Consider the following 72,089-nt stretch of genomic DNA (forward strand, 5'->3'; position numbering starts at 1 on the left):
TTCTTCAGTTGTGGGCATTCGGATTTGAAGTGTCCCGGCTTCTTGCATTCGTAGCAGATAAGGGGTTAGTCTTTTTCTTTTTCTTTGCTTTGTTCTCCTTTTGTGAATGGCCTCTTCCTCATCCCTTGTTTCCTTTTTCTCAAAAATTTCTTGAATCTTCGGGTAATGAGTGCCATCTCTTCATCCTGTTCTTCATCTTCAGTGTCATCAGTTTCTTCATCTGGTGGAGCTGTGGATTTGAGGGTAATTGTTCTTTTCTTTTGGACTTCTTCCTCTTGATGTTGCTTCATGCTTAGCTCATGAGTCATCAATGATCCAAGAAGCTCTTCCAAGGGTAGAATGTTCAAGTCCTTGGCTTCTTGGATGGCGGTCACTTTGGCTTCCCAAGTTCTTGGTAAGGACCTGAGAATCTTTCTTACAAGTTCACTGTTAGTATAGGACTTACCAAGACTCTTTAAGCCATTTATGATATCAGTAAAGTGAGTAAACATTTCAGTTATGGACTCATCATGCTCCATTTTAAATAATTCATATTTATGCACAAGCATGTTGATTTTAGACTCCTTTACTTGATTGGTTCCTTCATGGGTTACTTCTAACCTATTCCATATTTCTTTAGCAGACGAGCAAGTAGAAATACGATTAAATTCGTTAGCATCAAGAGCACAATAAAGAATATTCATAGCTTTAGCATTTAATTGGGCCATTTTCTTATCAACCTCATTCCATTCTTTCTCGGGTTTGGCTGATTCCACACCATCTATACTTTTAGTGGGTGTGTGAGGACCGTTCACTATGATACTCCACATATCATAGTCGAGTGCTTGAATGAATATTTTCATCCGAGCTTTCCAATAGGTGTAATTAGACCCATTGAAAAGTGGAGGTCGGTTGGTGGATTGCCCCTCAGCTAGAGAAGTGCCGACTTGAGTTGCCATAGATCTTTGGCTCTTTGATTGTTTAGATCAAAGTAGGGCTAGAGCACCGGGCTCTGATACCACTTGTTGTCCAGCTATGCAACCCAAGAAGGGGGGGTGAATTGGGTTTCTAAAAATTTTAAGCTTAACTTATGACTTATGAAAAATGTTTGACAAAAGCTAAATAAATAAGGAGAGTAAAATTAATTCAAGGCTAATGGCTAAAAGCTAGAATGCAAGAGAATAATGAAGAGTTAAAGAAGAGCAATTAGGCACACCATAAATAAAAAGATTTATAGTGGTTTGGTGCCAACCTTGCACCTACATCCACTCTCCAAGCTCCTACTTGAAAATTTCAATCCACTAATCTTGTATTCAACCCGAATATAAACGTCGGAAACTCCGACTCTAGCTATCCCAAGCTAGTCCACTTATTTTTTGGGTACAAACCAACCCAATACACTCCGATTCAAGATTCGGATCAACCTTCTCTTGTTTTGGAACCCTTCCAAAACAAAAACAATAACACAAACAAAGTATAACACTGAATAGACAAGTAAGTACAAAGAAAGCTCCTTTAATGAGCGTATGAGACTTTAAATACTCTTTACTCAAGAAGAAGAAGACCCTTTTTGATTTTCTCAAGGTGGTTGGAGACTAGAATGTGCACTTGAGGAGTTGGTGAGCTTGGATCAAAGGCTTCTTGAATGCTTTGAGTGAGCTTTTGCTTAGGGCTGAAAAGTTTGCTTGAAATTTTTTTTTCAAAATCTCTCTTCTTGATTCTTGTTTGTGATTTTCACCTTTTTGTCCCTTTTATAGCTTCAAAAAATAGTGGAAAATATTCTAGGCTGAAATAGAGCCGTTAGACCACATTTAATGAGCATTAAAAGCACTTAAAACGGGTTAAAAACTAGCCGTTGTTAAAAAATCCCATCACAGAGGTCCGCTCATGGGTCGACTCATGCCTGGGGGTCGACTCATGGGTCGACCTCTGTGAAAAATCATCACAGAATCGAATGGGATGCAAGGTTCTGTAAAACTGGCTTAAAACCCGTAGAGGTCGACTCATGGGTCGACTCATGCCTTGGGGGTCGACTCATGGGTCGACTCACAGGATGTGCCAAGTCTGTGCCGGCCAGAAATTTCAGCGTGCCAGTCATCTCATGTGCCATGAGTCGACTCATGGGTCGACTCATGATTTTCAATCATGCATATCTTTCAAAATACAAGTCCAAAATCAATAAAATTTCACCAGTGGATCACAAATCTTTTGTTCTATCATTTGATACTTTCAAATCAGAGTTTTGGTTAAAATTATAATTTTACCCCTGAAGAGCAATAAGTCTTTTTCAAGTGAGAAACATTAGTACCCCTTCAACTGCTTTGTAATCATCAAAATCAATTTAAGGAGCAACAACATCCTTAGAACCCATACGGATATAGTTTTCATATAATTCATCTCCTTGACCAAAATGATCATAGGACACCCCAGAGTTCAACTATCAACTCTGATCAGATTGTCCACATTGTATTTCAAAATATCAAATCCATCTGATGGATTACCCTGACCAAGATTTTGCTAAATTGAAATACAGTGACTCATTCTTCTCCAACTCTTGGAGTGGTCAATCCCATCTCGATCACACTCTGACTTCGCAAGTACTTGACTGTGCCCAGAAGCCTTCCGTCTCTGAATTAGAAATTCAGTTAGTCCAGTACCAAAGCACAGTGAGTTGCTTGCAAGTCACTGAGGCGATCTCAAGTCTAAGGGACACTTATACTTATATCCCATCAGAGATATTCTCGACAGCAGAATACTCTGGAGTTGGTCACGTTCAATGACGATGTACCCTTACATCTCACCTGTATGCCATACCAGTGTCTCCACACTCCTTGGTTAAGAGGACAACCAACCCATATGGCCTACAGCGACCTATGCTCGATAAAAGCTGTCGTCCTTATTAACAGCTTATCATTTGGTCGTGAACAGTTTTAAGGACTAATCGATAAATCCTCTCTTTATCGAACTTAAATAGTCCTAAGGACTTCATCATAACAATGGAGTTCATTAGAAGATGAAAGCTTATGATGAAGATGCCAAATATATTTTATTTATTAACAAATCAATTACAATACTTAGTTGCTCAACCGTCAACAGCTTGACGATTGGTTTTTTGGGACACATTTCCCAACAGTAATATCGAGCAACCTCTTGTTGATAAGCTGCCATTCGGATATGCACCTTTTTTTTGACCTCTTCAAGCAGATCCAGATTGGCCCAGTCTTTGTGAGTTGGTCTGCTCGTCAAAATTCTCTATCCTTACTGACGAAACCTCAGTTTCGACTGGTATCACTGCTTCCATCCCAGAGGTTAGACTGAAGGGAGTCTCTCCTGTGAGGACTCTTGGGGTCATCTGGTATGCTCATAGTACATGATAAAGTTTGTCGGCCCACAATCCTTTGACTTCATCTAACTTGATCTTCAGTCCTCATAAGATAGTACGATTTGTTACCTCGGCTTCACTGTTAGCTTGAGAATGGGCGACGAAGATAAAGTGATATGCTATCCCATGCTCTTCGCAGAATTCTTTGAATTTGACCCCTGTGAAGTGACGTCCATTGTCAGTAATCAGCACTTGAGATAGATCAAACCGACAGATAATTGACTTTCAGATGAAGTCTATCATTCTAGCTTCTATGATGCGGGCAAGTGGTTCGGCCTTTACTGATATGGTGAAGTATTCCACGACAATGAGCAGAAACTTATGCTGACCCGGCACCTGTGAAAAAGGATCAAAGATATCTATTCTCTATTGTGCAAATGGCCAAGGAGCGTTGATAGGAGTGATTAGCATGGCAGACAGTCATTGTATGTTAGAGTTTCTCTGGCACCTATCACACCATCATATATAATCTTCGAAATCCTTTCGCATGGTCGGCCAGTAGTAGCCCTACCTGAGAAGCTTATAAGCTAGTACCCTCTTGCTGACATGATTTTTGCAGATCTCTTCATGTACTTCTCAGATAGCGTAGTCGGCTTCGGATGGTCGCAGACATTTCAGGAGGGGCAGTGAATGAGACATCTTGTACAACTTTTCCTCATGAAGGAGATATCTGGTCGACTGATATCTAATTTTTCGAGCTTCTTTTTGATCTGCAGATAGGATCCCATCTTTGAGATAGCGGACTAATGGATCGATCTAGGAGGCCTCATCAATTTGCAGTATGGTTATTGGCTCTTCAATACTTGGTTGGCTCATTACTTTGAAGAATATTTTTTTTGACAGCTCGAATGATGCCAATGTCGTTAGTTTGGATAACAAGTCTGCCCTAAAATTCTCTAACCTAGGCACTCGTTGAATCTTGAACTTGCAAAAAGTAGATGCCAGGTCTTTAATTTTTTGAAAATATTTTATCATGTTTTCTCTTCAAGCTTCATAACTGCCTTGAATGTGTCCGACAACCAACTGAAAATCACTACAATCTCTCAAGTCTTGTATCCCTAGTTTTCTGGCTATTCAAAGCCCAATAGTTAAGGCTTCATATTCAACCTCATTGTTCGTGGTTGGAAACTCAAAGCACAAGACAGACTCGATCACTATTCCTTTCGGACTGGAAAGAATCAAACCTGCTCCAGATCTTGAGGAGTCGGATGAGTCGTCTACATGTATCACCCAAGAGTTGTCATCAATCTCCGACGGACCCTCATCGACTGGGATTTGCGGCTCCAACTCTTCCTCCTCAGCCGACTCATCTGGGATAATACATTCGGCCACAAATCAGCTAAGATTTGTGCCTTGATGGATGGTCGAGATCGATATTAAATGTCAAATTTTGAGAGCTCGATCGCTCACTTCGTAATCCGCCCAGATGTGTCCGACCAATGAAAGATGCTCTTTATTGGTTGATCAATCAAGAGGATAATGGTTTGAGCCTAAAAGTAGGGTCGAAACTTTCTAGCCATGATGAAGGGTGCGTAGGTCAGCTTTTCTAACTTCAAATATCTGATCTTTACATCTCTCAGTATTCGGTTGATGTAGTAGACTGACTTCTGTATCTTGTTCCACTCTTGGATCAGTACTGTGCTCATAGCAACAAACGAAACTACAAGGTATAAATATAACTCATCATTTGGGTTAAGCTTATCGAGCAGTGGAGCAGAACTAAGGTAGTCCTTGAGGTCGGTGAATACTCTAGCACTCCTCAGTCCACTGAAAGTTCTTCGACTGCTTCAGAACTTGGAAGAACGACAAGCATCATTCTACCGACCTTAAGACAAACCGATTCAGAGCAGCAACTTTTTTCGTAAGGCATTGTACTTCTTTGATTGTTCTTAGAGGAATCATCTCCTGTATGGACTTTATCTTCTCCAGATTGCCCTCAATTCTTCGACTGGAGACTATAAAGCCTAAAAACTTTTCAGAGGTCATTCTGAAAGCATATTTGGCTAGATTCAGTTTCATCCTGTACTTCCATAGAGTGACGAAGGCTTCTTCGAGGTCATCAATATGGGTTCTCTTAGACTTGCTCTTGATGGGCATGTTATCCATATATACCTCCATATTTCATCCGATCTAGTCTTTGAAGACTTTGTTCACGAGGTACTAATAAGTTGCACCTGCATATTTCAAACCAAAAGACATCATCCTGTAACAAAAAAGACCTCAATCAGTAATAAAGGAGGTTTTGTCCTCATTTTTAGATGCCATCCAGATTTGATTATGTCAGAAAAAGCATCCATGAAGGATAAGAGTTCGTGACCCGACGTGGCGGCAACCATCTGATCAATCCTTAGTAGAGGATAGCTGTCTTTTAAACAAGTCTTGTTTAAGTCGGTGAAGTCGATGCAGATCCATCATTTGCCGTTCATCTTTTTCACCATGACCACATTAGCTATCCATTCTGGGTAGGTTGTCTTCTTAATGAAACTCATCTGAAGCAGCTTGTCTACCTCTTCAGTTATTACCTTCTGTTATTTCAGGGCGAAACTCCTCTTCTTTTACTTGAAAGGGTGGTACTTTGGGCTCATGTTCAGTTGGTGCATGATCATTGAAGGATCAATTTCGGGCATATCTATCGGCATCCAAGTGAAGATGTTTGAATTTACCTACAAAAGGGAGGTTAGTTGGTTTTTCATTACCTGATCCAGGTTTGTTCCGATCTGGACTGTATGCTCTGGGTTTCCATCCACTAGTGGAACTGAGATAAGATCCTCGATAGGCTCTCTTCGCTCCTTTGTCAACTCGTCACGAGTATCCAGCCCCTCGATTGAATATGACTCGATGGGGCGACCTCCTTGAAGAGCGATGCTGTAGCAATATCATGCCAGATCCTGATCTCCACGGACTTTTTCAAATCCACTAGCTATCGAAAACTTCATCTTCAGGTGGTATGTTGATACGACAACTCGAAGCGCATTCAAAACTGGCCGACCGAGAATGGCGTTCTAAGCCGAAGGTGCTCGGACGACTAAGAAGTCTACTTATGCAGTGGACTGAGTAGGGGATCGATCGGTCTTTATGGACAAAGTGATGACCCCCTCAACAGGGATGGTGTCCCCAGTGAATTCAATGAATGGAGAGTCCATTCTTCCCAATCGATTGGTAGATATCCCCATCTTTGAAAAAGCATCATAAAATAATACATCGGTAGAGCTTCTATTATCTATTACGATGTGGTGTATATCATAATTTGCGACATTTAAAGTTACGACGATCGCGTCATGCAGGAACTGAACTCCTCGAGCATTCTCCTTAGTGAAAGTTATCAGCTTTTCAGTCCTCTACCTCTTCGATACCTTTTCATCCCTGCTGAGCCCTCTAACTCTATGCCCAGTGATGATGGCATTGATCATGCTAGCCGAGGGTTGGTCTTCCTGTGGTGCTGCCTATCATAGCTGCTCATCCAATCGAGGAGACCTCCACCATCTTTCTCATTGCTCTTGCTGCTCTTGCCTTCGCAGGATGAAGGGATCAAGACGATTGTGCCTGATGAAGTCTTCAATTTCGTCCTGAAGTTGGATACACTCCTTTGTATCGTGGCTATGGTCATGATAGTACATGTAGTACTTATTATGATCCTTCTAATGTGGGAGTGTTCGAAGCTTCCTCGCTTCTAGAAGTTGCTCCCTTATTTGCATCAACACCTGAGTCCTGGGTGTGTTCAGTGGAGTGTAGTTGGTGTACCCCCTCGATGATGAAGGTTGTCGATCCCTTCTACGAAGACTTCAGAGTCGATGGTTTTGAGAAGCACCCCCATTTTTCTACTTTTGAAATGGGAACTGGGAGCACTGGCAGGCTCTCTCCTCTCATCTTGGGGAAAACTCCTTATTCTACCCTGCCGCAGCAGAACTGGCAGGGGCCTCTTCGGCAAAGACCTCCTCCATATGGGCATATTTCTCCGCACGGATAAGCATATCAGGATAATTCTGAGGAAAAGCCTTCACTAACGACTTTTTAAGATCATTCTTCAAAAGTCCACCCGTCATTGTGGACATCGCGACCAACTGATCTAGGTCGCAAACCTCCAGGGTTGTCGTATTAAAATAACTGACAAAAATACGGATCGACTCTCCCTCCTTTTGCTTGATAGTGTGAAGATAGTCGGATCGTTTTTGCTATCGTCGGTTATTAATGAAATAACCGATAAAAGACTGGCACAACTCTTCAAAAGAGTGAATTGAAGCTGACTTCAAGCTCGAATACCATTGCCGAGCCACCTCCTTAAGAATAGTAGAGAATGCCCGACAGAGGATGCCATCAGTCGCTTCATGAAGGAGCATCACCATGTTGAAAGTCTTCAGATAATCGATGGGGTCAGCAATTCCATCGTAGGCCTCAAACTGGGGCATCTTAAAGTGTGAGGGAGTGGCTCTTGCATTATCTTTGGGGTGAATGGCGGTTCGCTGCTAAACCCATCATAAGGCTATGCTGGGGAGGTGTTGCAGATAGCATCCATCCGCTCATCGATCGCTCGAAATCGCCTCTTAATGGTAAGATCTCATGCGGTGTATGCTTCAGAATGTTGGGGAGATTGGAGGCCAAGGGTTGAGTCATACCCTGATAGCGGACTGGGAGATCACCGTCTTGCTGGTTCCTGGGTCTTGAGGCGGCTCTGATGGATTTGCCTCCTCTCTGGACTCTGTGGAGGCCCCCATGGCCATTCTGGTTATAGTGGTGGCTATAGAGCCAGATCCGATGGGGGTGCCACTGTAGGAGCTACTGGTGGCACTGCTGCAGAAGGTGTAGGAGTAGCCTGATCAGGCTACGGCACCACCGATGGAGGCACAAGGATGGTTTGGACCACTTGGATGGCGGCCGTCAAAGTCTGGACCTACTGAAAGAGCATGTTGAACTGGTCCGCTGTGACCAACGCTGACTGGGTTGGCGGAGGAGTCTCCATCGTCGATGGCTACACCTAGTTGTTGGCTTGGCTCTCCACTTGGCAGGAGGTGGAGGCGTTAGTGAGACGAGACGAGACTCGCTTTGATGGCATGGTGTTTGCTTTCGATCTGTACTCCTCCAAAAATGGATCAAAATATCCTTTTTCTAGCATCAATCTATTGGTGCGAGAAATCGCCCGATGTTAGGGCACTGGAATTGATGACAAGGTGGGCCTCTTAGATGCGTGACCTGCAAAAAAGTCCAAATCGAAGGTGGCTCCAGCGAGGACCCTTCGACACTCAAGTCAAAATCTCATTCCACAGAAGGAGGAGCGTGAGTGGTAGAGTTGTTGCATACCTTTTTCAGAGGTCCTCTTTTGATCTCCATTATGGCAGAGAGTTGGAGTTTCAGTTGGTAAGTTGGTTGGTACGATCCCGCACGATTAGGACACGATTTGTGAGGTATGAGATTGTCGCTCAATATTTTCAAGATGTGATGATTGCGGTTGTCTTATCGGTCCAGCGACAACTGTTATCTGGCAGGTGCCGTGTTTTGAATAGAGTTGCTAACCTGGATGCTGTTGGGACGAGGACTAGTCGGCGACGAATAAGGATCAGTCACCTTATGCCATCGTCAAGATCTGCTCCGTAATGTATGAGTGATCAGCCAACGAAAAGCCATCGGTGATAATGTATAGAGGTCGTCAAGTCGCTGTTGATGAGCAATGCTCTAGTCAGATGGCCTCGAAGGACTAATCAGCGAAAGTAGTTGTCGACTTTGAATTGTCAAAGAAGGTGATGGTTGATCTTGGATCGTTGGAGACCTCTGTTGATGGGCCTGCTGGACATAGTTATTTTGGGCTCTGAGCTTTTTCGTAAATTTGGTTGGTACGAAATTTTTCCCAATAAGTATCGTAGCAAAAGAAGCCACTAATGCTTATAATAATGATAATAAAAATATTTAAAGATTTAAGCTTTATCTATTTTCTTTTTCTTAAATTCTTTGATTTTTTTTTTTTTTAAGAAAATAGGGAAGCTTACCGTCCACTTAGCCTCCCCCAGGTGTAAACGAGATCTAAATCCAAATTATTGGATATATGTCACATTCCAATGTCTTTCACAGCTTAGCAAGCTAGCATCCATTATAATAATATAAAATCATGGAGAAGGTTTTTCTTGGCTTGTAATTTTTTTTTTTTGAAGCTTTATAACATGGATCTTGCCAATTTCAGATTAAGCTTAACCTTAGGCACTGGGAATTAATTTACAGCTAAGAAAATAGTGTATAAATAACTTTTACCACGATACAAATTTTCATGTAAATGCTACAAAAATTATTGACATTAGACACAACTTGTTTTCAGGAAAATTTTCATGTAAATTTTTATAAAAATTATTTTCACGTAAATTTTCATGAAAATAATGCATTTACATCTAACTTAATTGTCAGGAACCGATAGGGGACTTTATGGTAATAGCTATCACTGCCAACTTTGCCTGAGTTTCTAATAGAATAACTTACAAGTATTTAAATATTCAATAATATACTTTAAATGAAGTTGGGAGGATCCGCCAACTTTATATAAATCTTAAACTTGGATAACCCTTGTTAATTTAGGTTTCAAGAAGATAATTATAAATAATTTTTACCTCAATATTTTCCATGTACTAAGTTGGGGACTTCTAATTAATTCAGGATAAAATCTTTAGATAATTTTCACATTGACATTTCTCATTCCGGTAGCCAATCGAAGGGTTTCTCTTTCATTTCTTATTTTGAGGGGAAAAGAAGAAGAAGAAGAGATTGCAATTTGGTCTCCCATGGTCCAATCTCCCATTTGGACTCGTAGAATGTATCTCTAAGAAGGTGACCTCCACTGTGCCACTCCATCTACATGCCATGTTACTCCACCACCACATCCCACTCGTCTTGCTCCCCTTCCATCTACCTAATAGAACACTGTAGCTTTATCCTTGCTAAATCCTCTCATTCAATTTAAAATCCAGCTCCCTTCGCTCCTTTCTTTGCATTGTGACAAGTGCCACTAGGATTACTAATGATGTATTCCCCATCTTTGAATTTTAGTTCTAGAAATGGTTACTATGCAGTAATGATCACTGCTTGTTTTTTATTTTCTAGCGATAACATTTCCCTTTTCTTTGGTATAAGATAATATTTCCCTTTGGAAAGTGGCAGTTGAGGTGTGGAATTTCATGGACATTTGTGATGCTTTTTGTCCTCCTCTGGGGAGATTGAAGCCTATATTGCAACTACCTCATTTTTGTGGATGCTTCAATTTTAGGGTGGTCTCTTTTTTTTTTTTCATTAATAATCAAGATTTATATAGAGTTAGATGTACTGAAATTGGAGTTGATTGAGCCACGTAGATAGGCAAGATGAGTAGAGGATCTAGTGATAATGCAGTGCTCATATCATATCGCAAACTCAAGTATTTGACCATTTGTGTCATGAATGTTCAATAATTGAGCTTCAACTTTTCTTACAATAATAATGTTCAAGAGATAGATCTCTTCAATAGGGTTGTAACAATTATGACTACTTATCCTATAGATGGAATGCGAAGCTGGCCTTCAATGCCTTGGAAGAAGAAGCTCGGTCATGCTTAATCCCTGCTAAATATTCAAATTAAATCCAATATTTCCAATAGTTGACAATGACTTATCCGAATTTTGTCTACCAATCTTAGTTGATCTCAGATTATCATACAGCATATTAACTAGTTTCATTGCTTGACTTCATCTAGTGGGGTTTGTAACTTGAAATTTATTTCAAAACTAGGAGCTTGATACTATGTGCAATACCCTAACCCAATCAAAACAGCCACATGAATCTTAAAGCGATAGAAAATTTTTTAAAAAAAATCAAGAGAAGACTCCCTCTCCGGAATGACTCCTAAATGAAGTCGGAAACTCACCTTCGAAGAGGAGTTGAACTCCTCCCCTCCGACCCTATTTAAAGGGAAGAGTGTTTCTCTCTCTTTTCCATCAAAAATCAAGGGCCAAGCCGGCAAAATTGCTGAAGTTTGTTCTCGAAAATCATAATTGTGCCTGCTGAAAATTGAGCTGGAGAATCTGTCAGCACCCAAGATAAGCCCCGACTCTCCATCTTCTTTTTCTTCCCCTTCTTCCCATAATGTTAGACAACACTACTGGCCGTCGATTTTGTCGAAAGATCAAAAAAAAAATCTCTGGTTTTTTCCTTTATTTATGTTCCTTTTTCATTTTTTTGGTGCCTGTGATCATCACCAATGGTCGATCTGGATTCGTTGGGTTGCAGCATCACAAACTCAGCTACTATCGGCCATAATCATTCCGGTCATGGCCTCTGATTCAGGGAACAAATGGAGACCCAAAGATCCCCTATTTTGCCAAGAACCCATGGGAAGAAAAGAGGAAGAAGAAAAAAAAAAGAAAGGAAACGAAAAAAAAAAGAGAAGAGAGTTTCTCTCTCCTCTCTCTCTCTTTTCTCTGTTCACGTGCACCCCCACTATTTTCTCTCTCTAATTTTCTCTCTATTGGTTTTCGATGGTGTAGTGGAAGAATTTGTGTTTAAAAATTTTCATTCAAAACACCCCAGCGCATCGAAATCCTGATGCTTAGAACACCTTGATAATAGCAATCAAAGCATAAATATAAATAAGCAAGATAAGAAGAATACTTGTCGTGCTAATTTCAATTTTTACAAGATGCTTAAGTGTTCACCCTCCAACAGTGATCCACACAAAAATAGATCCAAGAGCAGCACTCCTTCTTGATCTTGCTTCAAGAGTTCTAGTCCCTGGAACTCGATCAGCCTCTAATTGATCAGACCCTCCTCCAGACTTGAGTCTGGATCTCTCAAAACCTCCTTCTGGCTTCTAGATCTTCTTTCTAAAACCCTCCTTAACTCTTATCTTAAAACTATAAGGCTTGTCTTAAAATAAGAAAGTCTTTGTCTTAAAACCCTAAAGTCCTAGGAGGAATAGAAGACCTATTGGCTGAATGCATTGGAATGCCTTGGCCTTATCTGCCGCTCCCTTTAAATAGGATGAGAGGGGGCACTAGATGAAGCAACACATCCCTCATATACACCCCAAAGGAAATAGAGTGTCAGATTTTTAAGAAGCTTTAGGCAAAAGGACTCTTAGAGCATCGCAATGCTATGCAAAAATCTCCCCGCGTGTGCGCCAAATGAAGGGATGCTTAGGCATCCTTTCTCCAATCAGATGCAATCTGATTTTGTCATGCAGCATCTTCATTTGAATTTGAATTCAAATGGGCTGGAGATAAGATCCTGGGATGCTACCTTCTGCCCAAAGTAGAAGGAGTCTTCACGCACCCCTTTGCATCAAGTCTTTTCTCATCATGCATGCGCCAAAAGAATTGTAAGATAGTTCAATGGCTATTCAACCAATCCAAGCCGATTCAGACATCAAGAGTAGTGCTAAAGGAGATGGAGGGAAGATAGGGATGCCACATGGATCTTAATCCTATGTGAGAAGGACTCTTTTCCTTATCGACACACCAAGGTGTGTGCCCAACAATTCTTCATGCCATCTAGAGTTCCAATCCAATTGGACTCTAGCAAATGACACCTTAGAGGCTATGTGGTGCCATGCAATGGCTGCCATACTCTGATCCAAATCCAAATTATCCCATGACTCAATTTGGCTTGATCAAGAAGTAAGATTTGATTCGAATTCGAATTCAATTCAAGGAGCTAGGGTTTCTGCATGTGTTAGCATGCTTATCGAAAATTTGATTAGATCCAAAATTTCAATCAATCATATCAAATAGGTCCTTAGCTAATTCTCTAATATATGTGATCTATTGGATTTCACATCTAGCTAGTAGCAAATCTGAATGCAAGTTGACATAATTTGATTAGATTTCTTCTAATCGATTAAGGTATAAACTGTACTAACCCAAGTTTAGCAATTAGAATCCTTTATAATTGGAGATCGAATTAAACTCTTCAATTTGATCAAACCTATAAGTCAAGAATAATATCTAGCAATGTATCATAACTACTTAAAAGATATGAAATTTGATAGAAATACCAAATATACCTTTCAGTGGTAAATTACCGTGCAATCAATCCTTCGATCATCCAATATTTCGAATATGTTCATGAGTATAGAATCATATCAAACTCAAACATATATTCTTATTGATTCTTCATCAATCATGATGACTCTAATGAAGCATTAGAAATTTTTTCTAATCTTCATTCTACTTTGGCCAAAGACTTTTTGAGTCATTAAGAGATGAGAATGCACAAGATGATATCTCTTCTTATTAAAAGTGATCGATTCCTTGTTGACTGACTCACAATCTCCATACACACTCCACTATATCCAGAATATCTCGTACATGTCTTAATACCATGCCTAGGTATGAACCAAAATATGGATTCGTATGTATAAGATTTCATGATGGTTTCAGAACTAAGGATCACTTGCACAACTCCTACTGAGAGAACCATCTTTTGATATGTAAGTAAAGTTTCATAAGATGTTCTCTGTTGGTGAGTCAATTTATTGAACTTATTCTTTAATAAGCATCCACATCTTTATATTAGTGTCTCACACAAGTGGCCTATGAAATCAGCCATCCTCTCCATCGAGCATACATAGGATGTGCTAGTCTATCCGAAATATTTAGGATTAAGATTTTAAGATTTTAGATTTCATAGACATTAATTTTTCATAGTCTTAAAATCATTATTCTAATCTATAAGGTTCATTATAATCTTAAATACAATAAGATGCAGTTAAAATGATGAATCAATATCTTATTTCATTAACAAATGAATAATGTCATTATATGAATTAGAAGTTTATAAAAAAAAATCTCATCACATCACTCATGCGATTGACTTATAGCACACTCTTCTTTCACTCTCTCTATTTTCTCTCTTTATGAATTTTCTCTTTAGAATGGTTTCTCTCTCTAAGATTAGTCCAATGAAGGACTTCCTTCCAATGATTATTAATCTCATCTTGGCAAAGAAGATCCTGATTCGTGATCGTCAGATACCATGTCAACACCCACTTTGATATATCAGACTCGAATACTATTAGATTTGATTTATTTGATTTCTATAGAGCCAATTATATCTTAAATCTGATCTTGATTAAATAAAGTTATTTGATTGAATTGACTTTTGATCGTCAAGCACTATGTTGGCCTCCATCTTGACTCTTCAGGACACTACTGATTTGATCATCTTTGATCTTTATTGATCTACTTATATCCTAATATGATCCTTAATAGGATGAACTAAGATGACTGATTGACTAGACTGTAGGATGCGACTATCGTTTATCATGTCTTTCTCGATTATTTGTATCCTTTCTGATTATTGGATTTAATTATATATATGGATATGATTGTTTCGACAAGAAGATGTCTAGTACTGTGATGCGATCTATGAATTGAAGCTTTTGAAAAAGAATTTATGAAATTATATGAATTTGTTAGAATGCATGTGAGATAAGTAATACAACTTTTTTCTATATTTATCAATAAATTATTAAATATTTTTAATATTAAAATATATATGATTTATGAATCTGATGCATGATATTTTGAATTGTCAGATATGCTCTTTTCTGAAATATTAAATAATTTATGATCAAAAATATTGAATTTGTTATGGATTGTTTGATTGATTTTAATACTGCATGATTTACGAACTTTTTGAATTAGAATATAAAAAAAGATTTTGATTTGAGATAGATTTAGACCCATAGCTTGATTATGTATCGAATCTCATCAGTGGGGTAGTTAAACATCGATACTCTAATACCCTACTAGTGGGGGTTGTATGTTGATATTTTAAAATCTTACCAGTAGGATAGTTAAATGCTGGTACTCTGATATCCTATCAGTGTATACTAGTACTTTGATATCATGCCAGTGGGATAGTTAAACATCGGTATAGTGATTCTCTATCAGTGGGGGTTATGCATTGTATCTTATTAGTTCATGACGGTCGAGATGAATCGGATGTTTTGAAAAAAAATTAATTTATGAATAAAAATAAATTTTGGAAAGACCAAATCTGCATGGATCTTATTTAATTAGTATTGTATATTTTAAAGTAATGTACCTCGCATGCGTATTTTCAGTATCTTATTATTGCTAAATCTGTCTAGCTAAAGTATACATTGCTTACTGGACTATTTAGCTCATTACTTTATATTTTACTATTTTTATAGATTCAGAAGACTAACTTGACTCGGGTTCCGATATAAGAGAGCGAATTAGAAGTAGAATTTGATAACTTTATTTAAATTAGTATTTATTGATATTGATGAAAAATTATGGAATAATATTTTGTAAGACATTTGATTTAGTTGAACATTAATTATTTGAATTTTATTCCATTATTGCTTGATGATATCATCATGAGATGCCTTGCATGCTTATAGAGAGAATTCTCTATGAGTATATGGCAGTTGCCATGCCTCCTAAACTCGTGATCTCGGATGGGAGCGTGATACTACATGCATAAGCCCATCTCTTAGTATAGATATTATAAGGATTGTACCTACTTGAAGGGTCTGTCTGGATGATTGGGCCAAAATCCCATAAAAATAGTAGGTTTGCACTCATGCAATCGTATCTAAATGAGAGGTCTAGTCCAACCTATCTTTATATGTATTCAGAAAACCATTACAATGGGCGGGATTCCATAAAAAGAAAAAAGAGACCTCAACAGATCGTATTCTTCCTATGGGATTCAGACCGGCCCACTGTAATATTTCTTCTGGATATTAATAAAGACAGCCCTAATTCAACTTCATTTAGGTGTTGTAAAAACTCAAACACACTATTCTTATGGGATTTCAGGCCCATCCATCGAAACATATCCTAAAATGCAATTATGCATCAGATGCACCGTATTTCTGTGATTATTATACTGCCCTTTTATTTTATTCGTCTCTTATCTACATGCATTTCTTCCATTGATATCTTCTTTATTTCCACACACAGATGTCGAAGGAGGAATCGCATATGCCCTCACGTGCCGGACAGGTGCAGAAGATTTAGTATGAGTAAAGTGGCGGTCTCCTCTTATTCCGCTCGTATTCGAATCGTGCGAGGCACAGCAAATCTCGATGTCGGTCGCCACTTCTTCTTCCGCTCGAAAACTATCCCAAATCGTAAAATGACATCACATTGCGTTTCTATATTTCATCGCGATTTCCCATCTTTTTCTCGAGTTTTTTAAGAATTTCCAACTTTTTTCTCGCAGCTGATCTCTTCGGCGATTCAGAGATGCCGCCTCTCCGGGAACCTCTGCAGATTGTCGATTTCTCTCAAATGCTTCCACGATTCCAACCCTCCCTGCGTTCAAATCTCGAGTAAGAAGGATAGAGAAAAAAAAAAAGAAAATGTAGAAAGATTCTGTATTATAGTGCTATGATTTTTAATTAGGTTTTTTCAATGACTTATAAGCTTCCTATTTATACTTTATTGAGATCGTTAACACCACGGAGCACTAACACACACACACACACATATATATTTATATTTATATATCTGTGTGTGTGTGTGTGTCATCAGTAAGAATTAACTATTTTACCCTTTTTTTTATTTGAGATTTGCTTGTATAAACTGTACATTTAAAAAATGATATCCAGATTCTTTTTTCAGAATCTGAGGAGACACAATCATGGTAAACCCCTGTACAGGTTAATTTTGTTAGCATGGCATGATGATTGATTTAGTGCAAGCATTATTTGTTCAAATTTTAGTAATACAATTGCCCAAACCTTCTGTGAAGTAACTGAAGTAATGTGGACAGTTTCTGACACGGGTGTTGGAAGCAGCTTGGTAGAGTTTCAGGACTTGGACTTCCAGTCGCTTTCCCTTTCTACTGATAACTGGGGTAATGTTTAATGTTATTTTTATGAATTAATTTTTATAATAAATATTGTAAATTTTGCTATTATTGTGTGAATAATGATGTTGCAAGTGAACATGGAAAAGAGGTGTTAATTTTTTTTGGAAAAGCCTCAATGTGATGCATAATTATTGAAGCACTCCTAGCTAAGATCCTCGATATACTTATTTGGGAAAATGTTTTGCTTGAGTAGTTGATCTTTGTTTGCTATGAAAATATGCTATAAAATCTCTTGATTGGCTTCTCATGTGAGAATATGCTTCATTCATGGCATTGTTCAAAGCATGGGTCAAATGATTTGCTGGTGGATAGGTGTTATTGAGGAGTAGAGAGCAAGGTTGAATTTTGACTCAGGTAAGCTGAAGAGCGGAGAAAAACATTGAGCCTAATTTATAGTAAAACAAACACAAAGCATACTAATTGCAATTAAAATGCAAATGGAAAAAAAATGATATGCTGCAAACAAAACATGGCGGTTTTATACTCTGTTGTGATATAAAGGAGAAGCGTTGCATGTCAGAGGCTGCAGATTTGCATCCACCAACTTTTGAGGGATTTGGAGTCTATGGGCCTTACCTTGTAAAACTAAGTTGTGATATTTATTTTTGGGCACAGCATCACAAGTTCTTTATTTTCTTTTATCTTTCTTCTTAGTCTTGTGGCTGATTAACTCTATCACCGAACAGTTCCTCCCCCCCCGTTATCAGCTTATTTCTTTTCCTGAAAACTGGCTTGGTCTCAAGGTTGGTGTGTACCAGTCCTTGTTAGAGATGGAAATTCCTGAGTTATTGCTGTATCTTATTAATCACAAAAAACTAGTTCACAGTATTACATATACAGATTGCAGCGTCTTAGAATAAAATTCTTTCTTTTTTTTTTTTTATGTGGGTTCGAATTATATTCTGCATATTCAAATATTGTTAATGTTAAATACTATTCCACTTGACAAGTTGCAAACTAGGTTTCCAAATAATTCACCTTCTTACTGTTAAAACAGTTATATAACTATATGTACATGCAAGGGCATATTTGAAGGTATACATAAAAACCCTTATCATAGAAACAGATCAACTCATATTTGTTGCAAAGAACAAGACATCACAATTCAGCATTGTGCTTATCATTTTACTGTCCCCTATTCTTCTTATCCTTGCTTTCTATACTGTTATTATTGGTATCCATTTATGCACCTGTCCACTGTTTTCATATTGCAGATGGGGTGCTTTCCATTACAACTACTGGTAAGTTTGTTTCTTCACCAGGTTTGTTTGCCAGAACTCTTCCAATACAAATATTTTAATTTGAATTAACTTGTCTATGTTAATGCTTTCATTTTGTTATCACGATGTATAACCATTTTAATAAAAAATAATTCTTCTATATACAAAACATGTCCAATAGACTTTGTAGTTTTACTCTTAGATATTCAATGAACAAAACCATTTGATCCTTTCATATCTTTTCTGTTTAATAAGGTCTCTGTTAAATTGGAATTTATTGAACTGATAGCTGCATATATTTTGGGCCACATGGTGTGGTGTAGGTTCCACTGTGCATATTAGAGTTTCAAGTGCTTCCCTGAGTCATGCATCACTTACTGTGCCAGATCAGTACAGACATCCAACATAGGTCGGCACAACTCCTATTTATTTTTAAAACATTTTGGTTAAAAGGGATATTAAGTGCTTTTTTAACCCTTTTTTATTTAGTCATGGTGCAGCACACACATGCTGTGCTGCCAGTGGCCCGCATACCCAAGTACCAGTACTTATATTCTTGACATATATGATGAATAAGGTTTTCATTGCTGCATGCCAGTGCCGAGAGGGCCTACCACTTTGGCAGATCAAAAAGAAGCCACAGAAGTCATAGGCTTATGTATTTTCACTTCTTTATGATTTCCCATCCCCCTTTGTGATGCATGCTCTGTCTTCAGTCATATGCAAGTAAGGCGCATCTTTTTCTTTCACCCATAGTTTACTGTTGCCTCATGATCAGGTAATATATTGTCAAGCATTTTGCCATTCATCCTGGGGAGTGCATTTGGCTGTCCTTCTGCATAAACATTGATTGTTTAAAGCTCATACATTAGACGTTCTTGAATTATAATTCACAACACATGTAGAAAATTGTGGAGTTTGTGATGATAATTAGCCTTAAGTACTTGTGCAGTAGATGGATCCAATGCTGCACTTCTATCAGTTGTCCGTGACGTTAATGAGATGATTCTCTAATTGTCAGGATGGTACTCACATGTCTTTTAAGCGTATGTTATTGACTTTGCTGTTATTGCCATCTTATAGTTGTATATGGTAATAGATGCTGTCGGTTAAATGGTTGCTGACATTTATTACTTTCCTTGGTATACATATCAACTTATGTGCAAAATATGCTCCATTATGCCATCTATTATTTTGACAAGAATATATTGCAAACATACACAAAAATTGATGCATATGGTTAATTCCAAATTTGTCCCAGGCATTCGTGATAAAGATATCCATCATTACTATTTGAATCTTAAAGAGGCAATTTCTTCCAGAACAAGGTTGAAAAATTTACCTTCCAAACGTAAAACTATGGGGACATTCAGGCAAGCAAGCTACTGGATTCCCTTTGTCTATTTATCCGTTGTTGTAACTGTTAGTACATTGATATCGACACTTCAGGAAATTTAGTTAACTTTTTTACATTATCACTCCATTTTAGTGGGACTGAAATATGTCTTTCCACCATGGAGGAAGAGAATGTTAATGACTTCATAGCATGGATGGTTCGCTTCATCCGAAAGGTCTGTCTTATAACTTGTATGGTAGTTTTGAATCTTTGATACAACCATGAAGTAAGAGGGAAAAAAGACAAAGCTAATTTTCTCATGGGAAGATCTTTGCACTATATTGTAAAAGAGGAACCATCAGGACTGTAAGATGCTTCTCCAAGAGAGGTTAAAAGGAAGTCATAACTATCAAAACTACTCATATCCACACACAAAGAATATTCCTGTATAATTAACATGAGGAATAAGGTTGAACCAATGTTATTTTGGAAAAGGTCCATGTTATTATTCTCCAAAAGGGAGATTCATTAGATAACAATGGTTCTCTTCAGGGGAGTTCCAAAAATCAGGTCCAATGCGCATTGGAATCGGGATTTTTCCTGTTTTAGTGGTTATCCATAAAAAGATCTGATGGGTCCTCTTGACTTTGATATCTTGGTGCTGGCAATCTGTGATGTTGCAACTTAGGCAAGACAAGTTGTCAGCACACTTGATGCAAATTCAATAATTCAAGCATTTAAAATCCACTCCATGTTCTTCATTTTTGTTCCATCATTTATATTCTTGTTTCCTTTGTCTTTTTGCAGATACTTGTATTGAAAACTCCAGTAAGTTTCCTTTGCTTTACTTGTTATGTTGTTCTTGTTATAAAAGAACCATTTATGGTTTTCGAGGTGTTAATTGCTGTGATTTCCAGTTGTATTTTGGTGAAGGCTTCCTTGATGCTAACCGTTTAGTTTTTCTTACCAAAAATCTTAGTGGGTCTTGCTGACATTGCAATCTTTATGTTGGTTTTTCATATTATTTAATTTTCTCATGATAATGTTACATGATTGCCGAGCTCAAGGGATAGATACAAACTTCACACTTGGAACAACCATTTCCAATGGTCCATTTTGATAATTTAATTTTTTTCAGTGCATTTTTTTAATATATGTTCATGCCTGTTTCTTTCTTTAGTTTATTAGGAATTTCTTAAGTGTAGCCCTTGATGTGATCTCATCGAAAACTAGATTAAGTAGTACTAAGATTTGGGCAGTTGTGATGCCTATCAACTAATCAGCACTGATGTCAACTGGCATTGACTATGTAAGCCCTACGACTACGAGTCAATATAGCTTTTGATACTGCTTGTTCTGGCTTTCGTTATTGTATCAATCTGCATATTATCTCATGAAAATATGCTGCTGTGGAAGTTATATCAATATTTTCTGGCAGATATACATTATCCTTTTTGAAATTGATCTCAGTCAGTGAAGTTTTTGCTCAAAATAGGTAAATGGAACATAAATCCATTTTGTTACTCAGTAAATTAACTTTGCTGCATATTATACATTATTGGTTTGTGATTTTAAGGTAAAATAATAAAATTTATAATGGATAAAAAGTCTAATTTTGAATTTGTGAATAGAGTATTAGTGAATCTTAGCACATTGAGCAGCACATACTACTTCCGGTTCTAATTTTGTAGTTTATGTCCTTCAAGACAGAAACTGCATGATATTAGAATCATAGCCTGGAAAACATTGTACATTCTATTAGGCTTTTGCTTGAAATTCATGCGATACATTCTGTAAGGCTTTTGCTTGAAATTGGTGCTAGAGCTGGGATGCATTTCTTTTTAGCCGGTATGCCTATTTCTGTCATGCTTCTTAGTTCTTGAGTTCATTTACATGCAAATTAATTGAAAAGGAAATTGTTTCATACAATTCTTTTCTTTTTTTTTTCTTTCTAAAGAAAGGTAGATGAATAATGCTAGATACAAAGGGGTATGGATAATGAAATTAGTCCCTGTTTTAATGTACATGACATAAACCATAGTCTCTGATACTGATATTTATAGTGCTGGTTGAATCTAGTATTAGCTCTATGGAAAGACTTTGGGGTAAATCTGACTTGCTGAGTGGTTGCAACATGTTATTTCATGTGGCATTCTCCCTGTAAATGTTTTGCTTCAATTTTTTAAAAAATATTTATGTATATGTAAGATCCTATGTTAAAAATTTCTCATAAAAGGAGCAACAAAATGCAGAAAGGTTCAATAATATTTTTTTAGAACCATACGTTCAACTTCCAATCTAACATCTTTGTTAGACACTAAAAGTTGGATAATGAAACATTTTTCTGAATATCCATTCTATGTGGAGCTGTATAGAGAATTTGAGATCATTTATGGATGCTTGCTCATCTTATAATATCCTTTTTCTTTTTCTTTCCTTCTGTTGTTTTGGTCTTGTAAAATTTTGGGAGTTTATTTTCTCCCCTCTTTTGACATTTGTGCTGTAGCAGTTAGCATGTTTCCATTTTAATGGAAATTCTTGATATCTCTTTCCATATTGGGATCTCTTGATGTGGTTTTGCTGGAGGGGACAATTTGAGCATGTGTACATAAATGGACTTGGATACTGTATTAGATTTGTTCTCAAACACAGATGAGTTTTTCTTAGCATTTTCCTATTTGCTTTTAGTGAAGGATTCTCAAACATGGCTTGTGGATTTTATATATATTTTATTTTATTTTCTTTTATTTTGTTTACAAACACTAACAACAATTTTGTCTGATTCATTAATCTCATAATTGTTTTGGTTCCTTGAAGTTGTATGCTGCCTATGTCTGTTAGTGTTTCTCGTAGATTGGTGCTAAATTTTATGGATCATTCTGACTTCTGCCCAACTTTTCTTTTCTTCTGTATATTTATGCCAGTATTGGAAACTGAATCTGTTGATTAAATAATTTCCCTACGCTATCTCAGAATATAACAATGGATCTCCTAGTTGAGCATGTTGACAACTTTGGGTCACGATGTGATCATATTCTCCAAGCGATTGATGATTTTGACCTAACTTTGACAATGCCAACTATCAAGTGCCTTGTGTCTGGCCTTGAAGATCATGTTCTCAAGCATGGAAATGTTGTACATAAGCAGTGTCACTCTTGCTTCGCCAATAGGTAAGTTTGCAAAATTGCATTGCAGTTGCATATACTGCATGACTGGTTAATGATTTTGTGATCTGAGCTTCATATGACTCCATTTTGGTCTGAATGTAGTTGCTTTGTATTCATACATTGCCTGTGGACTCAGACCTCTCCCTTTTTCATATCAAATCATCTTTGTAGTGCCTATTTAATAATTTTTCATATTTCCAGAGCCCATAATTGACATCACCTACCTTTTAGTTTAACTTTTGGAAACTTTTAGATGCAACTCATCTGGTGGAGTATCCATAGTTGGATTGCATCATTAACCATCTTTTGTCAAAGCAGTTTTACATGTTTTGTCTCTCTCCCTCTCAACAAGAAAGAAGGTTCATGTTCAGTCTTTTATGAACAAAGCCTAAGGAAGATATATATATATATATATATATATATATATATATATTAATCTGGAAGAGAAGAAGTTTAAACTCAACTAGGTTTTATGTTTCCCTTTGTAGCAAAGGCAAGATGCTCTGATTGTGAATCCTTACATTGGTGACACTTTATACCACGTCAAATACTGAACATCATAAACGACCTCATCAACTGTATGATGGCATCCTATAATACATGCAGATTGCCACCTGGAAAGAAAAATCATTTCACATTATCCACCAACTGTATTCTCCATTATCTGTAGTTGATAAATATGGTGTCCTCCTTTCTCTTTGCAGAGATCATTTATATGTTGGAAGTGGACTAGCAAGCAACACTGACAATATCAGAGGTGCCGGACAGGTGGTGGAAGCAGTGATTGTAATTGCACCTGTTTCTTCACAACCCTGTTGTTGGAGCATGAACTGTTTAACGTCACAGGTTTTCTTCTTAGGAGAGCTCCTTTAGCTGCTTTTTAAGCTCTTTTTTTTGTCTTATATGCAGATAAAACTCAAAGTTAGTGCCCTTGTAGTATCTCATAACCAGTTAATTTTCATATTAGCTGTTTCAAAGGCTGTCTTTCAGGCAACCACTCTGATTGCTTTGTTCCGGGAGATAGATTTTGTAGGAACTAATTCATATACTTTTATATTATACGTCATTCAACATTCTGTATGTGTGAATTTCTGTTCCTTCTTTTTCTTCTCCTTGATGCTCTGTAATATTGAAAGTGTTAGTTTTTTTTTTGTCACAGTAAGCATGCTACATTTTTATTACATGATAGTTCCTCTTTATAGTGGACACTATGGGACTGAGACCTAACTCTGAAGTTCATCCCATAGAAAGCCCCAGATATTAGTTAGTGAAGACCAGCTTTGTCATTTACAAGGATAAGGATTGTGTACATGGCAGGAAAAAACACATGTATATCAAGGCTATACGCATGGTTTCATAATTGTCCATCAAGATTAATTAGGCAATGCAATATTAATGAAGGAAATTTAGCAAAAGTTCCACATAAAACAGGTTAAATACTTTTCGTCCTTTTTTCAATTAGTTCACAACGTTTTGTTATATGCATGTTAGTTAAGGGATAAAGCACCCAAAACAGATTCATGGATCAGTAAAAGCGGCTGGCCTCAAGGTACTTGCCCTACCTAAGAAGTGAGAAAAGGAAAGCATCACATTATAATTGTTGATTAGCTGTTCTATCGAGCCTTCAGATATTAGCAAGTACATTAAGTTATCAGCCTTTCATAAAACATGTCGTGTTATTAAAGCTGGATTGCTACAATATTTCCCAAGCTTCAATAATTTTGGTGTAACAACCCTAATTAGTATAAGTAAACCAATAATCCATCTGAAAACTTTCCCATTCTCAAAAATCTCTCTCTTGGAATGCCTCTAGAATAATAAAAATATATCTCTTCTCCCAAAACACCCCTATAATGTTTTATGATTTTTATCAGTTGAAACATTCAATGGGCAAGATCAGGTCAACGAGAGGGCAAGAAGTTCTAGAATTCATGCGGAAAGAGAACTATTGTATTAGCTAAGAGATGTGCATGAGTTCAGTCCTTTCATGGGAGCACGTGAAGGATGGGAGCTCCCATGACCATCATGAGATAATGTCGGAGAGTTAGACAAGGACTGACAGAGAGGTCAATCGAATGGGTGTCCCATAATTCTTGGCTTCTTAAGGTGACCATTACTTGAACCTCTCCTAAGCTCATCAATCCATTGTATAACACACTAGATTTTTTTATAATTAAGTCAGATGGTTATCAGTGACCAAAGGATCTAAGATGCAGTAGAAATCAATTAAAAAATATGGATGGATTTCAGTAAATAATCAGAAATCAATGACCAAGCAACTCTAGAATCTATCCAAGTCCTGCTTCCTCACTGATAATAGTATGCTAACCGAATATTTTGTAATTTTAAAATACCTCCAACATTCCAAATAATCATAAAACAATTAATTTTAAATTGTTTTAACTTTTAAGTTATTTTTATTTGCGACATGTGAAGCACATGCATTATATGAGAAAAATGTAATGGCCATAAGCTAACAAAATCATAAAATAGAAACATCTAAAATAATTTATGATCTTTTTGTACCTTTTCAACACTCAATTGGAATATCCATGTATCTTTAAAAGGAAACTCGAGAGCCATGCATGATGCTCTGCTCGGGAGGGTCATTGTCTCCACTGCACATGCATCGCATGTGCCAAATGCTTGTTTTAATAAAAAGAAAACTTCCAATCATATAATTTAAGAAATAATTTCACATTTAATCCTTAAAAATTGTGCTTACTAAGATTACTATTTTAATAATTCTGAGAATTTCAGTTATTATGCAAATGAAATTGTTCTGATCAGGAAGAGTAGAATGGCATTGGTTCTTGATAATGGAGCATGTGCCAAATTGTCATTTCTACTTATAATAGGAATTAAATCTTGACCTTATCTAATTCTAAACTACTTAAATTTAGATACCTGATCATGGTTATGTGCTTATGTTGGCTGGTTTTCTCAAAAGGGGGAATTGACTATTGACAAAGTATAATCTTATTGTCTACGCATCTTATGCTTATATTTCAACTCACTAGAACTGTTATACTGCAAAGAAAAGTTCATTTCATGTACTTGGTCTAACAAAAAATGTTCTGTTAGGTCATGTATTTCCAAGACTTCACATCTTGCTCAATTTCACAGCCAGCTCTCCATGCATTGACAAGTATTGATTGGCAGAATTATGGATTAAGGTTAAGGGGCAATTTTGTAGATGGAGATGATATCACAGTGCTTGAATGGGAGGACAATCCATTTGCTCGCATGGATATTGCCCTCCACATTTACCACAAAATATATCCAACAACATAAAAAATTTGCATCATATGTCATAAATATCTCCAAACTGTGTGAGTTTGACATAACATATTAGGTTCATTCATGTCAGCAGATTTATCCTTAACATCTGGATTACTGTCACCCTAGTACCTTCACGACAAAGGATTCCAGCTGACAGAAAACTTGTCAAGAAAGCTGTAAAGATCGCACTGGATGACGTAAAGGCCAAGTATGGTGGAATTTTTCTAAGCACCCATGCTCTCAAGGTTATATCAAGCCCTCCCTTTATCTCCATTTTTAATGCTGTCAGGGATCATAGATAGTATTATCAGATATGCATCCTCTTTTTTCTTTTTTCCCCTCTTTTTTTGAAGTGAAGATACCATACAAGAACGTAAGGCATAATGAAAAGGGAGCTACTGAAAATTAACTACTACCGCCTCCAAATTTACTAGCAATTGGATTGAGAAGTTGATAGTGGTTTTAAAAGGCAAAAAATGCATACCTTTGCAAATATGCATAAGCAGGCATATCATTAGCATGCAACTTAAACCAAAAAAAAAAAGAATTAGACATGCCTGCAATTATTCAGAATCAAAAGATGCAGTCATTGTATTTAAAAGTATTATGTAGGGGTGTAAGTGGATTGGTGAAAATCTAAAATCCAAACCGAACTAGAGGATTGGATCGGATTTTTGGACTTTAGTTTTGGATTTAGAGTCAATTTTTAAAAACTTTGGACTTTGAACTTGGATTTGGATTTAATGTTATAAAATCCAAATCCAATCCGAAGTCCATACTATGGGTCCAAACCAAATCCAATCCATTCTTTTAGTTTGGACTTTTGGATTTTACACACACACACACACATATATATATATATAATATGTGTGTGTTTCAAGTTTAGTTTCTTTTTAATGCTATGGAACTTATTATATTTTGGCGATATAGTTTTTCTTGAAAATTTAAAATTTATGTTTTTGATATGATGCTATTATAGCATGATTTATTGAGACCCTTGGTATTGAAATTTATGTTTTTTATTTCTTATCCATTACTATTATAATATTAGTTGTTAGATGTAGGACAATATTATAGAATACCTATAAGTAGTATACATTTCGAATTTATATAACTTGGTTTTGAATTATTATCCAAATTGCGGTCTAATATATGTATAGGTCCAAAAATCCAATTTAATCCAATCCGAACTTTTCAAACTGGATTGGATTGGACTAGTAGAATATTTGGTTTGATTTTGGAGCCAAGTTTCCAAGCCCAAAATATTTCGAATTGGAGTTGGATTTAGGTATAATCCAATCCAATCCAGTCCATTTACATCCCTAGTATTATGTTACAAAGGTGAATAAGTTACGGATGATGTAAATTAAATGTATATCTTATTATTTACAGAGGTGTACAAGTTCTGATATCATGGAAGAACATGCCAAATAACTAAGTAATTTGTCATATGGTTAAGTTGGTGTTGTAGAAAAGAAACACCTGCAGGAGGTGGGGAAATGATTGGGGAGAAGAGCGGAGGGGGGGTAAGGGAGCATTCAAGAAACAGCAAACACTTTAAAAAACTTCAGAACTCATGCTACCGACCAAAAATATGCACAAGTATGCGTTGCCACTTAATCTTTCACCTCATTGCCCATTGTAAAATGCATCCTGTCATTAACATCATCCCTTATTTATTTATATTGTTTACTTATTTATTTATTTTTGGTCTTATCTTATGAATATGTGATCACTGGTTAGCGGCTGTTTCATCACTTTTGCATCTTCAGATTCGAAAGCATGCTCCCGAGCTTTCAAGAACAATTGCCAAACTGATCACATCATCCAATGATTTGGACTTCCAAAGTGAGTGTGCTACATTTCTTGGGCTGCACCAATTTGATGCAGGCAGAGAAGGGGTGGTTGAATCCTGCATCAGGGAAAAGATTATTGGGATTATAGAGACGAATGATAGAAAGTCAAAGGCAGAAAGGGATGCTGCACCCAGCCTCTTTAAATCTGAGTGCCTATGCGAGGAAGATTGTGTAGATGAAGAGAATGAAGATGCTGCAGAAGATGTCAGTATTTTGGATTTTTAGTGTCCCACCTAATCTTTAGATTTGTTGACTAATGATGCATTATGCGTCTCATTGTCATGTCATTTTGTATTAATGCAAGTATAACCAAAAGTGTCATTGACTTTAGGCACCACAGGATTGACGTTGCCATACGTTAGCCCACCAGATTTTAAAGACTAGTCACATGTTAGCCCTTCAGACTTTTTAAGGACTGGGCATCATCTAGTAGTGAAAGCATTGTCGGCCACTGAAGTATCATGATGAAACCATCAGATTGTTCTGGTAGAAGCAAATTGAGCCTGATCTAATTGCTTTCATGAATTTAGTTGGCTTTTTTTTTTTCCCGCTCTTCTCAGCAGAATGAGAATCTTTAAACTACTATTTGCCACATACTGTCATTCAGTCTCTATTCTTCCTTTTAGTACAAGCAACATTGAAATATCAACAATACATGATTTTGTGCTGGATATAAATTTCATATCTTTCGAGGTAGCTAACACCCGTTTAGCTAATTCAATGTCTTTTTATTAGGCAATTCTCACCAAGTTACCTGAATTATGGTTGGTTAGTGCAGGGCAATCCATCTATTAAGCAAAGCTTTACATGTTCCGAGGCTATTATGGGATGCCCCATCACTACCTGCTGATATTCTTTGCTGATTCATGTTGTTCATTGCAGAATTTGATCAAAGATTTTATTTTATTTTATTTTCTCCCTTCATGGTTGGAGCAAAGCATCCAAGTAAAACTCAAGGTTGGTTTTTGGAGACTATCTCAAAGATGGTGCATGGCCATGATACTCAGTAGCTGGAATCTGCTTATGCAGGTTTCCTCTGTTAATATGCAAAACTAAAATACATGACCTGACATATTTGTGGAGAGAAATGCACTGCATCATTTCTTCACCACACCATACTTCAGTTCAGAAGAACATGTTTCATTCTGAAACTGTGTGCTCCTACCAGAAGGAGCATGTCATGAGATGTCAGGGTGATTCTATGTAATTGCTTCAGCAGCAGGTGCTGTACCGACGTTTGTACATATGACATGTGCCCTAAAGCATCTTTTAACCATAAAGAAGGATCTAATAAAATTATACTTATTAGATGGCTGACCTATAATTTAAACTGGAGAAATTTGAAGTTTGAAAACGATATACCTCACGCTGTAAGCAAACCACCCACTTGTTGTTACCTACGAAACCAACATGCGGGGCATGTAAATGTTGGGTGTTGTCGCACTTATTAAGGAACGTCAGCAGAACTACAATAACCCTCGAGGTTTGATACCATCAATATCTTTGGATAACATAGTTGCAATTATAAGCTAATCACTAAAGAGTAAACTCAAGCTGTCCAAGTACCATGAAATACCCCAACAAGCTATTATAACCTTTCAAAATGTTCAGACCGCACAATGGAAAAAGCACATACATATTGTTGATGATCCAGGTGAGTCTCTCTCCCTCTCTCTCAATCTCCATTGCTGGATCAAAAATCACTTGAAGTTCCTCATTTAAGGAGCCTCTCTCGCTCTCTCTCAGCGCCTCTCTGCCCCTCCCTTAATCCATCTCTTGGCACTCCCCTCCCCCTCCTTATTTAGTTACACTCAAGCTAGTACAACATACTGATACTGTATTGGACCTATCACTAGCTGGTCTAAGCCTAGATATTGGTCCAACAGACCTCGATATAGGGGTGGCAATTGGGTCGGATCGGAGTGGATATGAATCGGATCAATGCAGGTCGAATCAAAAAATCAATTCAAATCTGACCTATTTATTAAATAGTTCAAAAATTTAGACCTGGACCTAACTTGTTTGTTAAACAGATAACTTGAAGCAACCCACTTAACCTATTTATTAAACAAGTCAAATTAGATTAAATGGGCTAAATAGATTAAATAGATCAAGATAAATAAATCAGAAATAGATTAAGTAAATTTTAAACAGGTTAAATATATTTTAAACGGATTAAACATGTTAAATGACTTAAACGGATTATCTGACTCAGTCCGACCTGAATATTAAATAGATTAAATGGGCCAAATATTTGAAATCCAAATCCGACCCATATATCAAACGTATTATATAGATCGATCTGTTTATGATCCAAACCCATTTAACCTAAATCCAAATCAATTTATGGCGGATCGGACATAGATCGGATTGATGGGTCAGATCATATTTTGCCAGCTTTACATAAAAGTGAGATATGGAGAGATTTTTTATTCAACAAAATATGGGAAAGATAGAGAAAGCTCCCCCATCTCCATGGCAATTGTTGCGGCCCCACTTCACAAGTACACATAAGCCAAATAGATCCCAAAGAACAAGAAGATCCAAAGGCTTTGATACACCTCCAAACATAATGCGATGAAAAGCTGAATGGCAGAGCTCCCAAACAAAAACATTTTAAGGCACAAAAAACCATGGACTAGCATAAAATCAGATGCATAAACCAGATTAACGCAGTAAGATACTATACAAAAGAATTGATATAATATTCATACAACGGACCCTTGCTACCTACCAATTCTAGAAATCATGTACAATATATACAGAACTGAGAAAAAATTGACAGAAACCTCCAGGAGGGGCCAGATCTGATAAAACAATGGAAAAGCCGAAAGTTATGAGAAAGACCTTGAAAACAGTAACAGAAATGTATCCAACTTAACAAAGAAATTAGCATACTAATAAATGACCTAGCATGATCCAGGTTAAAATAAAAACATGGCAAAAATACGACACATTAAAGACTTGTTAGGAAGAACAAGCAGACAAATTAGATAATCTAAACTAGAATGAACTGCTTGATGAGTAAACTTACTTTGCTTCAAGATATCTGTAAGTTGGTAATCCACCCAAAGAAAACAGTGACATCAACGCCAGTACTGAGCCCATCGATGAATGGTCTCGACCATTTGGGGAAACAACGCGCTAACACTCTCATTGATGAGATCCTGGAAGAAATGTATGGAATCTTCGTCGTCCAAATCCAACCGGAATTTCTCTTGAAGCTAGTCACATACAAGTTCCATTGTCACCTGATACATCTATAGAATTCATTGTTCTACTATCTTGACTGGAAACATAGACAGAAGAAATACCTTGAGAATGCCTTTCTCAGGGTCAGAAGCTATGTCAGGAATATTAGAACCCGCCATTAAATGAAAGAGGTTCAGTATAAGATTGCTGGACTTCCGCAAAATGTTGTATGCTTCACAACAATAAGATTTGAACCTGGTATAATATTGACTGCAGTGGAAACACCAGACTGAGCAAGCATTATAAATTGTAGAAGTCATATCACATGGTCATATGTACTAGAGCAAGCATGCTAGGCCCTTCATCGCGCACTAGCACTCAAAATCATACATAACATATGGAATGATTATACCACACTATATGATAGATAACCCCAAAAATATTGCCAAAGGCTACAATAATCTTGCAAAGAATACTCAGAAACACACTTGAGGTGCAAACAAACTCGACGAGTGTTACCGAAATTTCAAAGACATTTTTAAATATTCTGCCAATTTGTAAGAAAAATGAGGAAATTGTAGTTTTTAGAAATAGGTACATCACTCCCTCCCTACCAATATGGCAATATACAAAGAGGTAAACTAAATCTAGTTCATCAGCACCCTGAAGTTAAACCTGCAGTTCTCAACCACAATATTGCAAATTATATTAGTTTGCTTTCTACTGATGTTTTCCCGATCAATCTAGCTGTGGATCTCCATCTTTCGAGAATTTCTTTCTTGTTATATTCCAATACAGAGCTCATGCCTATACACTCTCCACATCATCAGAATCTCCAACCAAAACATCTCTCTCCCAATGAAGATCTCTTTGATCACCTTTCTGGCTATTATTTATGATGGTCTGGCATTTCTTATGTTTCCTCCAATCAATCATCATTCACCATGATATCTTCAAAGTAAAGTGTGGATGCCAATTTCCTAGATAGCATCATCTCTATTAGTCAGAATAGTTATTTATTTACACTAGTCTTGTTAGGCTCTGCTGGCAATGCCAAAATGCACTGGTTGTCTAAATACATAGATCAACCTCTAAATATAGTATAGAACTTGTAGATGTTAGTCAAAAGTGTTTATTATATTAATAAGATGAATCCTACTTGCTGATAATATCAGTGAAGCCTGCCCTACTAGGCAAAAAGGATGGGAACAGCTGAAAGAAGAAATGAATGCATGGTTATCATGAGACACCTAGTAAGGGATGTACCTTTCTGCTCCACCCATGGCCTCAACCATTTCTTTGCATAGTTTCATGGGAGGAGGAAATGGCTTGGGATCACGACCCAAGATGAAGCCAAAATCAACATGGAAGAGGCGCCCATCATCTCTAAGAAGGAGGTTATCCAGATGCCTGTAAACCAAGATTAATAATTTACTACAATATCTTCCAGAAATGCAATAAATGCAATATTGCCTTACTTACAGTAATATATATACACAAAAAGATGCAGAGCGTAGCATCAGGATAATAAATTTATTCAAAGGATCCAAGCTAAAAAAGGATATAGTCAGAAATAAGAGGTCAATAAGAAACTCCTTAATGATGAGAAACTGGGTTAACATGATTAACAAGCTTTAAGAGATCCTTGAAGTAAAGGAAGATGTCAAATGATTGCAGGTATATGTTATAAAAGCCAAACTATCAAGTATGGAGCTATGACAACATGGTACATTTATTGGAAAGAAATATTTAACTATGACAATAACAATAAAATTTCCCCTGTTGCATAGTCAAACGATAGAAATTTGCATAGATTAGAAGAATCTATGTAATTTTTTTTAAAATTGAGATGGAGATGCATAATTAATGCAGCAAGGCCATGTATACAATTTCACAACGTGTTACAAGACTACAAGCAGTTGTGATGGCAAAGAAAAATTGCATACGAAATCACCTACACCCAGGGGAGTTGGTACCAAGCCTGTATCTTTTTGAACTTGTCATAGGTGAAGGTCTAAATAGGCAAGACAAGCGTAGAAAAGATGAAAACATCAAGGTACACACGGTAAAATTGAGATGGTTTATGCCAAAGAAAAAGCTTAAGAATTGAACTAATTGATCATTAAGTGGTGAAGAACCAACTAGGATTGGTAATAGGAATGTGCACAAAATCTAAGAGGGGTCCCATAAGGAGAAAGTTTTGTATTTTCGTAAAAAGGCTGAGAAGATATAGGAAATACCAAACATCACATAAATGGTAGTTGAGGAAGAATTTGGAAAATTTGCAATTGATGGCAAACGCAACCTCTTAAAGGAGTCCTTAGCAAAGAAAAATTCACAAAGACAACTCCAAGGTAGTTGATGTCAATGCCTATGTTACCATAAGAAGGCATCTTTTACATTAAAAAATCAAAAAATGCAATAAAATAAAATTAGTTCTAATGTAGTGCCTGTAGTTGCACAGTCTATCATGTTCTTTATTTATTATCATGAATTTCATATGAAGATGCAAGTCCTTCAATATAAGTGGTAAATTAGTCACAATACGATTAATGGAAAACAAATGTTAACTAGAACATATAACGCTACAGAGAAAAAATGGAAGGCCTACCTGTCTCCTATTCCCAATATGTATGTGATAACAGAGTAGCCAGCACAGCTCTTTATAAATGTTTCAAGACATTGAGCCGTAATACCAAATGGTCCATCTTCATCAGGATGGAACTTCTGCAGATAGTTCACAATACTACGGTGCTCTGATAGGATCTGAAACAAAAATTTACTGGTCAATGCCAGGTGTAACATCATAGATGCAGGACGGTGATCTTTTTATTGAAGGTTAAAAAAACTGTTTTGTTGGTAAAAAGGCAAATAATAAAGCTAACCATAAATCTAAACGAAAAATTACCCTAGCAGTCTGATAGCTGGTATAACTATACTTTAATTATCTTAGACCGAGTGCTGCACTATAATAAGAATTATGCACAAGGTACAGCTGTCATGGTCAAAAAATTTTCTGTCCATATAACTGACAAGTTGCCATGATAAACTCAAAGAGCATAGACTCAAATAATTGTTGTTCACAATGTACAACCGTTGGTCATGGAATTTTCCAAGACCATATAAATGACAATTTGCCATGGGAATCAGCTATCATCCTGCAAGGATTTCACAGTTACCTGTGCTAGAGAGCTGGATGGAATAAACTCCACCATCCCTTCATCTTGCCCGGTTGCAAGCACTCTATATGGAGTTAATTGTAAGTCAAGATTCTCAAGCTTAAGCAACCGGTCCATTAGAGTAACCATTTGAATCACCTACAGAAACAGAGCTTAATCAGAGTCACAGAATAAATATCATTTCTCCCAGAGCAGAAGCAACATGACATGAATGTGGCTGTGTTAACTATGCAACTAATGCATAAGAAAAATGAATAAAGAAGCAGCATTGTTACAACCACAGCTCAAGAATACATGCCATTTAGAACGTATGATACCTACAAAGCGCATGCAAATGCAAGCTGTTCATTATAGCTGCAATTTAGTATGCCTATCAAAAAATTCCTATTGGTAATAAAGATCCTGGAGATCAAATTAACTGTATAAAATTCCTACAGCATAGAGTGGAAACTCTACAGCCAGATATCATTGAAACAATAAAAAACAATAAAATATCATGTATAAGTTATACAAAAATGGCAATTTAGTACAAGTTATTAAAAAACAATAAAACATCATTGAAACTCTAGCATCCTGCAGGAGTACATCTGCCAGCCTCAAATCTCATCAGTATATAGACCAAAGAAGAGCAGCATGAAAGTTTGAACAATCAAAATGTATGTAAATCCGAAGAGCAACAACTTCAGTTTAACCATTTTGTAACAGTAATAATTCAGCACTTACCAACTGATCCTGTCGGAGGTCATCTCCCTTCTTAAAAATCAATTTACAAGTCCCGCCACTTGCTGTTCGAAATGTTAGGCGAAGAGGATGCAATGCACTTTTAAAGATTGATGACTCTGATGGCACAATCCCGGTTATGAGTACGCTAGGTGCTAGAGGTAATCGAATTGGCTGAGAAAGATTAGCAACAAACAGAAAACATTCAAGTTAGAAAAAAGGGAAAAAAACATAAACAACCGAAAAGGAGATAAGATCATGTTGAAATGGCCAGCCACATAGCCACCAACTTGGAAAAAAAATGCAATGATGGATACGAGACAAAACAAGTACCTCTTCAAAATAGGTAAGCTCACTAAGAAGTCCAGAAAGAAGTTGCCTTAATTTTTCAATTTTCTTTTGTGTTCCACCACGCACATTTCTTACATCTCTCATAATAGAACACAACTGGGCTGTCAATTCTGTCTGACGCACTAAACTGTGCCACAATTTAAACCCATCTTCATCTCCATTCTCACCAGCTTCCATCTATTCAAAAGAAAAATTGTAAAAACTTTCAGATTCAAGAATTGAAAGTACAAAGCAGCAGAATTGTTGGTAGAAAAATTTTTCTGGTCTGTTAAACTGCATCACTCTTGATAGGAAATAGTTTTGATCAATTGATCTAAAAGAACATAAAGATTTAGAATGATAAACTGCTATAAAAATTAAACTCTTTTAGGGCGAGTAAAACCACCAAGACTGCTTTACCAAATAGGAAACCAAAAGACCAACCAAGAGATAGCGTGTGAACATGGTTGCTAATGAACCATTAAAGATATCCTATTCCCAGCTATCAAATTTCACCTCAAAAGTTACAATACATTTGTTGCTCTTACCTCAGTGTCTCCATTTTGAATACCAAAAGGTAGGCCACATGTGCCAATCGTTTGCTGCATAGATTTTCCCCTATGCCTTTGGCTAACCTTCCCCCATAACTCCCTGCTGAATTTAGAGAGAAGGAATACTGCATTTGCATTATTGTATATGGATACCCCTATTGTGTTTTCTAGGCTCTCAGCACATACCACAAGCTGATTTTAGAGAAAAGGACCAAAAGCATTTCATTGGGCTCTATGACCAACATCCCAGATGTAACAGTCAGAAGAAATACTAGCCAAATGAGATCGATAAGGATCAAAAACTACATCTTCCACTTAATGAACTGGGAACTCCATAGCGTCACCCTAATGCATGACAATTTTCAAAGGAATATGAATGAATTTCCTTAATTACAATGATAGGAAGATAATAGTACATATGCTGTGAATGCATCATAAATCCAAGGCTGTATAAATATTTTTGTAATTCAGAGGACAATTCGCGAAAGCTGAGGCTGATGGAGTAAAGTGCAATTAAGTAATTTTCAAGACACCAAGTGCAAGAAAATCAAATTATTCTCACAAAGCAATTGCAGCACCACCATTAACCAAAACACTGAATAATTTATGCAAGGCAACATAAAGAGTCAACAAAGGTTAAGAACATAATGATCTGTATATATATATACACATACAAATATATGAGCCAGGTTAGAATTAAGTCAGATTTAGACTCAGATCCGGTTAGATTAAAACTCTATAATAGAAGTCCTACATTAATGATCCAAGCTGTTGAATGTGATCTACTACCTCAAAATTGTTTGCACGGAAAGGGGATTACTTCATCATCATCTCAGATGCGGCTAATTGACTGATGATCTTATCAACAAAAAATCATATGATTTGGGAACCTCTACCCTATGCATCTAGTCAAAAATTGGACAGCCTAAATAAAATTGAATTAGATGTATTTTTCTGATTACTTGATGCATAGGCTAGAGATTTTCAAATCATATATATATATATATATATATATTTGTGCAAGTAGTTTTAAGGTAGTAGATTACATCCAACGGCTTGGATCATTGATATAAAACCCCCATTGTCCAATTTTGACTTAACCGGATCTGAGCCCAAATCCGATCGATCTTATCAAGTTTGGCCCTATATGTGTGTGTATATGTGTCTATCTGTATGTATGTATGTACAGAGAGAGAGAGATAGACTAGATCCAATTTGGACTAAGATCTGATTAAGTCAAAACTCTATAATAGGAGTCCTACATCGATGATCTAAGCCGTTGGATGTAATCTACTACCTCAAAATTACTTGCATACAAAAAATCATATGATTTAGAGATCCTTGTGCATCAAGTAGTCAAAAATTAGACAACCTAAATAAAATTAAATTAGATGAATTTTTTGATCACTTGATGCATTTTCAAATCATATGATTTTGAAAATGCAACTAATTATGAGATAGTAGATCATATCCAACGGTTTGAATCGTTGATGTAAGATCCCCATTGTCTAGTTTTGACCTGACTGGATCTGAGCCCAAATCTAGTTGACGTTACCCCAGCCTGCTCTCATATATATATATATATATATATATATATATATATATATATATATGACACAAACACACATATATATACACATATAGACACACACATATGTATATATATACATATATATATACACACACAGACACACATATATACATACATACATACGTACATATATACATATACATATGGATGCATGTATCTATATATATATATATAGAGAGAGAGAGTATATATATGTGTGTGTGTGTGCGCTTGCGTGCGTGCATGCGTATCAAAGTCACATCAAGTCTGGTTCAACAAAGTGATATAAGCACTTAACTAACATCGTAAGTAAAAAATGAACATACTTTTACCATATTATCTTCTAGCATGTCATAGGTGCAATAAAAACGCTTTGCATATGTAGGATCATGAAGCTCCACAGCTACGTACCAACGAAGGAAGCTAGCTATCTCAATATTTGATAATGCTGCAAAATTTGAAAAATGATTGATCAAAATAAATTAATGCAAGTTTCTTTATCCATAGTTTTACACACACAAAAAAAATGAAGGAAGATTAACTAATGAATATCAAGCTCCTTCTTAGCCTTAGGGTTATTCACAATAAAAAAACAAAATCTGTATACCAATATGCCAAATACAGAAGAACAAAGTTGTAGATGCACAAAAATGTTTTTGGCCAACAAAATAAGTGCATGAAAGAAGAAAATTGGAGATTGATAATATTTGAGCAAAATCAACAACTCGAATTCTGGGGAGGAAATTGAAACCTGTGTTGGCAATAAGGTTCCCCCCTTAAGATGAAGAGGTACAATTTCTTAAAAAAAAAAAAAGAGTGATACACTATAATGAATCTAAGGGCAACCACTAGAAACGAAAGAAAGTCTCACAAGTGACAAAACATAAAGAGCAGTCTGAATGCAAAAAAATACAAAAGTTGTTCAAAAATAATTTAAAGAACACCTTATCCAATCGATATGGAGCAGTCTTTGTTGGATTGAAAAATAACCTATCAAAGTTCAAGAACATTTTGCAACTACCATGTTGATGTGAGGAGCCAACCTCATACCAAAGGCAACCCTGGGCAAATATATAGGACCTTCCAACACACGTAGAAGGCTGAATGGCAAAATAAGAAAACTGCCTTATGAAGTACAAGATTAGACCTCATACAGATATGATGCAAGCTTCCAAAATTACACAAGTTTGATACTTGGGACGAGTACAAATAAGAGGGAGAATGCATGTTTCATATCAAAAACCATGTGCAACTTCTGGCGAGTATACTAAGGTAAGGTCAGTCAAGACAAAAACCTATAGAAGTGCCTAGAACACACTACAATTGCAAAAATGTATGGATGCTGAGTTCAGCAGTAATGAAATCACAAGGAACAGAGTTACCAAGAATCATTGAAGTGTGGCATCAACTGAAAATTTAGTGAGAAGAAACCATTTTTAAATAGTTAAGATGCAAGGCAATGTGGAGCATGGTACGCTGTACCTATCGGTATCAATGCAGCATCTCATACCATATTAGTACCAAATCAGTACACAGTAAGGGATCGTACCGAGTGTCGGTAGGGAGATGACACCAGCAAGGAATCTTAAATACATGCTGAATTGAGGGTCAGTTCCACATGAAGTAGGGAGATATTTTGGAAAAGCAGGGTAGTTTGGAAGAAAACTTCAACTGAAATTCAGAGGAAGTGATTTGTAAAAGACATTCTCTTTTGACAAGTCTTGAACCAACAGCAAATGTTGGTCCCATATAGCTGCTACCCACAAATTAATGCCATGACTCATTGCTTATCTTTACAAAACCTTACTTCTTAGGAATAAGTGAAAGGTTGGGTGCTTTTTTGCCATATAAATCATCAATATTCTCCAATGACATAATAGGAAACACATCATCATATAGTTGAATTTTTATAATCGTTGACAGCAATATATCTGGACATGAGATGACCAAATACCCAAAATTAGGGGGAGCAACAGGTCAGATTTGGTCAGGTTCATGTCAGGCTTAAACATACATACTTTTAAGAAAATTGCCAACCTAAACCCGACCAGCTCAATTGATGGGTCAAAAATCCAAACTCAAATCTGATCTGTTTATCAAAGCAGTACCCTGACCCAACCTGTTTAACCTCTTTAATAAACAGGTTGGGTGAGGCTGGATCAGACGAGACACATTTAACTCAGAGTGACATAACTAACCCCATACCAACCTAGTTAGTCTATAAATCAACAAATCAATGTTAATCTATTAATTTCACATATAATTAACTTACTGTTCTATATAATATTTTATAAGCATAACTTCAACATATAATTTTATGAAAACAAGGTTAAATGGGTTAACAATAGGTCATTTTCAGGCTTGGGTTGTAATTTTGTCAACCAACCCAATTATTAAATGGATCAACTTGGTTAAAGTGTCTCAAGAGTTTGAATCAAAGCTCAACCCATTTACTGATTAGCTGTGTCAACCCATTTATGACCCAAACCTGATTATGTCCAACCCAAACCCATTAATGTTGTGTTCATTTTGCAGGAAATAATCTCTGAAATGGAACTTATCTTGGTTGAAGATTCAATAGCAGTAATAAGATCACAGCAGTAATGATGGTAAGGAAAATATGGCCATATCAAATTACAGACAGGAAATTAGTCTAAGCATCAAGTGGAATTTATTAATTGTTTTCAATAGGAAGAACAACATACATCGTTGAACAAGAAAAAGTGACAAGCGAGATTTATCAGATCTCTCAAACCGAAGAGCTTGTACCAGCTGAAGTAAATAGTACTGAAGTTCTTCATCACCAGCCCTTTCAAGAACACTTACAGCATATGCACGAACCTGTTTGGAGTAAATTGCAACATGAGACACACAGTAGAATGATGAATTTCCAAAACAAATTTTGTATAAGCAAATGAAACATGATAATTTAGGATGAATTGCTAAGATATCATTCCAAACTTTATCTTGTACTTGTCTTTCAAGAATAGGCATTACCAGGGTGTCAATATGCCTTTATCAATTATTATGACACCTTTTTAATCACGGAAAACTCTCCAGACTTGGTTACCCAAAGAGATGACAAACAAAACTTCACGTAGCCATGTCGAGTACAGGTTTTAAACAAAAAAAAAACACTCGGTGGGTGAATATGATGAACAAGCCCGTATTAAAACTTAGCAGGTGAAACCAACATATGTCCCAGCCTCCCAAGAAGTCCAAAAAAACTTGACTGGTGATCAAACCACTTTTCAACATGAAGAATATTTAGTCAATCATTAGAAGATCAGATCATATTAAATTCTAAACTTATGGTCATAATTTGTAATAATTATCCTTTAACTATAGACAAGAAGAATCAACTCTGTTACAGAATCTACTAAGATGGCTCGCTAAAACCTGCCTGGGATGCCAATTCAGAGAAAAATAGGCCAATTTGATTGGCTTGGACAAGGTTTTAAGACCATGTGGGCCAATTTGTCAACCGGTCCAACAAGGAAGCCAGTTTACTGATTGAATCAGCCAGACCTGTCCATATCTGATAAAACTGACACAATCTAGAAGATATTAAGTGAACAAAGTTTAAATACCGTACTTGCTATTGGCACCACAGCACTCCAGGTTTCCATCTTATAGTTTATATGATGTTCCAACAGTAGCACATGCCATCCATGTAAAAAACATGTGTGTACAGTGTGTAAAAATTGTTCTTATACTCACATCTTCACTCTCGAAAACCGGAGACAAAAGTTCCAATGCATCAGCTACATCAATGGTTTCCCACCTCCCCATTAAATCAATTGCTTGTTTTGCTTCCTATACAAAATTTTAACATGAATCAAACTAGCAAAGAAATATTGCAAGAACGAATATATTAGAAATATAAAGCAAGTAATGGCATTGGAGGCTGCAAGCACATGAAACCAGCCCTCGGAAATTGCTATCAAATCTTATCCTGAAGTCTCATAAATTCCAAAACAATGACCAAAAAAGCGTTGGAAAGACTTGTCAATAAGATGAAATGCATGTCCAATTATAAGGCTTTACGGAAGTTGTAGATGTTAACTCAAAAGCACAATAAATAAGAAAAGAATCAAACTAAGACAAATTTGAGGGCTCATTCAATAAGCTGCAACTGGAACTGTCTAGGTAGATGTAGCTACTTGTGTTTATAATTACCATACAAAATAATATACTATTACTTTACATCGTTATTAGAGCATGCATTAAAATATATTACAACATATAACAACATACCTGAAATATGATATAATAAAAGATAATAGCATTATGACAATAATGATCTAATAGAACCAAGGTCTGCAACTTTGAGACCAAACCCTATACTAATACCATGCTGATATAATGCCGGTACACCCGATACACGTGTCGGTTCAGCATACTAAGACTCGATATGCCCCTCATACTGAGTGTCAACTCAGTACCAGTACCATATGGTATGCCCGATATGGAACGATATGCACTAGTATGGTGAACCTTGAATACAGCATTATAGTATTATACTAAGTCACTAACAATGTGTTAAAATAATGTCATAACATTTATCTTATCCATAAGCATAAATCACATTGTTAATCTCATAAAACAATAATATATTTATATTAATATTATATTACATGTGATACAACATAAGCATTATATAGTATATCATTTATTATATGACTATATTACATTATTATATACCATTACCTATATAATTATAATAGATCAAAGCATACATGATAACATAACAACAACAACAATAATAACAGTAGTAGTAGTAGTAGTGCTATATGCTATTTAAATAACATTAGAATATTATCCATGTATTGAAGGTATTTAATATATTATGTAATTATATATGGTTGTTTGACAATTAAAATAGTAATACTAGTTTAACATCATAAAATGTTATATTAATAATGCTGTAATATTGTTAATAATATTATCATACCATGTAATCTAATATATTATAACATGGACTAATTCTCATTAATTTGATGTAATAAATCTCATATACCCAACAACTAAAGTTTGACATGGTCATTTTGGCCATACTTCAAAATGTCGCATACTTGCACATGGACCAAAAAAATATAGACTAGAAGTTGGATGTTAAACTACGTGAAACCAAAGAGTGGATTTGAGTCAATTACAGTAAATAGAGGTGCAATAGATTCAATTCCAGGTAAAGCCTGTATGTTATGGTTTATCCATTATGGATTTTGAGGCACGGCGATACTACTACCCTGGATCTTCAACTTACAGCTTTGGATCAGAAAATTGATAGGAAATGCCACATCACCTCAACAATGACATGTACATCAATATATGAACATGCTTAACATGTCTGTCACAGGCAAGACATAAGACCACAGCTTTACACAATTACAGGTACAGCCCGTATGTTATGAAGCATCCACTATGTATCTTGAGGCCTGACAAAATTACTACCTGGATCTTCAAGTTAAAGTTCTGGACCAGAAAACTGACAGGAAATGCCATATCATGCAACAATGACATGTACATCGATATGTGAAGGTGCTTGACATGTTTATCACAGGCAAGACAAAGACTACAGCTTCCTTAGGAAAGATAATACAATTTGAAGCAAAATAGTCCATAGTCGCTACTATCCCAAAAAGTGAGCAACTCTTTTCCATTTTACTCTCTCTTTCTCTCTCATTCCCACTATTTTTTAAGAAATAATGAGGTGAGCTATTGCACCTAAGAGTTTTGATGTACACAATATTTGTTCTAGTCAAAGACAAAGGGTAATTAACAATTCTGCATGAAAAGCAACATCTGTTTGATGCACATGTGGTGCAAGCAAGCAAGTGTGCATGCGTGCGCGTGCAAGAGAGAGAGAGATTTTAGGATGCCCATAGGATAAAGCTTTTGATAATATAAACTGCTTGAGGAAAACTTTGACAATTGACATAGTAGAATTTCACTAGAATGAGAAAACCACATACAGGAAATTATCAGAAGTGGCAAGATAATCAGTTCCTGCTCCTGAATTAACATTGAATTATCCAATCATTCCTTTTTGTTTTAATAAATGCCAGAGCAATATTACTAACAGAGGTACAAATTAACCATCTTCCAAAACTTGGGAGAAAATGAATCTAACTGTATATCTTCAGTTAACCAAAATGACTGACTACAAGATGACAATGTCAAGATAAAATACTAGAATGACATAAAAGGATCATGTGTATATACGTGCAAAGGCTTCCTGCAAGAAAGAAAGAAAGGAAGGAAGACTTCCCATTATAAGTTATGAGTAGAATATAGAGATGCTAACCTGAACATCAGTCCATTCAACACAACGGAGAAATTTAGTCAGGGCCCTCTTCTCTGACATCAAAGAGAAACGGAATTTCCATAACAATTGCCTCTCATCACCATTCAGAGTGCGCGTTGGAGGGTACTTAAGGATACTCTGTATTGACCTGAAATTATAAGATTTAAAAATAAACAATTACATAGCTTTCTAAGCAGAGGAAAATAAATTAGCTGAATGTATAAACAAGGCTATGCATACCAACATACATACAAAATGCATAGGGATGGATTCAATGTTCTTATTTCCTCTGGCAGAGTTATTGACTTCCTGAGGTGATGTCATCATGGAAAATGGATGAAAATGCATGGGTCATTTGCATCAATGGTCAAACCATTCACTGCTATACAAGTCATGTAGAAACTAGAATGCCTAGTAAATCAAATTATTTTGGAACCTCTTATCCATGAACCAAGTGGTCACAAGATGAATGGTGTTTAAATAACAAGATAACCATAGAACAGTTGGAAAGCATCTAAATATGTTTCAAGATATAGCAATGCAATTGATAATGTGGACTATGATTTATGTTGTGCACAATGCAAATTTGCATGAATAAGCATGCAAAAACAATTTTGTCAAATCTATTGTAGTGGAGACAGCTTTACAGCCACTGATGTGCATCCAGATTGGTGCCCACAAGTTAGTGTTTTTTTGGAGTGATAAGGATTGGAATATGAAAAGATCTAAAAGGTAATGAAGGCACTAATGCTGAATGTGCATCTATGGTTAAAAACTGATAACTCCACCAAAGGGCTCATTGTGCAAGCACCTATGCATGTTCATGCACATATCATGCAATCAGCTTTTTCCCTAAGTTTCAAAGCAACAGGAAAAGGATCATGGTACCCGAAACATCATTCCTATTCACCATCTCAAACTATCAGTATTAGCAGCAACACTATTATGACATTTTATCCCCATGACAAAACATAGAACTCAATTTCCCTAATCATTGACCATACATATTTTGCCATCTTGAACAACTTTTAAGCCTCCCCAAAAAAAAACAAAAAAGCAAAGTAAAATAGAATCCTTTGTGCCCTCCTTAAGTAACATAAAAAAGCATGAGGTATATGGTAATCAAATCAGCAAGAAGGTTAACGCCAGTAAGATGAGGGATATACTAACATAAATGCATGTGCATGTGTGTTCCTGTTCACATCAATAAACCATCATCATACATATTATATCACATCCTCCCTAGCTCAGGAACATTTTTGAATTTCTATCTTCCATATGCCATGACAATCCAAAATTTTAGATATTCAGTATTTATTTATTTTTAAATAACTCTCCTATTGGTTATTTACAAAAAAAAAGCGAGAGTAATAATTATGTCAACAAGTTGAATACGAATGAGGGCAAGGATTAAGCCATCACCATACAAGCTTGTGATATACTCCCAATCAAGAGCATTTTTTTGTAAATTGCTCGCTTCCGTATACCATAAAGCATTTACTTAATTATTATTTATTTACTTTCAAAGTTTCTCCTGTTTGTTTACGCTACTTACAGTTCTGACCCAACCACTATGGGATAATTAAGATGCCCTCAGAAACTGCTCGGCTAATTTACTGGTAATTCATATTGTTAGAAGCAATCTACAGTTTCACCCTCCAGGATATTAGATTTTTAAACTTCATTAACATAAATACTCTCATTACGTCCAAGAAATAGCTGTATCAAATTTTAGGATCCAGATTTGCTACATGTTTAACTTAATGTTAGAAACAATAAGAAGCAAGGATTTTATCAATGCATACCAGTTGCACTAACTGCACTGTATGTAACAGTACTATTATGGCCTTGGTTAAAGTACCATACTAATCCATGGTATGCATCTTGTTTTTGTTGTTTTGGTGCCAATAGATGTACAATGAGTCAGTACAGATGGTATTGTACCAGTCTGAATAGCACCAGTGACCCTCACAAGATAAGCAAAAAAATAGAAAAAGAGAAGGCATGCCTTAAATGGAAAGTACTTACACAATACTTAGCTATAGATATATGGATACTGCAAAATACAATAGAAGGATTGCACTTTGAACTCACTTCCTTTCATTAGAACTTGGTTTTAGATCTCTATCAATTATCCCACGAGTCAAGCTCCTTGCAAGCTTTAATTGCTTGAGTTCTGAAGGATTCTTTCTTCCGACTTCAGGATCCCATATGGTAACCAGCTCATTTGTTGATGATACAGGAGACGGTGCATAAAAATTTGCTCCAGACTCCTACATACCGAACAGAAAAATTAAATTACACCCAAATGTTAGCAATAAGATTTAAGTTCTCTGCATATATCAACCTAGCAGCAGCTCTAAATAGGCAATGCTAATCTCTCATAGATGGAGTTAGCATGAAATAAATCTAAGGCATCACCATAATAGAGAAGAATGAATGATTCTAAACATTCCCTAGTCATTAGATGTCACCACAATCTTATAAAGCCAAAAATGACCCATATAACTGAGAGTAGTTATAGCAGAGTTGTTTAAACAAGACAAGTCTTTCTAACCGCATAGTCACTAATTTAAGCACCAATCATCCAATGAAAATATTGAAAAAAACCAAATTGCAATTAAAATAAAAACATGTAATGTTGAAGAATATCAACAAATATATCAACTTCAATTATGGAAGCAAGTATGCATTACAACCAAGAACCAACTTAAAAATGAACTAATCATTTCTCAATTTTATAAAAAAAAAAACAATATTCAACATAGCAAGTACTGCGACTTCCTTGGAACTCATGAAATCAAGAGAAAAGATCTACCCATCTTTCTACATTTTCCATTTCTTGCTTGTCCCCTTGCCAACCATCAACATGCATCTAACTGAATGTGATATTGTCATTTAGAAGTTATACAATGTTGCTCTAGAAACATATAGAATTGGCATCAACCACCAATAAGGAAATAATAATTTTTGCTTTATATAATGAATAAACTAGTCTTGGCATAACAAGGCCCAATCTCAATCCAACATTGTCAGCTTATTTGAAACTAAATTATTTAGCCAAAATTAATGTATATAGAGGGTCTTCAAGCTAAATATTTAGCAAACCTAAAATACAAGTTTTTGAGCATCACATGTGTGATTTTCCAAGCAAAGTTATTAATACAATAGATTTAGATGTTCTAACCAATATAACGTACTTTGAATTGATATCAATTCTTTTTGACTGATTTTATTTTTCTTTGTTGTTTTATTCTTCTTGATTTTAACTGACAATTTAGAATTTCTTAATAGCCTTTTCTTCAATTGAAATTATCAAAACTGGATTAAAACAACTGAAACTGCTGAAAATGTAACTTATATTTGGTTCAACCAAACCAAGACCAATTTCTCAGACTTGGAAGCAAATAATAGTCCAGACTACACCTTTAATGCAGAACCAGAAACTAATCTATTAAAATATAAGAAAAAACTGTTTTTTTTTTTTTTTTAATTCTATATAGCAGATACAACTCAAATAGAGTTCTTGATAGAGGTAATATAACCTGGAAAACAACTCTGTGCTCAAAACTGCAAAAGTCAACAACCAGGCTGAGGTGAGAATTGTCACTTCTACTGCTTTCTTTTTCCTTAATTTTCTCCACAGCTTCAAATGTGAGACGATCCAACCAATCGATACGCTGTATCTGCCCCCTCTCATACTTGTTTACAAGCCTCTCCAGACGCTCTATTTCCCCTCGCTCATGCTTAGGAACCTGTCAATTTAATACATTTAAAAAAACATTCAATTCTGCAACCAATTGTGCAAAATAAATAAGCCAAACAGGAAAGATATGGATGCAGTTTGGAAGGATTCATATAAGGGCCTCTCATAAACCTTTCCAGGTGTAGTGGTTGGGATCGTTCCATCTGCTTCTTTTCCAGGCCAAAGTCGAAGCTTTTGCCTTCCTGCTTTTAGTTGCTTTTTGCTATTAAAAAGAAAAACAGTTGCTCCACCAACTAAACCATCACCATTACCACATGAGACATCCCACACCTACAATGCCCAAAGAGAAATATTAAATGTAGGCTTAAAATGAAGCTACATTTCAGACAGGGTAGCCAATCATAAAAGTGGACTGTTCTAGCAAAAAGAATGCATTCGTAGATTATAGGTAGGATCATGATCGGCGGAACCATCCCGAACCTTCTGGTTCAAGGCATACCGAACCATACCGGCAATCGACCGGGATGGTCCTAAACCTCTCTCTCTTCCCCCTCCTCACCGGCCCTCTAGTAGGCGCAGTGGCCTCCAGAAGACCTCTCCCTCTCCTCACTTTTTTTATCTCTGTTCTTCTCCCTCTGCCTTGCGGCGTCGGTTTGAGCTGGTACGAAACAATATGGGGGCATACCGAACCATGCTGCCAGCTAACCCATTCGGGCCTCGATACCGCCACAGCAAACCTTAGGCAAGATCTTTTTTTATAAAAAATTTAGATTGAACAAATCTCTTTACAATTGATAAGAGACAAAACAACAATGGTTTTTACAGTCAAGGTTGATGCAGAACAATGCAATGGATTGCAGAGATGTCTTAGTAGCAAGTGTCATGGAGCTGTTGACAAGGATTTTCAATCACAAGATCATGAAGTTTGTACTCACAAATATCATCACAAGCAAGCATGCTTTTTGACACATCTTACATGCTGCCACCCCCTCAACCTTACTATCAAATAATATTCCAAAACAAAGATGCCCCACTCCCCAGCATGAGAATAAAGAACCTTGATGGCATCAAGACATTGACACGGCATAAATTATAAGTTCATCCTCTTGAAGAGCTTCAAATACATCATATGGTTTAAATCTAACAAGCTGAAAACAATAAACAATTCTTAAGAAGTAATTCTTGTTGCAAATACTGTTCCCACTTCCCACAGACAACAATTTTTTTCCTCACAAAGCTTTAATTAATCTTTACTCTAAATGCACAGATCTGAACATTAACTTTCCCAAGGACAAACTTGAACAATAAAGCATGTAAGCAAATGGAATGATATCAAGTTCTAATAGTTGAATAACCTGAAATAGAAAATGCTTTATCAGTGTACAGCAATGTTGTCAAATCGGGATTTGACTCGTGAATCACCCATGCCTTAATTCGAATTGTGACTCGAATCATAAGATTCAGTAACAAAAAGCACAATCAAAATGTATACCTATCTATTAATCAATGAATACTCAAAAAGATGCCCAAAAAATATAGATAAGTTTAAAATACTAAGTTTAAAACATAAATTAAAAGTAAACATGAAGTATTACTAATTCACTATTCATTCAAAAAATTAAATAAAATCTTTAATCATCATAATCATCCCCAAGGCTAATGTCGTCATTGCCGCCGCCGCCGCCGCCGTCGTCATCATCTTTAAGCATAATCATCTTTTGATTCTCTTCTTCTTCCTCTTCTTCTTCATTACCTTCATCTTCTTCTATCACTTCAATATCTTCCTCAATAATCTTTTCTTTCCCTTTACCTTTATTATCAACATTTAAGTTTCTTGGTCCTACAAAAATATTTTAAAAACCAACAAAGCTAAATAAGAAAATAATGCAATTGTTTAATAAATTAAGAACTAAAAAAAAGAATTAGAAAATAATTTGCATACCTCTCTTCCTTGTTCTGTTATTAGGTTTTTCATCAACATCAAAACATTCATTTACATCCAACCAAGACATATCATCCGGTAAGCATGGCTCTTCTTACTCAGTTATCCACTCATCATCTGATTCCATATCTGATAAGTATATTGGATCATATGTCTCTCCCTTTTTTTGTCTTTTTTTTGTCTCATCTCAAGTTGAATATTATACTTGATAAACACCAAGGCATTCAATCTTTGTTGCTCCAAATGGTTCTTTTTTTTAGAATGAATATGTTCAAATGTGCTCTAATTTCTTTCACATCCAGTGGCACTACAAGTAAGACTTAGTACTCGAATTACTAGCCTTTGAAGTTCTTTGCTTTGTTCTCCAAAACTCTCCCACCATAGAGCGAGATAAATTAAATTTAAATTAGGCAAGTAAAAATGAATTCATAAAATTAAAATTATAATTATCTGGTTGTTTTTTATTTCTTGTTAATACCACCATGTCCATCCCAAATAAACTTTCGACCTTTTTAAATTTTTCAAGTTGTGAATTAATGATGACTCTTGTCTCAACATCTGGATACATCTTCTCAATTGTCTTGAACAATCCAATTTTTACTTCAGCATCGGGCATTAAAATTAGGATCATATTAAAACCTAAAGGTCAAGAATCAAAAAATATATTTAAATTTAAAATAATAAAATTTATTAATGGAATAATATAAATTAAAAAAGTGTGACTTACTTGGGATTAAAAAAATATGCTGCCGCATGGAGTGGTCTATGGAGTTGCAAATCCCAATGAATGTCAATTATCTCCCAAATACGATCATACCTCTTCTTAATATTGTTGAAATTTTTGCCAATTTGTTCCTTTGCTCTATCCATTGCTTCATAAATATAACCCATAACCGGTTTTACATCTCTATCAACAAGTCTCAACATTTTTACCAAAAGAAGGACACACTTCAAACAATATTTTGTAGCTTTCCAAAATCTTTTATCACTCGATACAATTTCTTGAACTTTTTTAGCCTCAAATTTGCATGCATAAGTGCTCCTTACCCATTCCTCTGAAGCAAACATAGCCCTTAAAGCAATCTTCCTGTCTAGTATGCTTCTTAAAGTGAGATAGGATGCTGCAAATCTAGTAACCGTCGGTCTTGTCAATTCCTTGTTCTTAGAATATTTTTTAAACAAACTAAGAACCCAAGTATGGCGGTAAATATAAACTATAATTTACCTTGCCTTGCCAAGTGTATTAAAAAAAATTAGAATGTTTCCAATGTCACTAAGTATTAAATCTAAACAATGGGCTGCATATAGAGACCAAAAAAGATGCTTTCTCTTTTCTTCTAAGAGTCTACGGGTGCCAACATAAGCAGAGGCACTATTTGTCACCACTTGAACTACATTTTTCTCTCCAATCTTCTCTACTAAGATGTCAAGCAATTCAAACAACTTATTTGAATCCTTATTAACATCAAAGGTATCCAATGATTTGAGGAACACCATCCCACTTGGACTATTCACAAGAAAATTAGTAATATACCGACTTTTTCTATCAGTCCAACCATCGGACATGATTGAACATCCCGTTTTCTTCACTCATCTTTATATTTTATCAAACATTCATTAACATTTTCTACCTCTTTCTTCAAGAAAGTAACTCTAGCTTCATGATAAGGGAGTTTCAATCCTCTCCCATACTCCCCAACAGATTTCATCATTTGAGCAAATAAAGAGCTTTTGACCAAATTGAATGCCAATGCATGTCCATATAGAAATCTACAAATATCTCAAACCACTGGTTCTCTTTTTTTTATCATTTCATTCATTGTCCGTTGTTTACATACATTTCTCCTTCCTTTCATTATAAATGAATCCATAGTTTCCTTCCTTATTTTTGCATTTGGCTCATCTACTTCAAAGTACTCAACATCATCATCCAAATTTTTCTCTATTTCTTCCCCCTCAACAAATTTTAAAAAAAATTCTGAATTTCTTCAGGAACTTGAGTATAAGGAGAAATATTGTTATGTGTACTCGCAAGATGATTTTTCATTCTATTCACTCCTCTCCAAAAACTCTTGTTACAATAATTGTATACAAGATGTAATCGATTTCCATCGCCCCCTTTGCCATCATCAAATTTTTTACAATGATTTCAAGTGGGATCCATAACTTTAGATTTTTTTCTAGGTGCCATTATTCAATAAAATAACAATACACAATTCCACTGTAAAATATGTAAGTTAATCCCTGTTAAAAAAATAAAAATTGTTAAAAAAATTATCAAAAAAAAACTTAATCTTACTGTTACTACTTACTACTATTTTCATTTATTTATTTTTTTGGGTGAGGATTTAAGTGGAAAAGTACTTATCTAAAGAAGGTGAGAACATCATTTTAAGTGGCTGTTGCCTGTTGGTGGCAACGGAACCAGAACGGGACCTCTCCAGTTCCCCTCTTGCCTCTTGGTTTCAAAGCTTCGAGAGGTCCAACTTAAAAAAAAAAGGAAGAGGGACCACAGCCCAGAGAGAGCTTCGGTCCGATAGGAAAAAAAAAAAAAGGGTTCGCAGATGGCATCGGGGAAGAGAAACAGAGGGTTTCGGGTGGCTTCGGGGAAGAGAAACAGAGGGATTCGGGCGACTTCGGGGAAGAAAAACAGGGGAGAAATAAAGAGATTGGGAAGTAGGCTTCGGTTCGATATTTAAAAAAAAAGAGCGTTGGGGTTTCGGGGCAGAAACAGAGAGATCGGGGAAGAAGAAGGCTTCGGTTTGATAAAAATAAAAAATAAAAAAGCTTTCGAAAAGAGAAACAGAGAGATCGAGGAAGAGAAATAAAGAAAGCAACGGAAAAAAGGAACCTACCGGATCTACGGCGAACTTACGGCGATGCTTCAAAGGCTTCAAGGCTTCCTTTTCCCCACGCGACCTCTTCCTCTTCTCGCCGTAGTCTTTGAAGGCTTGAAGCAGCCAGAGAAGACGGAGAAACAGTCAAATAGAAGTTCAAAGGTGAGAAATCTCTTTGATTTGCTTGTGCGAATCAATTTTGAAAGCATATTTTTCCAAAATCTGATATCTATTTTGATTCCCTGGCTCTTCGATTTTCAAAACCGACAAATAACCACCATCGAAGCTTACCTTTTCCAACTCGATGGTATCGGATGATCCCTCGAGTCGCACGATTCAGCCGATGGACCGCGATTCAGGTGCGATTCTTTTCATTTTCCGATTCACTATTCCGGTTCGACTCGGCCATGCTGTGAATCATCACGAATCGTACGAGTCAACTCGTGACTCGTACGATTCTAAAAACAGAGTTGTACAGCATTCAGCCTTGTAAGCAGGTTTTACGTGACATTTTCTTCTAGTAAACACAATAGTAAATGCTTTAATCAAGTCTAAAAAGCGTATAACTATTGCAGACATTGTTCCAACATAGTGATTTTTTTATTAAAAAAAAAATCAGACAAGGTCTCCAATAGCATATATATCATAAATGCAGAGGATTGTTAACAGGCTTTCACATCACATATTTTAGAGCACGTAGCATGTCACGAAAAAGAAAGAACAACAACGGTTGCTGGACCAGTCTATGAGAAATGTTATTCAGTGTTCAGCATTAAAATTTACGGGCAGAAGTTTTACATGATAAAATTTTCTCTAGATGTACCAACTTCAAGTTATAGATATATAGATCCTCCAGAAGAATTCTACGTTTCTCACAACTAAACGACAAACTGCAGCATTAAAATATCAAAACTTCCCAATTCTAGAGTACTAGTAGAAGCATCCACAAAAGATCCTGATAACTTACTGTGAATGCAAGTTGTGCCTGAGAAGTTAAGTCTCGATACTTGGAACTCAATGTTATAAGCTCATTCCAGCAATATGGGTATCCTGAAGATTCCAGCCTGGCAAAAGTACAACCAAGAAGTGTTAGATCACGTGAACCTATAAGACCTCAAAAAGGTCAGAAAATAGCAAAGCCCTATAAAGTCCCAATGATTGTAATGATCAAATAACATATCCAACGAAGACTTGCTCATATGTTATCAGGAATAAAAGCAGACCTTGTTTTAGTGGACAACCCAAAGGGGGCCCCATCAATGTAAAGGGTGCATTCAACATGTAGCTCTGCATTTCTGTTCTCAGTGGACGTGTCAAGTTCTGTAGACCAGCACAAATCAAGAAAAAATATACACTCAAAACTAGAGTCAATAAAACTGAAAATTAGATTTTGTTGCTCTACTGATATATATAATCTATGTAGAACTGTTGCCTGGACTCTACTGCTACTGCAGCTCCCAGATATAATTATTTTCCTAAACTATCCAATCCTTCAAGCCAGAGAATGTTGGCCTACAAAATACTTCATCAATCAGGAGTTCGTCTCAACTTGGAATTCTCCAAGCGCATGAAAGAGTCACTCATTATGGTAACTGTTATAAATCAAACGAAAGGTTTTGACTTGACGGTGAAATGAAATCCCCATCGTCCTCACATGACTAAAGACGTGAGTAGGGTTCTCTTACCCATCAGTATAACAAATGATTAAGAACTACAATGCAATAGAGCGTCACCAAATTACGGCACATCAAACAAAAGATTACAATTTCGCAATCAAACAAAGTTGCATTAATCCTAGAACTATCAAAGATCTCAAAAATATTCCGCTCAGAATAACAGCAATGAGCTCCAAGCGCATGAAAGAGTCACTCATTATGGTAACTGTTATAAATCAAACGAAAGGTTTTGACTTGACGGTGAAATGACATCCCCATCGTCCTCACATGACTAAAGACGTGAGTAGGGTTCTCTTACCCATCAGTATAACAAATGATTAAGAACTACAATGCAATAGAGCGTCACCAAATTACGGCACATCAAACAAAAGATTACAATTTCGCAATCAAACAAAGTTGCATTAATCCTAGAACTATCAAAGATCTCAAAAATATTCCGCTCAGAATAACAGCAATGAGTAAGACTTAAAGCACATCAAAGAGGCACAAATAGCGTTAATAATGTAAAGTCGAGATTCCAACTTGACAATAGAACCAAGTCCCGCCCATCCTAAAAAGATTGAAGATTTCAATAACGAGTTAAAAAGAAATTCAGTGCGTCAAAGACGCACGCATCACGCGAACTCCAGTGAATCCAACAAAAGATTTCAACTAGGCAATGACACAAAATCCCTTTCATCCTAATCAGACCAAAAAAAAGGCCTAAAGCTGGTAAAGATCATTATAACAAGTGAAGTAAAATCAAAACCTAAAACCCGTGCATAGCAACAACAAAACCCTGGTCACTGGAAACAAGAAAGAGTGTGAGCAACATATTTCAATAACCATAATTTCAAGTGAAAGGAGGAGGAGGATAAAAAGGTGGAAACCCTAGATGGAAAGAGGAGAGAAAGAATCGATGCCAAATTACCGGATGAAGCTGGAGATTGCGGCAGGTTCCCTTCCAACCTCTCGATCCGGAAAGTAACTGGAAGATTTATATCGCAAGATAGGAAGAATCGGAACTCGTTTCCGGTCATCGCGATCGAACGGTCGAGTTACGGAGGGAGGAGCAGAGGGAAGGAGGAGAAGGCCATCTCTTTAAATACTTCAAGGCAAAGCCTACCTTTGCGTACCGTTGAGGCAAAATAATCATCACGTGCCTTGCACATGGAAAGTGTAAAATAATATTCATATTCATAAGGGGTCTTATGTAAAAGTGCTTATATTCGGACTAAAAAATTTTTGGGTAGACATATTTTATAGCCAACAGATCGGATATGGATTGGGTTGGTCTATATTTGTATTAGTTCCGTAAGTAAAAGCTCCATATTCATATCTGTTCCATACCTGCCTCGGGTCAGATCTGATCAGATCAAATATATATACAGGTCAGATTGGATTGAATCGAATAGATAAGAGAGGTTTGTCAGATTGGATACATATAAAATAATATAAAATTATTATAATTTTGAAAGTAGGTATATATTAAGGTTATAATCGATTGGAGAATACCATTATCTGCATTTGATCCATATCCACTTTAGATTTTTTTGGATAAAAAAATAATCCCGTGCATTTTAGATCAATTTGCAAATACCTCCCTATATGTGAAAATGCTGTAATATCAATCTTTCATTTTATATTTTGTTACAATGTCATTCAAAAACCTCCCGATTGGAGCCAGAGATGTCATCCGTGCTTACGTGGCTAGTTATCGGCTGATATAGTTATATGATGTGGATTCTTTAATTTTTTTGAATCTGACGTGGTCTTCTTTGACTCCAAGCACCAAAAATCCCAAGTAGCACCAAAGTATTTGCCAAAAACTAGTCAAAATTTCTCTCTAGCTCTCTTACTATCTTTCTTGGATTTTTGGTCTCTCTCCGACTGTTTCTCTACGTGACTCTTTCAATCTCTCTTTTAAATGGAAGACAATTCTACAAGCTCAGAAAATTGCATGGATATGCATCTGAATTTGGAAGTGGAAGTTCAAAGATGTGCCGTTGCCATCTTGCACCCTAATGATTTTGTAAGGAAATTAGTTTATTTGATGTTTTATTACAATGGAAAAGCAAAGAAGAATCAAGATTATGACTATATGTAACTTTTCTTATGGTTGATGGAGGTTACAACTACTTATAGTGGTTGGATACAGAGTGAATCAGATATGCACTCAAGATAATCTGCAAATTTCAGAAGAGAATTGAAAAGTTGGAGGCTAAAAAGCGAGTGCTTGAAATTGAGAAAGAAAGTATAGAAAGAGAGAAGTCATTGCTGGAAAGTTATCTTGTTGAGCTAAAAAAGCAATGTGTTTTAAGGGAATGAAGTTGACAAGAAAGAGAAAGATGCAACATATTTATAGTCTTATCTCGTATGATTACAATTATTGTGATGAGCCTAGCATATAGGTCTAATGGGGAGGTTTCTTAAAATTAGTTATCATGAGAATGTATCAAATTCTTGTCTTTTAATTACATTCCAAAATGAAGTATAGGACTAAGCCTATTAGGAGGAGCAATGGAAATTAGTTCATTGTCTTTCATTTATATTTTGAAATGAAAAACATGTTCCCCTTATAATCTTTTTACATTCTAAAATGAAAAACTATTCCCCTTGTAATCTTTTAATATTTTGAAATGAAAAGATATCCTCTTTAAATTTTTCTGCTCATTCACTTCTGGTTTCAATTTCAGTGTGTTCCAATGGCATGGATATAACATTATATTTTAGTTTCATTGTAGTTCAGTGGCATGATTTTAGTAATGCTCTCAATATTGAAGACTGAACATTGAGGCAATCTATAATGAGCAAACTGCTATTCATCATTCGATGTGCCTATTCATTGAAGCAGTATGCAAAGAACACATATTCAGTGCATAATACATTCAATTCAGTGCATAATATTTTTCAATACCTAGTACATTTTAGTGCACTCAATACACTTTGTGCGTAGTTAAAATTTCAATTTAGAAGTAATATACAATATTCAATATACTGAATATTTAGTTCAGCCAATATGAGTTTCACTGCATTGGAGATTGGAATATGGAAAAGATACCATTTGCATTCAAGACATTGAGAGTAATATAATATTTACATTCATAAGATAATAAGATGAGTTTCAGAACTCATGTACACTCACAAAACTTTCAAAAAGTTAAACTTCCTACAATAGCCATATTTCCAACCCAGTTACAAAACCATTCAAATCGTGGTCCAGCTCATTTACATTCACAAATACCCCTAGTCTACACAATAACAGTCACTGCCTTCATTTAGAACCTTGTGTATTGAAATTTTGAGCTAATGCAATATTGCCTTGACTTGATAGAATGCCCACATAACTTTCTGGCATGCTTTGACTTAGTGCAGTATTATATCTCACACGACCACCTCTAATAGTGGATCTCCTATTATTCCCAGATTCCAATAAAACAAAGTTAACTCTTATTAGTAATTGCTAAATTGTTTATAAAATAATATATAATGTTTACATCTCACCTAATACGCAATGCTAAAGCTATTACTATTTTTAACATACATGGAGCCAGAAGTAGTATTACTTCCACCTCCAATTTGCCATATGATATATTTGTATAAATAACATGGAGATGATACCATGCATAACAAATAAAGAACATTAGTTATTACTTACATCTGCTTCCCTATCTTTTCTTTTCTTATTCTTTCAGATTTTTAGATTAGGCCTTCTTGACTTCTCATAAGTCTTGTAATCATGCTTAGATTGCATACAGTTTGAGCATCTTATAGAATGATACCTTAATCTCACTCCAGCCTAATTTTTAGGCTCTTCATGACTTCTTTTCCTATTTTTTTCAGCTTCCTAGATTGCTTCTTCGCTATAGGAGGATCAAGATGTTCAAAATTGATATTCAACTACTGTTCCTTACTAGGAACAGGACAAATCATAATCTTATAAGTCTTTATATATGTCTCCTTCCTATAATAATGGTGAATATAACTCTGAGGCTGCTATTTTGATGCATATATTATAGCAATTGCATGCTTACAAAGAATTTTCATGAGTTTTCACTTGTAACAGCTACAATAGCATTTGTTTAAGTCAACACAAAAAGTTTTATTACCACAATTGACTTGATAAACCAAATTTCCAATATAGGTTGGGAAACACAAATTTGAGGCTGCTTTCTCCTCTTCAAGCCTCTTTCATGCACTTGATATGATTTCTCATCTAATGCTCTTTCTCCCATCTTTTTTTAGTTGAAACCTTTGCGTAAAAATAATTCTAATCCACTCTGCTATTGTGAGGATTGGCTTGTCCTTTATCTCCAATATATTATAATTAAAAAACTCACATAAATTGTTCATCACTAGATCTATCTTGCTACTTGGGCTAAATGAGTGTCTTGCTCATCTCTCCTTCCTTATACTAGTTACATTATCATAAGCTTATTTACTTTAACTATAAGAAAACTGACTATTAGTAATGATTAATTATCATCGCTAAAAATCCGACAGAAATATCCTAGTTGCTAATTACCATTATTAGTGACGGCAAAACTACTGTCACTAATAATAGTAATTAGTGACGGTATTAGCGATGGTAGTGCCATCACTAATAATTTTTAATTTTTTAATTAAAATTTTTAAAAAATTATTAACAATGGCTTGGCCATCGCTAATATCGTTGCTAATAGTTTTTTTAAAAAAATTATAATTAAATATTTCAAAATTTATTTTATAATTATTTTTAAAATATATTATAAATAAAATAATAATTATTTAACATAATTATAAATAAAAAATTAATTATATTATATTAAAATATAAATTATATAATTTTATAAATCTATTTTATAAGTTTAAACATTGCATACATGTAAAAAAAATAAATAGTATATGGATGTAGCATCTCCATGAGTGAGCATCTTAACAAATTGAAATCTAAAAAATAGATACTAGAAGAAAATATACTAAAAAAATTATGATAGGCATGCAATCAAGATAATAAAATGGCATTGAATGACAAACCAATTAGCGTGATTATAAAAATTATAACATAGTTTTAATATGTAAAAGAGAAATAAGTAAATCATTAGATATTAGCATTAATAGAGATGGAGATTTTAATGACTTGCTAGCTTATGCATGCTTTTGATGTAATAAATAAAAAATAAATAAATAAAAAATAATATATATACAAATTGATGCTCAATACATCATAACTAATTATTCTACATCATCCAATGTGAATGCCTAAAATTAATGAAATATGAAGTTAACATGAATATCTAGGAGTAAAGTTTATCCTTTTCAAGGTCATAAGGATCAGCATGGATAACAACAGCCCTTTCAATAATGGAATTTGGTCCACTGAGAGAAATCTGCAAAAGAGAATAAATATGAAAGAGTTTAAAAGGTAGAAAGAATAATATCTCATTAAAAATATATTAAATATAAGAAAAAAGTAAATAACCTACTTGTCAATAATGCTAAAATTAACGGTTATTGAAATATCAAACCAAAACCATATAAACATCTAGTATTCCAGTAGCCAGCTATGCATCATGCTTCAGTAAACTTGCTCAAGCATAAGTAAAACACCACTTCTAATATCAAATTATCATTTTTAAATATTATAAAAATAATAATGTAGCATCATAAAGTGGCCATGACAAATAGATCATACCATCTTCACCAGCAGTTACATTTCCAAAATCACCAGCATGACGGTTCTCATCTTCAGATGCCCCATATTCCTTCCCAGTAGGATTAAAATACGATCCTGCATGTGAAAAGAATATTAGAATAATCCACAAATCAATCACTTCAATCACAGACAATATTGAATCTCAAAATAAGAGCTCGCTACCGGTAGACATGCAACCCTTAGTGGTGTCACCAAGAGCGTGAACATGGAATCCATGAAGCCCTTGAGCTCACAGATGTTTATAATTACCTTAGTAAGATTGCGATCGGGGATCGGAGAGGTGAGAGGCAGTTGGGGGCTCGTGGCTAGGGGCTCGGAGAGGCTGGAGGTTGTCGGGAGCTCGCGATCGGAGGCTCGGAGAGGCGGGTGGCGGTCGGAGGCTTGGAGAGGTGGCTGGGTGCTCACAGTCGGGGACTCGGGGAGGCGGGAGGAGGCTGAAGTCTCACGATCGGGGGCTTGGGGAGGTGGGAGGCAGTCAGGGGCTCGTGATCGGGGGCTCGAGGAGGTGGGAGGCGGCCAAGGGCTCAGAGAGGTGATCGGGTGCTCGCGGTCAGGGGCTCAAGGAGGCAGGAGGTGGTCGAGGGCTCGCTGTTGGGGGCTTGGGGAGGCAAGAGACAGCTGGGGGCTTGGGGAGGCAAGAGGCAGCTGGGGGCTTGGGGAGGCGGCCGAGGGCTCATGGCCGGGGGCTCAGAGAGGCGGGAGGCGGTCGAGAGGCCGATCCAGCAAGGGGAGAGGGCGGGGGGCCCGATCCAACAAGAGGGAGGTAGTAAGGGGTCCGATCCGACAAGAAAAGGGGTGGAAGGCCAATCCAGCAAAGAGAGGTGGCGGGGGGCCGATCCAATAAGGGGAGCAACGTGGGGAGGCATCGGGGGGCCCGATCCGATAAAGGGAGGCAGCGGGGGACCGATCCGACAAAAAGAGATGGTGGGAGGAGAAGAAGGAGGTGGTCGACGGCCCAATTTGGGGCTGATCTGATAAGAAGAGCAGCGGGGGGAGAAGGAGAAGGCGGTCGACGGCAAGGGGAGAGCTCAGGAAAGATGATACGTATGCGGGAAAGGGGAGTGGGGGAAAATAAGGGTGCACAGAGAAGATAATAGGCGAATGGGGGAAAAGTTACTAGCGATGGCTAAACACTGTCGCTAATAATCAAAAAATCCATCGCTAATAATCATAGGTCAAATTAATAAAAAATACATCATTATTTTTCTCTAAATATGGTATAATTTTAAAATTTAAAATTTATCTTCATCATTCATTATCTAAATAATTATCATTAGAGTATCGTTACAAAAGACCATCTCGATTCGATAGCCTTAACTTTGACGATCAATAAAATTTAATTTCGACGGTCATGAACGAACGTATGATGATCTGATAGATAGAGACCACCGATAGATTCAAAAATTTACAATGATGATCTCAATAATATTTATAGCACACTATCAAAATTTTACTTCAATCGAACATCATTATCATGATCAATTTAGTACGGAATGATTTCAATCGTTAAATAAAAAATGAGTGATCAAAAGGTCAAACGGCATCCGATTAAGATAATTTTTTAGGTAAATTATCTTTACTACTACTTTAATCATTAGTATAGTAATAATTATAAAATTTAAACTGTATATAAATGAACCATCTATATTAAGCAGATCTTACAAAAGCACAAGTATAATTACTTAAAGACTTTAAGAATGAGTATCAAGAGACATATAATTTTGAATCATTTATATATGTGCGATTTAAATTTTATGATCACCACCATACAAATGATCAAAATAATAACAAAGATCATTTATCTAAAAAATCACCTTATAATCGGATGTCGTTTAATCTTTTGATCACTAATTTTTTATTTAACGATCTAAATCATCCCGTGCTAAATTGACCATGATAATGATATTCGATTGAAGTAAAATTTTAATAATATACTATAAATATAATTAAGATCATCATTGTAAGTTTTTGAACCCATCAGTGGTCTCTATCTATCAGCTTATTATGCGGTCATTAGTGACCATCAAAATTGAATTTTATTGATCGACATAGCTAGGACTATCAGATCGAGGTGATCTTTTGTAATGATACTTTAACGATAATTATTTAGATAATAAATGATGAAGATGAATTTTAAATTTTAAAATTATATCATATTTTAAAAAAAATAAAAAAAATTATAGATTATTAGCGACAGGAAATGCCATCACTAATACGCTTTCTATCGTCACTAATAAGTTTAACAAATAATTTTTTTTTATTATAGATAGTGATAATTATTGCTAATATTCTTTTTATGATCTCTAATAAGTTTAATAAATAAAAAAAATATTTTTTTTTTGTGATGGCTAAATCCATCTCTAATAGTGCTGTCGCTAATGATTATTAGTGACGACAATCACCGTCGCTAATAATCTTTCCACCATCGTTAATAAATTTAGTAAATAATTTAATAAATTATTATCAATAGAGGTTTATCATTGGTAATGCTGTTGCTAATATCCTCTATTAACGATGGCAAAAATACCGTCGCTAATGACCGTCGCTGGTACTTTAATTTTTTATAGTGTTTTCATTTTCAATATGTTCATAGTCCTATTGAAATAAAACTCTATATATGCATATGCTGCCTCCTAAAATAATCTTTCAAAGCCTTGCCTCTGTGCCCCCTATCTTTGAAGTTGGCATACATATGCTGCATACATATTCTTTATTTTGCTGTAGGAACTGGACTATCAAAAGCTTCTTTTGAGCCATCTAAAATAACAAAAGAAATTAGAGGTCATTGATGTCAAAAAATAAAATGCTAGAGAAATAGTGCCCATCTTTTGTCTATTTGATATGAAAATTCATCCATGCTGCTCCACTATGCCAATATAGTCCAACAAGCACTCCAAAAAGAACTCTCATGAGCTTCTTGTCTCATATTCAACAATTGCAAATACTAGAGAGAAGAAATTATTATTGTCATTTTTACTCACTGCACTTAAAATCCATCCACCAAAATTATTCTTTATGAAATATCCATCCAAATTTATGAAGGGCCTATATCCTCTTAGAAACCTCTGCTTTTGTGCTTTAAGGCATATGAACATTTGCAATCTAGGATGCAAAGTCCTTTTAGATCTATTTACACATATCTTTACCCAACTATTTAGATTATGCTTTCTTAAAGTCTCAGTATAATCTCAAACTCTAGCATATTGCTCTTTATTTTCCCCATGTACATCATCCACAACTTGCCATTTTGCTCTATAAATCATATGCCATGTTACATGTACATGATACTCTCTCCTAACACTTGATCCTTGAAAGTCTTAATCTTTCAATTAGAATCAGACCTCAGGTTCTCCACATATTTTTTACTCAGCTACTTTTTTGTTATCTATTTATTTATGAAGCTTCTTCCACAATTATGAACATACCGAAATATCTTAATCTGAAAAGATATTTCTCTAATAACTTTGAAAGCATGAAGCCTCTACCCACATGTCTACTTGCAATCTGCAGTTATTCTTGCCTTCTCATTCTTAATGAATGTTATATCTTTGCCATCTTTGATAGTGAAATTTTTCAATACTTCCCTAAACTGATAAACATCTTTGTATAACGACCCTACATATAACTGAGATTCATCTATAGTTGTTGCATTAAATTCAATAGCCCAGGATCCTCTAAGTGTGTCATCATCTGAAGGTGGTGGAGTGCATAGCTCATCACTTAGGACTTCACCCATATTTTCATCTATAAGTTCGTTGGGTTCTTTATCCTTACTTTTAGTGATAGTAGGTCCCCCCATCCTTTTGTTTCTTGGCTCCCTGACCTACCTTTTGGACTAACTATAGGTGCTCCAACTATGTCCTTAGGCCCTACTTCAAATAAGTCATCATTTTCATTTGATTCTTCAGTAAAGTATATATCATAATCATTAAATTGTGCACCCCCCTCACTCCCTAATGGACACTCAAGGTCACTACCTTCTTCATCTGCTTTCTCAACATCCTTTTTAGAATCTTTATCATTATCATGTCCTTCTTCTTTTTCAGTTTCTTCTTCAGCAGGATCACTTCTTTTTTATTATCAGCTTCATTATCACTAAAGCTATCTGACTGTTATTTATTAGCTTTTGGATCATTTAAGTCTCTATTAAGTATATTAGGATTCTTAGTGATACTAAAACCCTCTACTTGACTTTGATTAGAAGATTGACAGACTGAACATAAATATCAACCTGGTTCCTACCTTCATGACATGCAAGCATCTCCATACAGTTCCTATCATGCCTAATAGGCTTAATACAAATTTGAATTGGCTTATGTGGCAACAAATAAAACAAATGATCCCCTTTATATATCCAAAATATTCTACAATACCCTCTATCTCAAAGTATGAAACATAATCTATTTCAAAATTATAATAGAATCCTAGTTTTCCATTAATGTATCTCTTACGAGGCCTGTCAACAAATCTCCCTCCATAATGCACTCAAAAAAAGACCACACTAGGATCTGGCACAACTACAAGAACAAAAAAAAAAATAGTGAAGAAATGGAATACATTCATATAAAGAAATATACATATGCATGAAGCCAAAACAAGCAATATATCTACATACTGAGAACTATTATTAGAATGGGATAAACAATGTTTTATGCAAGAGTGAGCAATGCACTAATTCAATATTATGAATTAATAGTGCCCACGATACTCATATTGCCCACATTGCCCATAGTGCCCACTGTATTTATTAATTCAACATTCTATAACTCTCACAAATCAATAAATACTTGCAATAAAAATCAAATTACATTCAAAAGAATAAATAATTCATTATATGCCATGAATATAGTAAAAACAGGCAGATAAAAAGACCCAATTATACAGATCCTTAATTTGAAAAATCAAATATCTAAATCATGAAGATTAAACTTCAGATAAATATATATGAAGTTCAACATAAATTATCAATAAATGCTTAGATTATTAAAGCATGCCCCTTGCATTTTAATCTACGAATACTTGTCGTACATGATGAAATGGAATAATCTTTAAAGAAAATTCGGCTTAGAGATTAGAGCGAAACCTTTATTCTAACTTCTCCCGAGTAACACTCTAACTAAAATAAGAAACTATGAGGAGGCATTTAGTCGAAATGGATGGTGAAAGTGACGGAGCGAAGTTGGGAAGGGGATGAAAGATCCTTCAACCAAAAAGGACTGGCTATTTTGTTGCTCGTCCTCCATCCACGTCAACTTCTTCATCTCTTAAAAAAAAAGATAATAACCATGTCAGCCAATAACTAGCTACATGGGCATAGATGATATCTCTGGCCCCAATCGAGAGGTTTTGGGTTGACGTTGCAATAAAATGTAAAATGAAAGATTGACATTACAGCATTTTGACATGTAGGGAGATATTTGCAAATCGACCTAAAATATAGAGAATTATTTTTTATCTTTTTTTTTTATAGAATCCATATCCATTTTAGGTTCCAATTAGATCGAATAAAATCTATTGCATTTAGAATTGGATCGAATTGGATTGAATTCCTGACAAGTCAGCTAAAATTATCACCTTATGGCCAATAAGAAGCCAACTAAGCATCCAATCTATGAAATCTCACCCTTCCTTAACTTTAGTTAGATTTCCACCTTATTAGGAAAAGATAATTAAAAAAAAATTAATTTTTTGTTTATCAAAAAAATATTACTTCCCTCCCTGCATTTCTTCTTTCCGCACGTCCAAGGAATGATTTTTTGAAAATTAAATCCAAAAATCAAATCTGAAAATGAGGGAATGAAAGATGGAGATATCTAAAATTTAGATCTAAAAATTAGTTCAATTTTAATTTTAAATTTTTAACATAATTTTGAATTAAATTTCTTCTATGGATGTAGGGAAGGAGGAAACATGGAGAGGGAAAGGAAGATTGGGATATCTAAAAATTAGATTTAAAAAATAAAGTAAAAAAAAGAAAAATGACAATCAAATATGCAGAAAAGAAAGTCTTATCGATATCAAGAGAATCCTCGGAAAACAAAGTTGGCATTGGAGGAGGTCAGGGAGAAAAAGGGTGGGATCTAAATGGAAAATTTTTTCTTAGACATGGGGAAGAAGAAAATATTGAGAGGGAAGAGATTTTTTTTTGGCGCTACATAAAAAAATTAGAAATTTTTTTCTAATTATCTTTTTCTAATCAGATAGAAATCTAATTAGAGTTAAAGAAGAGAAGGATCCAGATTTACCTAGATTAGATGCTGAGTTGGCAACTTCTTATTAACTATACCTACTATATAGATTGTAGAATAAGTTTATCTAAAAATTTATCATTTGACTTGTACTATCCAATGTTATCATTGCACCTATTGGGACTAGTTAAAAATTAGAGTGAATAATTTTCATGTAAGTTCCTATGAAATGGGAATTTTTCACAAAAGTTTACATAAACCAAAGGCTTGAATGATCATCACATCCATTGCACATGAAAAACTTTCAATTTGATGAGCACATTACTATAAATTTGCGATCGATCTCAGTACGACACATGTCAAAAGTGGTTTGAAGCTTTAACATAAATAATTTATGCACAAGCTCCTATCGAAAAGAATATTTCACATAGGTTTGCCTATGGTACTCCAAAGGATAGTTTAGTTTTTTATAATTAATTTATTTTTAACCATCAGATTAAAGATGGATGGTTTAGATTTCTCTATTAACCATCAGTTTGGGCACCAGATGTGCATGGCAAGTGTAGTAAATATCCCAAATATCAAAATTAAATTGAATACAATTTTTTTTCCAAAAGCTTTGGTGAGGTGTGCACTGAGGGCAGAGAAGGAGGGATGGGGTGGCCGTCGAGGGTGAGGGTTGGGGGGTTGTGCAGCATAGAAGAAGAAAGAAGAGAGTTGGGGGAGGGGGCTGTGGTAGAGAAGAAGAAAGGAGATGGTGTGGGGGGCCGGCACGAGCAGGAGGCAGCATGCTCACAGGGGGTGGGACGGCGGCTTGCAATGGAGAAGAAGAAAAGAGAGAGGGTGGGAGAGAGGCACGTGGCACGAGCACAGAGGGGCGACGGCATGCGGTGGAGAAGAAGAAAGGAGAGAGGTTGGGGGGAGTGGCACGAGCATAGGGAGCCGGGGGGCGGCGGTGGCCTGCGGTAGAGAAGAAGAAAGGAAGAGGGTGGGGGGGGGGCATGAACAAGAGGCGGGGGGGGGGGGGAGGGGGGAAGGGGGCGGCACGAGCATGAGGCGGCATGCTCACGGGGGGTGGCATGAGCACGGGGTGGCTAGGGGGTGATGGCCACCACACCTTGGACAAGCACCAGATGGATGCCCAACCTCTTGGACGTGAAGAGGGGAGGGAGAGGAGCAGAAGAGGCATGGAGAAGTGGAGGGGTTTCATGTTTTTGCTGGGTATTGAGCAGATTCTCTCAACCCTAGGCACAGACAGGATTTAAATAGACCCTGCTGCGCCATGCAGTGCCATATCATTCGACCAATCAGAAAATTTTAATTAATTTTGAAAAAATTTTGATTGGTGGAGTGATGTCATCTGATCATATCAGATAAGAATCTCCATCAAACCCTCCTACTGTTGGCACCAACACTGGATAAACACAGTGAGATTGACGCCCAACAGTTTGAGTCGATCAAGGCATAGAGTCCTTATCTCATGGGACTCTATCCTTATCCACTTGGGGCGCACGCCATATCTGATTATGGTGCCCACTTTGAGGATAAAATTAGCAGGTGGACACTCCACAAAAATTCTCCAATGACCTCTTGCCAAGTGGCCTTCAGTCCAAGGTCTATGGGTCAACGTTTGACCAATGTCCTAAAACAAAAATGGTAGGTGACAGGAATTAGCAGGTGTTGTCTTAAATTCATCTCATGAATTAAGACAAGTTCTTTCTGAGCTAAACTGGCTTCAGTCAGACTGAGAGAAATCTTCTCAAAGTTCTCTGGGTGAGTCAAATCATATTTGGCTCAGTCGAGATAGAAAAGATTACACGAGGAGAAAGTTAGGCTCAATCGTGTGCTAGCACGATTTTCTTGAACCTAATTGGATCTAATCCAAATCAATCGAACTAGACTAGCTTAATTGATGACATCCAGACCCTAACTCTTGTTTGTGTGATTCAGTTAGGTTCATTTCCGTTTGGTAATGAGATATGTCGTGATCTCATCATCGACATCATTGAAACTCCTTTCGATGGATCAGAATTCTTCTGATTCAGATAATTAGAATGATCGATCATCAAGATCATTCTAATTGCTCCCAAAATCCATCAGTGACACCTAGCAGTATATGGTAGCAACCCATCAGAAATAAAGATGAACCTCTCGGTGCAGCTGTCTGTGTGATTGAGTTCTTCTATCATGAGTCCCGACTGAATTAGGGTTAAGGTGAACTCGTCAAACTCAATATCAGTCATATGAATCAATCGATCGATCCAAATCCGATGTGAAAGCTTAATGAAAATTTTTTTTCATTATTTCACTCTGCCATGGTCATGGGCTTAAGGACTCAATCTTTCGATCATCATAGGACTGCTCGTCTTATCTACTGAGGTTGATAGATCCCATCTTGGTGCAATCTGGTTCCTACAATGAATATGCTACAGTCAACATACACCTCAAGTTTTCGAATGGTTAGGAGATCGAGTTATGGTGTAGTCAAACTATAACATACTCAAGGTGAACTGTCGATGTACCTTAGGTCAAAGAACTAGACACACAGCTGTAGCATCGAGCTAGTCATCGACGAGAAGGTAGACTTTCTTATGACTGCTCGAGGTGGTCACGCTCAGTACTCTCGTTCTCAACGAATATCTATACTCTCGCTCCGGTGTCTCTACACCATAGACTCAAGACACATCTACCTTAAGAAAGCGATCGTACACCAACCTTCCAGATCAATCACCATCCTCGTGATGATCCTATGGTCAGGAGCTGTTTATGAGTTAGTTATGTAAATTCATGCCTTAAATTTTTAACTCTTGAAAATTTGAATTAACATTCCTACTAACTCAAAGGATGCATCACAGACATAATGTACACAATGTGATAGTAGAATAATCTTTTTATTTATTTATAGTCAAAATTATAAATTTACCCTTACATTTGTATAGAAATGTGTCAGCCAATCTGGCATCTAGGATACGCATTTAACAAACTTCCACTTGACCTAATGCCAATTGGCTACATATCTAAGTTCCATCTTCTCAAGGTGGGCTTTGATCTTCTGCTGGCCTATTGGCTTTGTTAGTTGATCTGCCACATTGTCTGTGGAGTCGACTCTCTTAACCTCGACATAATCTTTTTCGAGATAATCATGGATCAGATGGAATCGTCACTCGATATGCTTAGACTTCTGGTGAGATCTTGGCTTCTTAGCTAGGGCTATGGCGCCATTATTGTCGCAGTAAAGAGGGATGGCATCCGATGACATCACTCCAAGCTCTGCGGCAAACTTCTTATACTAGAATACCTCCTTCGCAGCTTCTGATGCAGCAATATCTCTGCCTCCATGGTGGAATCAATAATCACCGTCTGCTTGAAACTCTTCCAGCTAACTGTACCACCATTGTAAATGAACAGACTTTCAGATGTCAACTTTCGATCATCTATATCAGACATAAAGTTTGAGTTTGTAAATCTCTGAACCTGGAGTTCTCCATTCCCAAAGACTAGAAACATATTATTGGTCCTTCTCAAGTACTTAAGGATACATTTCACAGAAGTTCAGTGCTCTTCGCCTGGATTCGACTGATATCTGCTTGTGACACTCACAGCATGGGCTATATCAGGTCGTGTACATAGCATGGCATACATGAAGCTCCCTGTTGCCGAAGTATAAGGGATCTTGCTCATGCAATCAATCTCCTCAGGTGTGCTAGGACACATCTTCTTGGAGAGATGAATGCCATGTCTAAAAGGTACTAAACATCTTTTGGAGTTTTTCATGCTAAACCTTTTTAGCACCTCCTCTATGTACATCTTCTGTGAAAGTCCCAGCATCCTATTTGGTCTATCTCTATAGACCTTAATACCCAGTATAAAGGATGCCTCTCCTAGAACTTTCATAGAGAACTCCTCCTTAGACAACCATATTTTGACTGAGGTCAACATGAAAATATCATTTCCAATTAGAAGGATGTCATCAACGTACAGTATGAGGAAGATAACTGCACTCCCACTGACCTTTTTGAATACACATGGTTCCTTCTCGTTCTTTATGAAACCAAATATTTTGATCACATCATTGAAACGAGTATTCCAGCTCCGAGATGCTTGCTTAAGTCCATAAATGGACCTTTGCAGCTTGCAGACCTTGTGATCATCATCACTTGATGTGAAATCAAGCGACTGTTCAATATAGATATCTTCCTCAAGATACGGACGAAAAGGTATCCTGATAGTCAATGCCTTCGCGTTGACTATAATCTTTCGCTACGAGCCTAGCTTTGAATGTCTCCACATTCCTATCTGTACCTATCTTTCTCTTGAAGATCCATTTACACCTAATAAGTACAATACCTTCAGGTGGATCTATCAAGGTTCAGACTTGGTTTGAGTGCATCGAGTCAATTTCTGATTTCATTGCTTCTAACCATTTTTCGGAGTCGATATCTGATATCGCCTCATCATAGGTCTTGGGGTCATCACCATGAGCTCCATTTTTCATGAGGAATATTTTTTCTACTTCCTCTAGTATAGTACCTAAGTACCTTTCAGGAGGACAGAAAATCCTAGTCGATCTATGAGGTGGAAGAGGTTGTATTGGGACTGGTTCTAATTGATTGGGTTCCTCAGGTTCTTTAGCTCGTTACTCTTGGGAGACATTCTCCTTGAGCTTAATTATTCTTCCGATGCCACCATCTTGAATAAACTATTTTTCAAAAAAAAATAGCATGTCGATTCACAATCATATTGTGATCTTCTGGAATATAGAAATAGAATTCTAATGACTCTTTAGGATATCCTATGAACCGAGCTCTAAAAGATCTGAACTCTAACTTGTCCGCCTGCTGTCTCTTGACATGAGCCGGACAACCCCAAATTCTGAGATGACTCAGACTTGACTTCTTACCATGCCATATCTCATACGGTGTGGTAGAAACAATTTTAGAGGGAACCCTATTCAATACATATATTGCTGTCATGAGACAGTGTCCCTAAAGAAACTCAGGGAGGTCTGTGAAGCTCATCATGGAACGGACCATATCTAATAGGATCCGATTTCTCCGATCTGAAATCCCGTTGAGTTGTGGCATTCCAGGTGGAGTTCATTAAGAGACTATGCTATTGTTCTTAAGATAGTCTAGGAACTCCCAACTAAGATATTCACCTCCTCGATCTGATCGAAGAATCTTAATGGGCTTTTTTGTTTATTTTTCTACCTCATGCCTGAATTCTTTGAACTTTTCAAAGGCTTCAGACTTGTGTTTCATTAGAAATACATATCCGTACCTAGACATATCATCGGTAAAGGTAATGAAGTAGACATAGTTGCCTCTAGCCGGTACATCAAATGGGCCACATACATCTGTATGTATGAGGGCAAGTAGGTCTGTGGCCTTTTCCCCATGTCCTGTAAAAGGAAGCTTGGTCATTTTGCCATGAAGGTATGATTCACAAACTGGATATGACTCGAAAGTCAACGGACTCAATAGCCTGAATTTTTCTAATTTGTTAACCCCGTCTTCCGCTATATGACCTAGCCTTAGGTGCCATAGATACCTATCATTTAGACTATCTCTAGGCTTTTTAATTCCCATGGCATTCACATTTTGCTCGATATGAAATATAGATACATCAATATGTAGCTGATAGAGACCATTGATAAGAAAATCATTTGTAACTTTATTATTTTCATAAAATATGTTACAATGGTCCTTATGAAAGCTAATCACATAGCCTTCTTGTGCTAAACATGAAATAGAAATCAAATTTTTGCTTACTGCAGGCACATAATAACAGTCTCTAAGAACTAAATCTAATCCTAACGATAATCGCAGAGGGTAGGTTCCCACGGTCACAGCAGCAACTCTTGCTCCATTTCTGATGCGTAGAATCATATCTCCATCCCTCAGCCTCCTGCTTTTCTTAAGATCCTGCATAGAAGTGCATAAATGAGCACTAGAACCAGAGTCAAGTACCCAATTGGATGCAGAGGAAACTGTAAGATTGGATTCTATAACGAGCATACCTCCAAAAGGACCATCCTTCTTGTTCTTCAGGGTGGCCAGGTACCGAGGACAGTTCCATTTTTAATGGCCGTCTGAATTGCAGTGGAAATATTTTTCCTTTTCAGCAGCCTTTTTCTTCGGTTCC

General features: G+C 36.2%; 2 protein-coding genes across 4 annotated transcripts; one reads left to right on the top strand and one right to left on the bottom strand.

Annotated features, from left to right (window-relative positions):
- Nucleotides 1-16,133: 16,133 nt before the first annotated feature.
- Nucleotides 16,134-28,727, top strand: LOC105056266 (type 2 DNA topoisomerase 6 subunit B-like). The gene is made up of 13 exons (XM_029267903.2): nt 16,134-16,213; nt 16,300-16,469; nt 16,562-16,670; nt 17,114-17,197; nt 18,427-18,453; nt 19,694-19,805; nt 19,922-20,003; nt 20,576-20,596; nt 22,742-22,938; nt 23,640-23,781; nt 26,020-26,213; nt 26,333-26,462; nt 27,990-28,727. The coding sequence occupies exons 2-13, from the start codon at nt 16,425-16,427 to the stop codon at nt 28,296-28,298; spliced, it is 1,452 nt and encodes a 483-aa protein (XP_029123736.1). The 5' UTR covers nt 16,134-16,213; nt 16,300-16,424; the 3' UTR covers nt 28,299-28,727.
- Nucleotides 28,728-30,712: 1,985 nt separating this feature from the next.
- On the bottom strand, nt 30,713-55,179 carry LOC105056267 (phosphatidylinositol 3-kinase, root isoform). 3 transcript variants are annotated; one of them, XM_010938405.4, is made up of 18 exons: nt 54,994-55,179; nt 53,631-53,727; nt 53,375-53,471; nt 47,800-47,958; nt 47,468-47,677; nt 46,017-46,195; nt 43,923-44,070; nt 41,336-41,431; nt 40,321-40,456; nt 37,948-38,063; nt 35,498-35,692; nt 35,168-35,338; nt 34,445-34,582; nt 33,877-34,031; nt 32,532-32,675; nt 31,388-31,535; nt 31,108-31,297; nt 30,713-30,880 (listed from the first exon to the last, which is right to left on the bottom strand). In XM_010938405.4, the coding sequence occupies exons 1-17, from the start codon at nt 55,100-55,102 to the stop codon at nt 31,160-31,162; spliced, it is 2,436 nt and encodes an 811-aa protein (XP_010936707.1). In that variant the 5' UTR covers nt 55,103-55,179; the 3' UTR covers nt 30,713-30,880; nt 31,108-31,159. The 3 variants fall into 3 exon arrangements, with proteins under 3 accessions (XP_010936707.1, XP_010936705.1, XP_073103858.1); XM_010938403.4 differs by having other exon boundaries at nt 37,942-38,063; XM_073247757.1 differs by lacking the exon at nt 30,713-30,880 and having other exon boundaries at nt 31,238-31,297; nt 31,388-31,554; nt 37,942-38,063.
- Nucleotides 55,180-72,089: the final 16,910 nt, after the last annotated feature.

Source organism: Elaeis guineensis, chromosome 13 (genome assembly GCF_000442705.2).
Source record: "Elaeis guineensis isolate ETL-2024a chromosome 13, EG11, whole genome shotgun sequence".
Classification (NCBI taxonomy): Eukaryota; Viridiplantae; Streptophyta; class Magnoliopsida; order Arecales; family Arecaceae; genus Elaeis; species Elaeis guineensis.

Excerpts from the sequence above, each read along its gene's own strand:
- LOC105056267 (XM_010938403.4), bottom strand. The coding sequence starts at position 55,102 with ATGACCGGAAACGAGTTCCGATTCTTCCTATCTTGCGATATAAATCTT. Across the intron at positions 46,196-47,467 it reads AGCACAGAGTTGTTTTCCAG|GAGTCTGGAGCAAATTTTTA; the intron begins GTTATATTACCT and ends TTCGGTATGTAG. Across the intron at positions 35,339-35,497 it reads AGCTTACCTATTTTGAAGAG|CCAATTCGATTACCTCTAGC; the intron begins GTACTTGTTTTG and ends AATCTTTCTCAG.
- LOC105056266 (XM_029267903.2), top strand. The coding sequence starts at position 16,425 with ATGTCGGTCGCCACTTCTTCTTCCGCTCGAAAACTATCCCAAATC. Across the intron at positions 23,782-26,019 it reads TGAACTGTTTAACGTCACAG|GTCATGTATTTCCAAGACTT; the intron begins GTTTTCTTCTTA and ends ATGTTCTGTTAG. Across the intron at positions 26,214-26,332 it reads CTCCACATTTACCACAAAAT|TGTCACCCTAGTACCTTCAC; the intron begins ATATCCAACAAC and ends CATCTGGATTAC.